Here is a 70,382-nt window from a genome sequence, read left to right on the forward strand (position 1 = left end):
CCATGTGGCAAGGGAATACATTTTACTGCTTGGCTAGAAGCAGCCATTAGTTATCCCTAATCCTCAGTTAAACTCCTTCTGCTCCCTGAATGAAGGAATCCACATTTCATTGGCTGCTCCTACCAAGAGCATCGTGTCTGACATCAGATGAGTGAGAGGGGGAGAGAGAGCGCGAGAGAGAAAGAGAGGGGAGCGAGAGAGAGGGAAAGACAGGGAAAGAACCTCTGGCCGTGTCCTACTTATTCAAAGCTCTTTGTAGAGATTTAAATATTTTAGCTGGCCTACCTAATTAATACAACTAATATTCCTATTCCCGTAATCATTAATTCCCTTTGTTAAGTCTATCTGCTATCTAACAACCTTATGGTGGTAATTAAGTCGCACATATTTAAAAGATAAATCCTGAAAAATGGATATCAGAGCAGTTGATCTGTCGGCAAGAACACAGACACTGTAGAATGTGCTCACCTGTCATGACTGAAAGGAACTACCATATAGTGAAAACATGCTCTGTGTGTAAAAGTGTTGAAGGATGATGATGATTTTCCTCCATTTTAAGTGAGAGGAGGAAGATAATACCTATGCTATACCAATTGATATTGTAACAAATCCAAAAGGGGCATGTAATGAACACGAGGGGACAGAGAACTGGTTTCAAGCCCAGGGCGCAGCAGGTGTTTATTGTAAAGGACCACAGGAGGAGGCAGGTAGCTGGGTCCAGGGGCAGGCAGAAGGTCATACACAGGGTGTCCAACAAGGCAACAGTACAGGCAGGGAAAAGGCTAGTAACGTAGTCCGGGAGATCAGGCAATAGGTTGATAACAGGAAATCCGATAGGCTAAGGTACAGGCAGGGAATAGGCAAAAGGCGTCGTTAGTGAGGCAGGCAAAAACTATCATACACGGGAGGAGTAAATCGCGGGAAAACCAGCGCTCCGAAAGACGTGTGTCACAAAACAAACAATACCTCACAGTGATGGGGTGCAAAGAACTGAACTGAACTAAATAGTGTGTGATAATGACATACAGGTGACTAGAATTCATGTGATTGGGATGTGGAGAGTGAGCTGCGTTCAGGGGATCTAGGTGTTTGAGAGTGTGAGCTGGAAAGTGGGCTGGAATGTGAGCTGCGTTCAGGGGATCTACGTGTTTGAGGGTGTGAGTTGGAAGCAGACGTTACAGGGCAAAATGTAAATTGCAATTTAAATCAAAAACGTATATGATCCTACCAAACAAGTTACTGAGTATGGAGATATTCTGATTATGTTAACTCTACATGTTTCTACTGTCTCTAAATGGCTGTGTGAGCAAATACACATATAATGAGAAAATAAAATAAGACGCCAGAATCATGAGTAAATTGGATTTTCATGCAGACAATCACATTAACGAATATGGTCATTGCAGAAGATATTTGATGAGCATACATGAGCAGACTGTATCACAACTGGCCGCGATTGGTGCCATAGGGCGGCGCACAATTGGCCCAGCGTCGTCTGAGTTTGGCCGGTGTAGGCCGTCATTGTAAATAATAATTTGTTCTTATTAACTGACTTGCCTAGTTAAAAAAAAATACATGACAGAAAAGGCAGGATAAATGGGGGTGTCTAGACAATAACATTGTAAAATGGCATCCTATTACACAATACCTACAACAACATTATATTACTGGCTCAACATCATAATGAAAACGAAATGTACTCATGTTTTTCATTTCACTTGCAAATAAAATAACTACGTACATTTTGTAAGCCTAGTGGGTGAGCAGTTTGGATTATGTAATAACAGAGCACCACATGTGTTTCGAATGAAAAATAGCTGTAGATATTCTGGTTATTATATAAATCATGAATAAATATGCAATATACAAGTTGCTGTCAATTATTTATTACATTGAAATAAAGTATTAATACGTTTTGCATTAAATAGTTATTTGTTGTCAGAGAAATTAGGTTACTGGAATGAACCATCTCTGAAAGATTAGGCTGTACTGTATCAAGTGGACCACCAAACTACAGTAGTAGTCACGAAACTAGCCCGACTAATATCATTTAGCCAATTTAACAACTTAAGGGGAAAAAGATTGGTCTTACCTGGCTATATATCGAGAGTTTTCATCTTGATAAAAGGGATGGTTGAGTTTTCCATCCTCTCCATTAGCCAAGTTCTTTTTTATACTCTGCGTAAAACAGTCAGTTATGTGTTTTGACACTAGTGTTGGTCATGATTCTTATCTTCTTGCGAGCAGAAGTGAAAAAGAGCGCCAGTTACTCGAAGAAAACATGACAAAACTCCGTGCGTTTCAGACAGCTCTATGACCTCAGATGCGCACCGCGCACTAGACCATCTTGGCTCTGTCCTTGCTATCGTGGATCTTTGGACGTCCTTATCCCTTTAAAGTTGAAATCAAAAATGGTTTAAGGTTAGGGTTAGGTAAGGGTTATGGTTAATGGTAGGGGTTAATGTTATGGTATGGAGGTCCCAATGATTCCGGATTGTTCTAACCCTTTTGGCTCGCGGTGCTTTTTCAAAATGTTGAGTAGCAACGCAAGGAGTGGCGTTAGGAGCGAACTGTTTTTCTGAATATAGCGCATGCAAATGTCTTATGATGGATCTTTAAAAATCCAATATAGCCTATTCATATTAGAAACCATGAAAATAAATATTTAATATGAGTTTTGAACGCGGGCTCATCATTAATGATATTACGTTATACAGATGGATATTTCCAGAGAAATGGCATTTTAGACAATTTCACAAAATTGTTCCAGTAAAAAAGGTTCCAAGAGTGTGCAGGGCAAAGGGTGGCTACTTTGAAGAATATCACTTATAAAATATATAAAATGTGATATAATATAAAATATACACTGCTCAAAAAAATAAAGGGAACACTTAAACAACACAATGTAACTCCAAGTCAATCACACTTCTGTGAAATCAAACTGTCCATTTAGGAAGCAACACTGATTGACAATAATTTTCACATGCTGTTGTGCAAATGGAATAGACAAAAGGTGGAAATTATAGGCAATTAGCAAGACACCCCCAATAAAGGAGTGGTTCTGCAGGTGGTGACCACAGACCACTTCTCAGTTCCTATGCTTCCTGGCTGATGTTTTGGTCACTTTTGAATGCTGGCGGTGCTTTCACTCTAGTGGTAGCATGAGACGGAGTCTACAACCCACACAAGTGGCTCAGGTAGTGCAGCTCATCCAGGATGGCACATCAATGTGAGCTGTGGCAAGAAGGTTTGCTGTGTCTGTCAGCGTAGTGTCCAGAGCATGGAGGCGCTACCAGGAGACAGGCCAGTACATCAGGAGACGTGGAGGAGGCCGTAGGAGGGCAACAACCCAGCAGCAGGACCGCTACCTCCGCCTTTGTGCAAGGAGGTGCAGGAGGAGCACTGCCAGAGCCCTGCAAAATGACCTCCAGCAGGCCACAAATGTGCATGTGTCTGCTCAAACGGTCAGAAACAGACTCCATGAGGGTGGTATGAGGGCCTGACGTCCACAGGTGGGGGTTGTGCTTACAGCCCAACACCGTGCAGGACGTTTGGCATTTGCCAGAGAACACCAAGATTGGCAAATTCGCCACTGGCGCCCTGTGCTCTTCACAGATGAAAGCAGGTTCACACGCACATGTGACAGACGTGATAGAGTCTGGAGACACCGTGGAGAACGTTCTGCTGCATGCAACATCCTCCAGCATGACCGATTTGGCGGTGGGTCAGTCATGGTGTGGGGTGGCATTTCTTTGGGGGGCCGCACAGCCCTCCATGTGCTCGCCAGAGGTAGCCTGACTGCCATTAGGTACCGAGATGAGATCCTCAGACCCCTTGTGAGACCATATGCTGGTGCGGTTGGCCCTGGGTTCTTTCTAATGCAAGACAATGCTAGACCTCATGTGGCTGGAGTGTGTCAGCAGTTCCTGCAAGAGGAAGGCATTGATGCTATGGACTGGCCCGCCTGTTCCCCAGACCTGAATCCAATTGAGCACATCTGGGACAACATGTCTCGCTCCATCCACCAACGCCACGTTGCACCACAGACTGTCCAGGAGTTGGCGGATGCTTTAGTCCAGGTCTGGGAGGAGATCCCTCAGGAGACTATCCTCCACCTCATCAGGAGCATGCCCAGGCGTTGTAGGGAGGTCATACAGGCACGTGGAGGCCACACACACTACTGAGCCTCATTTTGACTTGTTTTAAGGACATTACATCAAAGTTGGATCAGCCTGTAGTGTGGTTTTCCACTTTAATTTTGAGTGTGACTCCAAATCCAGACCTCCATGGGTTGATAAATTTGATTTCCATTGATAATTTTTGTGTGATTTTGTAGTCAGCACATTCAACTATGTAAAGAAAAAAGTATTTAATAAGAATGTTTCATTCATTCAGATCTAGGATGTGTTATTTTAGTGTTCCCTTTATTTTTTTGAGCAGTGTATATATAATATATAGATTTTCTATCTGCAACACATTTTTTTGTCCATTCAAGCATGTCCCTGAAAAGGGGCTCATCTACATGCACCATTGTTAACATCAGCTCATATGCATTTGCAAAAGTCCCCCAATCATTTGCTTTGAATCGGACAGAGCCAGGGATCCTCAATTAAATTTTCCCCCGCCATTTCAGTTCTTTAATGATATTTATTTTCCTTCCTTGTTTTATGAGAGGAAGCCAAGGAAGAGGAGAAACGTCAAAGTAATTTTTGTAGGATTTTGGTGCTTAAAATATCCACATCTATTTGTACAGATCCAGGACACTATTTTCAAAGGTAGGTTCATGAATTCCCATTTCGTCTCTACTTGTCACAGTTCACCTTCCGTTGACCCCAGAGAGCCCTCGGATCTTTTCTTCACTTCCCATGGCAATTATGGAAGCGTTGCGACAGGCTTTGTCTGCTGTGACTGCACCTCCACAGCTCTCCAGACATGCAATTACTGTCCATATATAGGTGGTCGTTTCTCATATTGTTCACCCATGTGCATGGAAAGAAAATTTATAAAATAGGATATAATGGGTCCTATGTGACATGCAGGACATCAGGATCCAGGTTTATCTGTTCAGTGTCTACCAAAAATGATAGTTTCAAGTTCATATGGCTACAGAGTTAATAAACTCAGCAAAGAAATGTCCCTTTTTCAGGACACTGTCTTTCAAAGATAATTCGTAAAAATCTAAATAACTTCATTGTAAAGGGTTTAAACACTGTTCCCATGCTTGTTCAATGAACCATAAACAATTAATGAACATGCACCTGTGGAACGGTCATTAAGACACTAACAGCTTACAGACGGTAGGCAATTAAGGTCACAGTTAAGAAAACCTAGGACACTAGAGGCCTTTCTACTGACTCTGAAAAACACCAAAAGAAAGATGCCCAGGGTCCCTGCTCATTTGCGTGAACGTGCCTTAGGCATGCTGCAAGGATGCATGAGGACTGCAGATGTGGCCAGGGCAATAAATTGCAATGTCCGTACTGTGAGACGCCTAAGACAGCACTAAAGGGAGACAGGACAGACAGCTGATCGTCCTTGCAGTGAAAGACCACATGTAACAACACCTGCACAGGTTCGGTACATCCGAACATCACACCTGCGGGACAGGTACAGGATGTCAACAACAACTGCCCGAGTTACACCAGGAACGCACAATCCCTCCATCAGTGCTCAGACTGTCCGCAATAGGCTGAGAGAGGTTGGACAGAGGGCTTGTAGGCCTGTTGTAAGGCAGGTCCTCAGCAGACATCACCGGCAACAACGTCGCCTATGGGCACAAACCCACCGTCGCTGGACCAGACAGGACTGGCAAAAAGTGGTTTTGTCGCGGGTTTGTCTCACCAGGGGTGATGGTCGGATTCGCGTTTATCGTTGAAGGAATGAGCGTTACACCGAGGCCTGTACTCTGGAGCGGGATCGATTTGGAGGTGGAGGGTCACAGCATCATCGGACTGAGCTTGTTGTCATTGCAGGCAATCTCAACGCTGTGCGTTACAGGGAAGACATCCTCCTCCCTCATGTGGTACCCTTCCTGCAGGCTCATCCTGACATGACCCTCCAGTATGACAATGCCACCAGCCATACTGCTCATTCTGTGTGTGATTTCCTGCAAGACAGGAATGTCAGTGTTCTGCCATGGCCGGTGAAGAGCCCGGATATCAATCCCATTGAGCACATCTGGGACCTGTTGGATCGGAGGGTGAGGGCTAGGGCCATTCCCCCCAGAAATGTCCGGGAACTTGCAGGTGCTTTGGTGGAAGAGTGGGATAACATCTCACAGCAAGAACTGGCAAATCTGGTGCAGTCCGTGAGGAGGAGATGCACCACAGTACTTAATGCAGCTGGTGGCCACACCAGATACTGACTGTTACTTTTGATTTTGACCCCCCCCCCCTTTGTTCAGGGACACATTATTCCATTTATGTTAGTCACATGTCTGTGGAACTTGTTCAGTTTATGTCTCAGTTGTTGAATCTTGTTATGTTCATACAAATATTTACACGTTAAGTTTGCTGAAAATAAACGCAATTGACAGTGAGAGGACGTTTATTTTTTGCTGAGTTTATATCAATAGTATATTATTGTGCTATTGAGTCTTTTTAATTTATCTGCAGTCCAACTAACATTTATCTAAGCAATTTGGGGGCAGTTTCCAGAGGCACTGTAATGTGTGTACCATTTCTCCCATTGAAAAGTTACTTGGCACCATCTGCTGTTCATGAGAGGTATCACCAACAGGGGCGCCGCCAGGGATTTTGGGCCCCATGAAAAGATATCACATTGGGACCCACCACTACAGGCCACACCAACCCTGCGCAATTGCTGTAACCACACACCTTCAGAACCCAATCAAGCCATTCAAAGCTTTAAATAACTCTACCTTTGCAGGCTTGCAACTCTCTTGTATTCCAATATTTACTGTACGATATATACTGACAGTGAGCTGTGAAAATATAACACTGTGCAGACATGCATGCAACATTCTGCATACAGTGGAATTCACTATTTGATCCAAGACTGATACCCTCTATAAGAAATGTGCTAAAGGCCATCTTTTACAGTCTAAATTACATTTTAATGGTACAATTCTTGAATGGAAAATTCTCTTAACATTAATGAATAACTTAAAATAAATAACTTAAATATACATTAACCTATTCAACTACAATAAATTAACATTATCATCTATAGAATGATATAACAAATAAAATAATAAAATCAGCAGCAGATTGTTGAAATAAGTATACATACCAACTAGAAAATAAGCTGCTGTAAAAGTGGAAACTGAAAATGGAAAACAAAATGGAAATGAAAAGGCCTGATGGTGGTGCTAGAGGAAAGGTCAAGTGGTCACCAAATCAATAGGTTTCTTTCACTTGGTCTTGATTGTGCACAACAAATTGTATGACAATCCAGCCATTACTTTGAGATACATCCTGTTCTGTCTTGTTCTCAGTCTGTGGGCATCATGTGTGTAGTGATCCAATATCCATAGCCATGCCATTTAACAGTTATCACTGTCCCTTGCTCAGCCTTACTCACCAAGAGCCCAGTGCCGGGCCTTCTTGCTAGCAAAGTCACTGATCAAGTCTTGAAGTCCAGCTTTCTAGCTAACAGACTTTCAATGGACAGCATGGCAAGACTGCAAAGCTTGTCCTGGGACATAGTGGACCTCAAATAGTTTATCAGTTTTAGCTTACTGAAAGCTCTCTCGCCATTAGCAACAGTCACAGGCAGTGTGCAAAATATATTTAAAGCAATGCACACTTCTCCAAAAATGCTTTGCAGCTGCATCTTCCAAATTGCATTCAGGAGACCAAGAGGGGACAAGTTAGGGGGGAAAGTGGCAGCATATACAGTGTTCAGGTGTCTTACTTCATTTTGAAACTCAGATGTAAGATCTCTGGAATACTGTACTTCATAAATCTGTGGTTGGCACACAGAAGGGACTTTATCCTCACTAAACTGCCAAACTTTCAGAACAGCAGAGAATTCTTCTACAATTTTTTCAGTGGTGTGGAACCTAGTGTCAAAGTCACTTATGATGTTGCCATAGCAGTAAAAAAAACACTGTGTTCCGAAACAGCGTTGCTACACTGTCCTGAGCTGTCTCCTCTTGAGAGGTCTCCTCGTGGAATCTCTTCCTTTTCCTCTGGCGGCTGTGTTCCTTGCTAAATTGAGGTGCAACATCCATTTGCGTAGAAATCAGTGTTGCCTCAGACAGCAGAGACTCCCATCCATCTCTAAGAGCCTGCATCTCTTCCTTTAAGGCTCTGATATTGGCTGCCTCTGTGTCATCAGAGATTTTTCCTGTCGTCAATGCATTGCAGTACCTGCAATTATGCCAATTGACATGTCATTCAACACAATGCTGCCCATCTCCTTCAGTTGGGAGTCGGGCTGGTTCAGGGGTATGGGGATGGGGAGACAGGGCTGCTGAGCCTGAAGCTGCATCTGTTGGGCCTGGCACCAGGCAGGGGCAAGTGATTTAGTATGAATAGCTTGCTAAAAGTTTGCCTGCATTGATTATATGTCGGCTAAAACATCTCTGTATGTTTACTTTTTAACAAAAACAAGAAAATTAAAAGAAACCGCAAGTTTTATTAGTACATTGTAAATCAAATATTATATTAATGACAATAGGTTAATAATTTAATATAGAATTTATTTTACCTAATGTTCAACAAAAAAAATTAGGGCCCCTCAGTCACAGGCCCTTAGAATCATCCAACCCACCCCCTCCCCATATGGCACCCCCGATCACCAAGATTAATATTGTGATAGGTCCATTTTATTTTATACACAACATCAATCATTTTGTATTATTCATTCATTTAAACAAATAATTAGTCCCAAATGGGTGGTATCATTTACAAAAAATAAGAGATATTTTAGAGTAATATCTAACTCACACCTCCAGAGAGTATGGACCAGACAGTGATCAGAATTTTGAGCTCCTCAATTCAGTTGGTTTCTCCTCCTCATCAAGTCCGTTTTCAATAGTCCCGCTCTCTGATGTTCTAAGATCAACAAGTAAAAATCAATAAGTATGGTGCTTGTGTAACAGTATAACTTTAAACCGTCCCCTCGCCCCGACACGGGCGCGAACCAGGGACCCTCTGCACACATCAACAACAGTCACCCACGAAGCGTCGTTACCCATCGCTCCACAAAAGCCGCGGCCCTTGCAGAGCAAGGTGCAACCCTACTTCTAGGTTTCAGAGCAAGTGACGTAACTGATTGAAATGCTACTAGCGCGTACCCGCTAACTAGCTAGCCATTTCACATCCGTTACACTTGCTTCAATTCACATACTTCACAATTCAAATATAGACAGCTAAAATGTCGAAAACAGAGGGGTTACTCACATTGTCTTCTCCACGAGTGGGTCTATGTAGTCTTGGAGCTCAGTGTTGAGGGTCTCTGGCAGTAGAAAGCACAGCCCCCCGCCGATGAAGGGCAGGAGGCCACAGATGAGCATGGGCAGGGCCTGGTGGTACACCTCTAGCAGATGCATCAGAGGGGCCAGGATGCCCGCCCCACGGGCACACATGGAGTTCAGACCCACACCATTCTGTCTGCAAGGAAGACATGAAGAAGGACATTGCAATAAATGTATCCAAAAGTGGATGAGGAGAAAATTGGACATGTATACACAGTATGAAGAATGAGGATATTATTCTGCTGTAATAAACAGTATACATTGGGAATGTAACTAACCTTACAACGGTGGGATAGAGCTCAGCAGTATATACATAGACAATAGTGAAGGAGGCTGCTATAGCAAACTTTCCAGTCACTGCAATGACTGTCACCAATACTGGAAGGTCTAAGGGTCAAAATAAGACAGAAATAAGTACCACCAACAGGTATGTTTCAGAATATAACGCCAACTACACCAAGTTCAGGGAAATTTGACAAAGATAAAACATTTGAATGCTACACACTATAAACCCAGATAGGGTAGATGGTTGAGCATTTGCATAACTGGAAACAGCCTTCGGTAGTCACCTTCAGGAATAGCAAGAATTAGGAGACAAGCTGCTCCACCAAAGAAGAGAGTGCCTGCCTGACAGAGCCTCCTGCCCAGGCGCTCCAGGAGGGTGTAGCAGCCCAGGCGAGAAAGAATCTCTGCCAGGCCAAAGATAAACTGGGTCAGGTAGATGTCCAGGCCAAAATGGCCCACGTTAAGACTCACGCCGAAGTAGACCAGGCTGGTCACAAACCTGCCCCAAGGGAGAGTGGAAAAAACAGCTTGTAAAAACAAGATGGGGCATGAAGAAATGCACGCCATGAAGGAATGGACTACAATTGTTGTGAATTAATGCATTTAAACAGTATTTTGAATATTGATCATAACAGATGTTAAGTTTGTATTTAGCTAAGTCATTGGTCACACAAACCAGATGTAGCTCATGGTGAGAGCACGTTTCCTCAGGTTGGGTATCTTGAAGAGGTCCATCATACTGCCCGTTGTAGACGTGTTCTCAGCCTCCAGCTAGAAGAAGATGCAACTAAATAATCTATACCACAAATGCAACTTCATATTATATATATATATATATATATATTTTACATGTTTACATTCTGTATCCCCAAAGTAAATTTATTCCAGTAAGGATGGTTAAATCACCATGTCGAGTAATGACTGGGGGACCTCTCTCCTGTTGACCGCAGCTGCCCTCTGGAGCTCCTGCCTGGCCTCATTCTGCCTGCCTTGAGTTAGTAGCCAACGGGCCGACTCTGGGAGAATCCTAGCGCGTACACACCCACACAATATTGGTCTACAAATCCCCAAAAATGTGTGGTCATCCAAATATCCCTTCCAAAGAGGTAACTACACAATACATAAATAAGCCTTTGCTTTGATGAGAGGACAAACTCATCCACATAAAAATCAAACCTTACATCAGTATCTGGGGGCAATTTAATCGTTCCTTCCCTCCACCCGCTGCCCACGCACAAGCCACCATAAGGTATGAAGGTCAGGCTCACCATAAGGTATGAAGGTCAGGCTCACCAGAAGGTATGAAGGTCAGGCTCACCAGAAGGTATGAAGGTCAGGCTCACCAGAAGGTATGAAGGTCAGGCTCACCAGAAGGTATGAAATTCAGGCTCACCAGAAGTAGACAGCCAGTAGGAGGACGGGGCTGGAAAGCACCAGCTGCAGGGCCCTCCAGTTGCGGACCCCGTAGGCAATCCACGGCAGCAACATCAGCCCCACGGCATAGAAACATTGTGAGATGATGGTGAAGAGGGCCCGCTTAGATGTACTGGTCCACTCAGCCCCTTCCAAATAGGAAAATAACTATCACACACTACAATGGTTTGGGGCTGTCAGCTCACCCAATAGTCAAACACTGTTTGATGATTGTAGACAGTACAAGGTGTTATATTTTGGCTAATTGAGATTAGAGATTGGAGTTTATGTGGTAAGAGACAACCTGGGAGTATTGCCCCACCTAGCACAAATGTGTTCATGGCAATGCCTGATATTGTCATGCCGACCACGAACCGAAGGCTAATGTAGACATAGATGTTGGGGGAGAAGGCAGCGGCCACTCCAAACAGCAATTGGAAGAGCAGGGAAACGAGGATGGCGAAGCGACGACCAAACCTGCGGGGGTATTTCACATTTTTGGGGTGACCTCTTCACTAAACTTGTGACAATTTAAAAAGTGGGTTGTGTGTTTTACCTGTCTGCCATAGGTCCAAACACCAGGGACCCTATTAGGAGGCCGGTCATGTAGATGGACTGTGATGCGTCACTCACACCTTTGTTGTCACACACCAGGTTAAACTGATGAGAAGGAAAGGAAAGAGGAGAGAATTTAGTTGCCTTTGATGATAAGGAAATGGATTGCTTCTTTTCATAATAAAAGCAACATACACTGCTCAAAAAAATAAAGGGAACACTTAAACAACACAATGTAACTCCAAGTCAATCACACTTCTGTGAAATCAAACTGTCCACTTAGGAAGCAACACTGATTGACAATAAATTTCACTTGCTGTTGTGCAAATGGAATAGACAAAAGGTGGAAATTATAGGCAATTAGCAAGACACCCCCAATAAAGGAATGGTTCTGCAGGTGGTGACCACAGACCACTTCTCAGTTCCTATGCTTCCTGGCTGATGTTTTGGTCACTTTTGAATGCTGGCGGTGCTTTCACTCTAGTGGTAGCATGAGACGGAGTCTACAACCCACACAAGTGGCTCAGGTAGTGCAGTTCATCCAGGATGGCACATCAATGCGAGCTGTGGCAAAAAGGTTTGCTGTGTCTGTCAGCGTAGTGTCCAGAGCATGGAGGCGCTACCAGGAGACAGGCCAGTACATCAGGAGACGTGGAGGAGGCCGTAGGAGGGCAACAACCCAGCAGCAGGACCGCTACCTCCGCCTTTGTGCAAGGAGGTGCACTGCCAGAGCCCTGCAAAATGACCTCCAGCAGGCCACAAATGTGCATGTGTCAGCATATGGTCTCACAAGGGGTCTGGGGATCTCATCTCGGTACCTAATGGCAGTCAGGCTACCTCTGGCGAGCACATGGAGGGCTGTGCGGCCCCACAAAGAAATGCCACCCCACACCATGACTGACCCACCGCCAAACCGGTCATGCTGGAGGATGTTGCAGGCAGCAGAACGTTCTCCACGGCGTCTCCAGACTCTGTCACGTCTGTCACATGTGCTCATGTGCTCAGTGTGAACCTGCTTTCATCTGTGAAGAGCACAGGGCACCAGTGGCGAATTTGCCAATCTTGGTGTTCTCTGGCAAATGCCAAACGTCCTGCACGGTGTTGGGCTGTAAGCACAACCCCCACCTGTGGACGTCGGGCCCTCATACCACCCTCATGGAGTCTGTTTCTGACCGTTTGAGCAGACACATGCACATTTGTGGCCTGCTGGAGGTCATTTTGCAGGGCTCTGGCAGTGCACCTCCTTGCACAAAGGCGGAGGTAGCGGTCCTGCTGCTGGGTTGTTGCCCTCCTACGGCCTCCTCCACGTCTCCTGATGTACTGGCCTGTCTCCTGGTAGCGCCTCCATGCTCTGGACACTACGCTGACAGACACAGCAAACCTTTTTGCCACAGCTCGCATTGACGTGCCATCCTGGATGAGCTGCACTACCTGAGCCACTTGTGTGGGTTGTAGACTCCGTCTCATGCTACCACTAGAGTGAGAGCACCGCCAGCATTCAAAAGTGACCAAAACATCAGCTAGGAAGCATAGGAACTGAGAAGTGGTCTGTGGTCACCACCTGCAGAACCATTCCTTTATTGGGGGTGTCTTGCTAATTGCCTATAATTTCCACCTTTTGTCTATTCCATTTGCACAACAGCATGTGAAATTTATTGTCAATCAGTGTTGCTTCCTAAGTGGACAGTTTGATTTCACAGAAGTGTGATTGACTTGGAGTTACACTGTGTTGTTTAAGTGTTCCCTTTATTTTTTTGAGCAGTGTATATGCCTAATCTCACAATATATCAGATACAGTGCACTCAGAAAGTATTCAGACCCTTTGACTTTTTCCCAAAAATTTTACGTTACAACCTTATTCTAAAATGGATTAAATCGTTTTTTCCCCCCTCATCAATCTACACACAATACCCCATAATGACGAAGCAAAACAGGTTTTTATAAAAATACATAACTGAAATATCACATCTACATAAGTATTCAGACCCATTACTCAGTACTTTGTTGAAGCACCTTAGGCAGCGATTACAGCCTCGAGTCTTCTTGGGGATGACGCTACAAGCTTGGCACAGCTGTATTTTCTCCCATTCTTCTCTGCAGATCCTCTCAAGCTCTGTCAGGTTGGGATGGGATGCACAGCTATTTTCAGGTCTCTCCAGAGATGTTAGATCAGGTTCAAGTCCGGGCTCTGACTGGGACCTCTCAAGGCCATTCAGAGACTTGTCCCGAAGCCACTCCTGCGTTGTCTTGGCTGTGTGCTTAGGGTCATTGTCCTGTTGGAAGGTGAACCTTCACCCCAGTATGAGGTCACGCGCGCTCTGGAGCAGGTTTTCATCAAGGAACTCTCTGTACTTTGCTCTGTTCAGCTTCCCTCGATCCTGACCAGTCTCGTAGTCCCTGCCGCTGAAAAACATCCCCAAAACAGGATGCTAACACCACCATGCTTCACCGTCGGGATGGTGCCAGGTTTCCTCCAGATGTGACGCTTGGCATTCAGGCCAAAGAGTTCAATCTTGGTTTCAGACTAGAGAATCTTGTTTCTCATGGTCTGAGAGTCTTTAGGTGCCTTTTGGCAAACTCCAAGCAGGCTGTCATGCCTTTTACTGAGGAGTGGCTTCCATCTGGCCACTCTACCATAAAGGCCTGATTGTTGGAGTGCTGCAGAGATGGTTGTCCTTCTGGAGAGATGGTTGTCCTTCTGGAAGGTTCTCCCATCTCCACAGAGGAACTCTGGAGCTCTGTCAGAGTGACCATCGGGTTCTTGGTCACCTCCCTGACCAAGGCCCTTCTCCCTCGATTGCTCAGTTTGGCCGGACTGCCAGCTCTAGGAAGAGTCTTGGTGGTTCCAAACTTCTTCCATTTAGGAATGATGGAGGCCACTGTGTTCTTAGGGACCTTCAATGCTGCAGACATTTTTTGGTAACCTTCCCCAGATCTGTGCCTCGACACAATCCTGTCTCTGCGCTCTAAGGACAATTCCTTCGACCTCATGACTTGGTTTTTGCTCTGACATGCACTGTCAACTGTGGGACCTTATATAGACCGGTGTGTGCCTTTCCAAATCATGTCCAATCAATTGAATTTACCACAGGTGGACTCCAATCAAGTTGGAGAAACATCACAAGGAATATCAATGGAAACAGGATGCATTTGAGCTCAATTTTGAGTCTCATAGCAAAGGGTCTGAATAGTTATGTAAATAAGGTATCTGTTTTTAATTTTTTATTAGAATAAAAAATTAACTGTTTTCGCTTTGTCATTATCAGGTATTGTGTGTAGATTGATGAGGATTTATCTGATTTGATCAATTTTAGAATAAGGCTGTAATGTAACAATGTGGAAAAGGTCAAGGGGTCTGAAAACTTTCCGAATGCACTGTATCTGTGGATATAAAAGTGAATAAAGGTTGAAAACAAGACCTAAGCATTGACTTCATGAACAAGTCAAGGCCATTCTTACATAACTAAGGTATAACTCTGATATACAGTTGAAGTCGGACGTTTACACACACCTTAGCCAAATACATTTAAACTCCGTTTTTCACAATTCTTGACATTTAATCCCAGTAAAAATTCCCTGTCTTAGACCAGTTAGGATCACCAAATTATTTTAAGAATGTGAACTGTCAGAATAATAGTAGAGAGAATTATTTATTTCAGCTTTTATTTTTTTCATCACATTCCCAGTGGGTCAGAAGTTTACATACACTCAATTAGTAAAACACGTTTTGGGTAGCCTTCCACAAGCTTCCCACAATAAGTTGGGTGAATTTTGGCCCATTCCTCCTGACAAAGCTGGTGTAACGGAGTCAGATTTGTAGGCCTCCTTGCTCGCACATGCTTTTTCAGTTTTGCCCACACATTTTCTATAGGATTGAGGTCAGGGCTTTGTGATGGCCACTCCAATACCTTGACTTTGTTGTCCTTAAGCCATTTTGCCACAACTTTGGAAGTATGCTTGGGGTCATTGTCCATTTGGAAGACCCATTTGCGACCAAGCTTTAACTTCCTGACTGATATCTTGAGATGTTGCTTCAATATATCCACATAATTTTCTTTCCCCATGATGCCATCTATTTTGTGAAGTGCACCAGTCCCTCCTGCAGCAAAGCACCCCCATAACATGATGCTGCCACCCCCATGCTTCACGGTTGGGATGGTGTTCTGCGGCTTGCAAGATTCACGCTTTTTCCTCCAAACATAACGATGGTCATTATGGCCAAACAGTTCTAGTTTTGTTTCATCAGACCAGAGGACATTTCTCCAAAAAGTACAATCTTTGTCCCCATGTGGTTGCAAACTGTAGTCTGGCTTTTTTATGACGGTTTTGGAGCAGTGGCTTCTTCCTTGTTGAGTGGCCTTTCAGGTTATGTCGATATAGGACTCGTTTTACTGTGGATATAGATACTTTTGTACCTGTTTCCTCCAGCATCTTCACAAGGTCCTTTGCTGTTGTTCTGTTCTGGGATTAATTTGCACTTTTCGCACCAAAGTACGTTCATCTCTAGGAGACAGAACGTGTCTCCTTCCTGAGCGGTATGATGGCTGCATGGTCCCATGGTGTTTATACTTGCATACTATTGTTTGTACAGATGAACGTGGTACCTTCAGGCATTTGGAAAATGCTCCCAAGGATGAACCAGCGTTGTGGAGGTCTACAATGTTTTTTCTCTGAGGTCTTGGCTGATTTCTTTTGATTTTCCCAAGATGTCAAGCAAAGAGGCACTGAGTTTGAAGGTAAACCTTGTAATATATCCACAGGTACACCTCCAATTGACTCAAATGATGTAAATTAGCCTAACAGAAGCTTTTAAAGTCATGACATAATTTTCTGGAATTTTTCAAGCTGTTTAAAGGCAGAGTCAACTTAGTGTATGTAAACTTCTGACCCGCTGGAATTGTGATAGTGATTTATTAGTGAAATGATTTATTAGTGAAATAATCTGTCTGTAAACAATTGTTGGAATAATGACTTGTGTCATGCACATAGTAGATGTCCTAACCGACTTGCCAAAACTATAGCTTGTGAACAAGAAATTTGTGGAGTGGTTGAAAAACGCCTTTTAATGACCTAAGTGTATGTAACGTGTATGTAAAGTGTATGACCTAAGTGTATGTAAACTTCTGAGTTCAACTTTATATACAACAAGTGCCTTCAAGGGACACAGATTTAAAACACAGAACATAGTGATTGATGTCTAAACTTTTAGGAGAAAATTAGGGACATTATGAAAACTATTGTCAAGCTGCCAAATCAAATAGCGTAAACAGAACCAAACTAACTTGGGCTATCTGCACAAAACTGAACTTCTCAACAGGTAGTGCATAGAGTTAAATAGGAGTTGGGGTAATGCAATGATTGCGCTCATCCCTACCTCTGTCACCAGAGTGGGGTTTCCTTGGGGTGTGTCGTAAACCCACCCATCTGTACAATATATGGTGCTGTTGATTCCTTGCTCTTGAATTGTTTCCAAGTCCAAGTCCACCGGTGTGAACATACGACAGCTCTCATATTCCCCAACATCATTCATTGGAAGTGTGAGATTTTTCTGTTGGTCATAGGTCAATTTGGGTCCACGGGCGAGTATCCAGTCGGTGTTGCAGTGGTGAGGAAAATTCATACCTGTGAAAACTTGGCTGAACATGTGAAAGGCCATGAATATGTTGGGTATCGATATTGCCAACAACAGGCGATTTTGAAACGCTCCAAACTCACCAACTACTGGGAGTATCTTTCCGAATGCAACCATTCTCTTCTCGCCTGGGGTCCTGCATGGAAGACATTGGAAAATGAATCCAAGAAAGCCTACCACTTTTGTAAAATAGGGGCTACCTACCTAAAACTATTAAGGATTCTTTGACCAGTGGTACCCCTTTAGGAGAACCCTTTTTGGTTCCAGGTAGAAAGGTTGGTTCCAGGTAGAAAGGTCTAGGAACCAAAAAAGGTTCTCCTACAGGGACATCCAAATGATAATTCATGGTTATATATTTTATTTAAGGTTTATTTTTGAATTGTACACATTGTCAGCTAAAAGCTGAATTGCAGCATACATACGCCTATGTAAGTAAGTAAATAAAAAAATATGATATGCAGTATACAGTACAATATTACAGTTAAGCAGCACTAAGCAGTCTCACAAAGGCATAGGGATGTTGTAATATCTGTCAATCTGAGTAGGGGGAAGGTTCAGATTGTGATTGGATCGGGTAGATCTGCCACTGAATTGGCCTTTCTTCTGAGGTAGCCATTTGTTGTAATCCTGGGATTTTGCAAGCTTCTGGGCAAAGGATCTGCAGAGATGGGTGCGACCGGACTCCAAGCCCAGGTCATTGCATGCAGGAGGTGTATGGTGCCCATGATGATTTTGTTTGAATGTCGTTGGATGTTCTCAAGTTGGTTGTGTTGGTGGGCTGTGAGACCTGGGTGCCATACTGGAGCGGCGTACTCTAGCACTAGATGGACAAAGCAGGTGTAGAATGTCAGAAGGTCTTCTGGGACGAAGATTGAAGTGGCGATGATGGTTCTTCATGAAGAGCCTTCGGTTTCCTTTTGTGGTAATGTCGGAGATGTGTATGTCCCATTTTAGGTTGGCTTGGAGTGTAACACCAAGCACTTTGGTGCTGGACACAACCTCAAGTGTGTGGCCGGAGATGTATAATGGAGGAAGGTGTCTTGATTCTATGAGGTTCGGGTCATCCACAAAGGCCTAGGAGTTGGATAGGGTACCCTCTGATTTTTATTTTATCTATGCAACCTTTATTTAACTAGGCAAGTAGGCCTACCAAAAAGGCCTTCTGTGGGGACGGGGGCTGGGATTTTTTTTAAATACACACACACATAGGACAAAACACATATCACGACAAGAGACAACACAACACTACATAAAGAGAGACCTATGACAACATAACAAGGCAGCAACACAAGACAACACAGCATGGTAGCAACACAACATGACAACAGCATGGTAGCAACACAAAACATGGTACAAACATTACTGGGCACAGACAACAGCACAAAGGGCAAGAAGGTAGAGACAACAATACATCACGCAAAGCAGTCACAACTGTCAGTAAGAGTGTCCATGATTGAGTCTTTGAATGAAGAGATTGAGATAAAACTGTCTAGTTTGAGTGTTCGTTGCAGCTCGTTCCAGTCGCTAGCTGCAGTGAACTGAAAAGAGGAGTCACCCAGGGATGTGTGTGCTTTGGGGACCTTTAACAGAATGTGACTGGCAATAGATGATATCTCAGATAGGGGGGAGTGAGGCCTAAGAGGGTTTTATGGGTCTTGTGACGGGTATACAGAGATGATCAGTTTACAGAGGAGTATAGAGTGCAGTGATGTGCAGTGATGGCCGAATGGTAAAGAACATCTAGCCGTTCGAGAGCACCCTTACCTGCGCCATTGACGTGAGCCACGAATACAATTGGACCAAGCCGTGTGCCCTGGGGGAGGCCACAGGAGAGTTCTTGGGCCTGGGATAGAGTCTCATGGGATCTTGTAACCTGGCTACAAAAGGTGTTTCATTGCAATTGCGTGATCCACAAGATCAAAGGCCTTGCAGTAGTCTGTCAGGACCCATGTGCTGGAGGTGCCTCTGGTGTCTGCTGTTCTGTACAGGCAGTGGGTGGTTGAGCGTCCCTTGAGGCAGCCAAACTGTTGTTTGGAGATGTTCTTTTGAATATCCTGTGTTGCCCATTCAGCAACAAAACCTTCACACAGAAGGGGCGTGAGCGAGATGGGCCGTAGCTGGTCAATCCTCGGTGGATCACTCTTCAGCAGGAGGACTATTGTCTCCTTCCATTGATGTGGACCCACTCCTTCAAACAGGGAGGTGTTGAAGAAGTCAGTCAGGTGGGTGGATATTGCAACAGCAACTTCCCTGATGAGTCTGCCACTGATGAGGTCAGGACCTGGGGCTTTTCTGGTTGGAACGGAGAGTAGTTTCCTGTGCATTTCCCATGGTTCAACAGTAGGGAGTGGCATAGCTGACAAAAATGCAGGTAGGTCTGACAGGTTTAGTGTAGGTAATGATGTGGTGACAGATGAAAACTTGGCATTTATAGCATTGGCAATGGCAGAATGGTTGTCTGGGTCGAGCCTGTCAACTTTGATGGAGATTTTTACTCCTGGTCAGAGATTTATTTTGATGGTACCTGCTTTTTGCTAACCATAACGAGTGTAGCATACAAGTCATAAAGAGTGTACAGTGCATCAAAGATGCAGAATTTTCTTTAAAAAGGTCAAATATGTTATTTCCAGTCACATAAATAAACCTATATTTTAACCCCAGAAAGCAACCTGGCCTTTGATTAATACACTCAGCTTATTATTACTGACCATCAAGTCGACCTAAAATAGTCAGTCTAGTGTGGGATAGAAAAAAATCACATTCTGAAAAGCACTAATATTGTGAAATAGCCCAAATGCAAGTCGTGTCATCAAGTTTATTAAGGCCTACCTTTACCAGGTGAGTCCCTTGCCTGGCCCCCGCTATTTTGCCTGCGCAACAGGGTAAAGGTGGTAGCAGCACAAAGTACTGTACAGTGTAGTTAACTGATGAATTGACGTGCCAAAATGTTAACTCTTGAGGGAGTTCTATTATCCTGAGCCGCGTAGCAACGGTCAATGGCCCGTGACGCGAACGGGCAAAAGTGGTGAGGGATGAGCGCCAGTTTCAACTCGAACAGTAATCTGCGCCAATAGATCATGTTGTCAACAAGGTAGCATGATGCATCGTCCAGAAACATAAACACATCTATTTTCCATAAAATATGTATTCGAATTTTCAAACAATTTTTCAGTGGGAAGGCAGATAAAGCGTTTTTATCAAAAACAATCAATTTTGCATGTAAAAAACAACACAATGTACTCATTACTCCATGTGCTTATGGCCGGTTCAAAACAACTGTGAAATCGGAAAAAAAATACAAGGTCGAATCATGACGTCAGTGATATTCAAATCGGAAAGTCTGAGCTCTTGAAAGAGGTCCGAGTTCCCGAGTTGGAATTCTGAGTTGGCTGACCATTCAAATGATTTTCCCCAGTTAGAGTGCGTTTTTTTCGCTCCGAGTAACCAGTTCTTTTTAACGCGCATTTGTAGCCGACTTCGCTGCGGACTTTGACGGGTCACCCGGCTGACGCCCGGGAGGCAGCTCAGTTCCAAAGCGAATGCAATCACCCGTCACCCGCTATAAACTCCTCCCGCAGGGGTAACTCGGGCCAGATAATCAAATCCCCTCATTGAGTGTATTATCCAATCGATCAATAAAACCAGGGAAATACGGACGTTGGATGTTAGATTAGTCCTAATTGGCTCATTTCTAATATTGTGTGGTTTAGTTTAGTCATGGTCGACTAATTTCTAATGTTGTGTGGTACGTCATCTAAATGATTGCCATTGCCGCCCACACTGCAACAAACCCGCCATTTGGAACCTAATCCAATCCTGTTTGATAACAAGGTAAAGTATTGAATATATTGGCATACTGTAATAGTTGGCTATAGATTTCCAATGAGCCAGAATGGTCATATTAAGTATCATTGTAGCGATAAAACAAATTTCAGCAGTTAGACGCATTCAGTAACTAAAAATAACTGGATGGCTGCTACGTTGACAAGAAGACTGAGCTAACCGCGGTAGCTAGCCAAGTCAGGCAGCATCAGCGGGAACGTATTGACTTTACTAGCTAGCTATCTCGTTGATAGGTTTCTACCTAACACCGTCATTGTCAATAAAACGGGTTAGTAAATATCTAGATAGCTAGCTAGTTTTCAGTCTGTGTGGTGGTAAACTTTGATATATGGCGTATAGTTGGCTAGCTAGCTAACGTTAGCTCTCTGTGTTCAAAACAAACCTGCGCGCCAAATCATGTCTCCGGGCGCCACACTGCAAAAAGTTAAACACCACAAGATTAAATGTAACTTACTGTTGTAGCTGGCTAGCCATGTATACTTATAATGACAACTATCTGGTGGTGGGTAAATTGTGATTGATTGTAATTTTAACTAGCTAACGTTAGTTTTTGTTGTATTGTTTGGGCTTGCTAATCCCTTAACATCTTAACTTAGCTTAACTATCTAACATTGTTCTCAGACATGACATTGTCAAGTCCGATGGAAAGTTGTTGACTAGCTAACGTTAGCTTAATGTTTTTAGTTATATTATTCGCATAAAAAGGAGGGACTATAGTCAGGTGCTTCTCCAGGGATATCTAGCAAAACTGATGGTGGAACTACTTTCTTCCCAAAACAGGGCAGCAAATGTTACAAAGTGCACTGACATGACTGAAACAATGGATGAAAAGATGGAGGTTTGTCCCCTGTCGGATGAGGTAGAGAAAGAACCAAAGGTTGAATACCTGGCGGACTCACCAGAAAAGGCCCGAAAACCACGGAATGAAATGAGTAGAGACATAAGTATGATAAGTCAATGATGTTTATGAACCCGTTTTGCTCAAAATAGGCCTACACTGTTAATTTATAGTTCAGTACAGGTATCTAGCTAGTTATCATCCTTCCTTTACCTTCCTCAGCTTTGCATGGGTCCAACTTGTTAGTTATTGCATGCACAGAGGCCTGGTTTGCTACAGTTGATGAAGCCAGCAGCACTGAATTATATTTGACCTGTTATGTTCTTCTTGCAGCTCTATCTCAAATAGTTGAAGGGAAGAGGGAGAAAAAGATGGTGCAAAGACTTGATTTCCAGGTTGCAAAACCTGCGAAGGTGCTGAAAGTTGAAAATGGTAAGATGGAGCATCCTCAGACATGCCTATCACCAAAGGCTATAGATGTGCACAGAGAACTTTTCCAAAGTTTTGTTGACATGAGACAGAATGAAGCCTGTAAATAAGTTCTCATCAGTCTCGTAGTCTATTGGGATGCAACGGTATCATGTACCAGCCCCGCTGGTATCCCATATAATGCTTCCTCCACCATTTTGCCCTCAGTAGTCAGCTCATTATTTAACAGTACAACCCTAATGTTTTCACTCCCTCTCAGGTGGCGGAGATAAATTAGGAGACATTGCGAGAGTGAACCACCACCTCGGAAAGCTGAAGGTTCCAGATCTGAAACCGCTTCATACAATTCTCTTTGATATGCCAGGTAAGGTAAGTGTATCTTACACTTTTTTTAAAGGCTGAGTAATGTCACAATGGACACCCCTGTGTGGGTAAAACAACACTAGAGTTGTTGTTGTTAGTCGGTTGTCATTATTGATGGTTCTTTCCTCAGATTGCCACAATGAGGAAAAATATGCGGCTGTTCAATGGCTTCCCGTTCGAGGTTGACAGTGATCCCTATATAAAGAAGAAGGAGAGGATGATGAAGTAAGAAGGAGAGGGTTGCGCAGTTAGGACTTGTGAAACAACAGTAGTAGCGTTTATACCGTACCAGTCAAAAGTTTGGACACATTTTCTAATAGTGAATACATCAACTATAAAATAACACATATGGAATCATGTAGTAACCAAGAAAGTGTTAAACAAATCAAAATATATTTGAGATTTTTCAAAGTAGCCACCCTTTGCCTTGATGATAGCTTTGCACACTCTTGGCTTTCTCTCAACCAGCTTCATGAGGTAGTCACCTGGAATGCATTTCAATTAACAGGTGTGCCTTGTTAAAAGTTCATTTGTGGAATTTCTTTCCTTAATGCGTTTGAGCTAATCATCTGTGTTGTGACAAGGTAGGGGTGGTATACAGAAGATAGCCCTATTTGGTAAAAGACCAAGTCCATATTATGGCAAGAACAGCTCAAATAAGCAAAGAGAAACGACAGTCCATCAAGAACTTTGAACGTTTCTTCAAGTGCAGTTGCAAAAGCCATCAAGCGCTATCATGAAACTGTCTCTCATGAGGACCACCACAGGAAAGGAAGTCCCAGAGTTACCTCTGCTGCAGAGGATAAGTTCATTAGAGTTAACTACACCTGAGACATTTTGCCCAAATAAATGCTTCACAGACTTCAAGTAACAGACACACCTCAACATAAACTGTTCAGAGGAGACTGCGTGAATCAGGCCTTCATGGTCCAATTGCTGCGAAGAAACCACTACTAAAGGACACCAATAAGAAGAGACTAGCTTGGGCCAAGAAACACAAGCAATGGACATTAGACCAGTGGAAATCTGTCCTTTGGTCTGATGAGTCCAAATTTGAGATTTTTGGCGCCAACCGCTGTGTCTTTGTGAGACGCAGAGTAGGTGAACGGATAATCTCCGCATGTGTGGTTCCCACCTTGAAGCATGGAGGTGTGAGGGTGCTCTGCTGGTGACACTGTCTGTGATTCAAGGTGCACTTAACCAGCATAGCTACCACAGAATTCTGCAGCGATACGCCATCCCATCTGGTTTGGGCTTAGTGGCACTATCATTTGTTTTTCAACAGGACAATGACCTCCAGGCTGTGTAAGGGTTATTTGACCAAGGAGGAGAGTGGTGGAGTGCTGGATCAGATGACCTGGCCTCCACAATCACTTGACCTCAACCCAATCTAAGATGGTTTGGCATGAGTTGGACCGCAGAGTGAAGGGAAGCAGCCAACAAGTGCTCAGCATATGTAGGAACTCCTTCAAGACTGTTGGAAATGCATTCCAGGTGAAGCTGGTTGAGAGAATGCCTTAACAGCTTTGCACTCTCTTGGCAAAGGGTGGCTACTTTGAAGAATCTCAAATATTTTTTGATTTGTTTAACACTTTTTTTGGTTACTACATGCATCCATATGTGTTATTTCATAGTTTTGATGTCTTCACTATTATTTTACAATGTAGAAAATAGTAAAAATAAAGAAAAACCCTTGAATGAGTAGGTGTACAGACTTTTGACTGGTATATTTTTTTTTTTTACCTTTATCAGGGAATCATACTGAGACCAAGGTCTCTTTTACAGATGAGTCCTGAATTAAATAAATGACAGCAAATACAAACGTCAAAATATAAATGCAAGCAGAAAGAAACACGGTCATTAGAAATTAACATTCATCAGTAAAAAGGTCCTCAATCATCTTTTTGAATTGCACTAGAGGCACCAACACATCCAGTTTTAGAACATTTTGAAGATTGTTCCACAAGGTGCAAGAACTAAAAGCTGATTTACCCAACTCAGTAGGGACCAAAGGAATTTCCAGAGTTAACCATCCCTGAGACAGGTTCAGGTAACTTGTGTCTAAAGTTGAGTAATTGTGTTTGGTACAGTGGACTTTTTGTTTAAATGAAAACAGCAATGTATCAACCTACGTAACTTGACATCAAAGGGCCAACTAACTTTCTGGTAGAGAATGAAGTGATGAGTACTAAAATTGTCGCCTGTAATAAAGCGCAGTGTGCTATGATAAACTGCATCGAACGGCTTTAATGAAGTAACATGTTTAAACATCTGAACTATTGTTGTGGATCAAACGTACTCTATTATTGCACAATAAACAAGCAAACCAATGACTAGTATTTGTGTGCTCTGATTCAGGATAACATGCGTAAGGTTGAGGACCATCTGTAAAGTGTTGGACCTGGAGAAGGGTGGAAACCAGTCAGTCCTCATTGACAGGATCATAACTTTCCTCATGAGTCCCAGAATATCAGGAAAGGTGAGTTAAAGGTCTTCTTTATTTTTCAAAAAAACTGTCCTTAACAGTTTTCATGTAGTGACTGCTCTTTAGCTAGATACACATTTCTTGAGTTTGTCTTGTCAAACCGAATACAAAATCCTTCCCATCTGCAGCCTGTTATCTCAAAGAAGAAGAAGAAGTCTAAGAAGAATATCTCAACCAAAGACTCTAAGAGCAAGACCAAGGCTAAGGCCAGGAGTACATCCAGCAGTCCCCGGAAGGTCAAAGCAGAGAGCAAGTCCAAAGCCATCGTCACTGATTCTAGCAGTGATGAGGATGATGACGACGACGACGACGAAGAGCAAGGAGTCACAGTAGAACAAGACGAGTCAGACGCCGAAAAGAAGAGCTGGAAAGCGGGAAAGCGGGAAAAGGTGACGACCGATGAAGATACCGATGATTCTGAAGACTACGGCGATGAGGTGAGCAGAACTGAAATGTTGTAATGTAAACTGATAGGTATTGTCCATTGGAAATGTATTTTCCCCTATTTGGTCTTGGACAATACTAGTGGCACTATATAAATATTCTAGAACTGTAAAAGGGAACTGTCAACCTGTTCTGTCACTCAAAGATTAACCACAGTCCCTTCTCTCCTACCAATCAGGATCCCAAGTCAAATCCAGCAGCCAAGGGCAAGAGAACACCTGCCAAGAAGCGCGCGCAACCAGCAAAGAAGGCAGCTCCTGCCAAAAAGAAAACGAAAGACTCCGACCAGTCTGAGTCTGATTCAGACAAGGATGATGAGGATGAGGATGAGAAAGACAGCGAGAGTGAAGTTGAGAAGGTGAGATTCTTCTGTCAATCTGTCTCTGATTCTGGATTTGCTAAACTCACAGCAAGTCTTGTGAATACAAAAGTCAACAGTTTGGGTTTGTGTTCATATTTGTATGTAATTATGTAACAGATCATGTCTATAATATCTCGATAGGGTTTTTACCCATTTGTCTTTTTATCTTGAACCAATGGAATTAACTCATGGATTGACTTGTCCTCAGCCAAAAAATAAACCGTCAGCTAAGAGGGCAGCACTGGCTAAGACCAAGAAAGCAGACAGCAGCAGTAACAAACAGAAAAAGACTGCCAGCAATGGTAAGAATCTGTAGATTTACTTTTATAGCACGTTTCATACGTCATTGGCAACCTGTAGCCTAATGCTTATTGTTATGTTTTTCTCTGCTTGTTTTCCTAAATAGCAGCACTCGACAGCTCGGATGACGATGAGCCGTTGATCAAGATGATCAAGAAGCCTCCTACAGATGAGCAGCTAAAGGAGACGGTGAAGAGGCTGCTGAAAGACGCCAACCTGGAGGAGATGACCATGAAGAAGATCTGCCAGAAAGTATGTTTGCTTCTCAAATATCTGATTTGATATCACAATGTTGGTTGGTTTACCTGTAAAAGTCTCTAACGCAACAACTTCTCTGTCCCAGGTGTACGACACATACCCAGAGTATGACCTGACCAGCAGAAAGGACTATGTCAAGCAGACAGTAAAAACGGTGAGTTACCTGTCCTCCCTTGGTGTTCTGGAATATCAGCACTGTGCTTGCCTTATCGACTACTCAAGTCTGTCAATGTCATTACCCCCCCCCCCCCCCCCCCCCCCCAAAAAATGTGTGTGAATGCTTTTCAATTATGTTTTATCTGTTGGCAGACTGATTTCTTTGTATAACCATCTGTTTTGTTGTTCTTTGCAGCTGATTTCCTAAAGAACATGGAAAAGGACATAAACAGTCCCTTGTGACAAATAACTGTGAATGTTCCAATGCTGGAAAAGGATAATCAAAAGAATGTGCCTATCTTCCTAGAACTGCTCAAACCCCCAGTTTTACTTCATTGTGTTTGTTTTTATTTAAATCCTAATGTTTTTATGTTTCCATATTATGTAATTTCCAACTTGATTGCGCACTTCTCTTAGGTCATATGTAACATGTTACTTAAGGCTTATGCATTTGAGTCATTGCTTGTTAATAATCTGTGCTTTGTTAATACACTTAACTTTACAGTTTTTCTACTGATCCCAAGCAGAGGGTGTTAGGCTAAACGAACAGTGTTTTAGAGATTCAAGGTTGGTCACTATAAATGGAAACATGTCCTCAGGCAATGCATGAATTCACACACTGTTGATTTTAAATGTATTTCCTGAATTGACCAGTCAAAATGGAATAAGGGCCCTCACTATAGCTATCCACTGCCTTTGCCTTCTGTGGAGGATTTCAAATCTTTCCCTCTGTGGTTTTGATGCACAGCCTTATAGCAACAAGGCTGGGGTGTATTCACTAGGAACCAAAAGGGGAGGGCCCTACTGGAATTTGACCAATAGAAACTCTGTTTTTAGTAAGCACGTGTTTTCTGTTGCAAAACATTTTGGACTAATTCCACTCCTTTTCCATTCTCCCTAGACATTTTGTGTGAAATTGTTTTGCATGGCAAGCTGTTCAATTGAGTTTTGAAAAGTATTTATTGTCATGGTCAAGTCTTCAAACATATATTCCTTGATTGCATTTATAAAACTTCATGTTTTTATATGTAAATGTGTACATTTTGTTAATCATTCCCTTTTGATGAGATCCTGTTTTAGTCCTTATTTTGTCTCTGTATGCAGTACAGGATTCTGATTTATGTTGTCACCTTGCTCAATGAAGAGTTGGATCTTTTTAGGCAATGTACCTTTGACAGAGTAAGTCATTGAATGAAAATGTTCTGCATATAAATTTACATCAGATTTTTGAACTAACACTTGTCTATCTAGTGTTTTGCTAAAGCCAAGACACTCATTACTAAGGTGGTAAACAGTTATGATATTGGCCCTGTTACAGTGCATCAAAACCATAATGTCATGTAAATTGTGCCTGCCAGATTGAGCTACAAACAATATTGGTCAGTACTATCTGGAATCCTTGGGATGTTCCTAAGTACCCATTTTACATTTAAAGTTCAATGGGGCTGAGGAATGTCTCAAGGATCCTGGATAGCAGGGACTAAATAATATTGGCTGTGTTCAAGAGGATCAAAACAGTATTATAAACTGGGTGGTTCGATCCCTGAATGCTGATTGACTGACAGCTGTGGCATATCAGACCGTATACCATGGGTATGACAAAACATTTGTTTTTACTGCTCTAATTGTGTTGGTAATCAGTTTATAATAGCAATAAGGCACCTCGGTGGTTTGTGGTATATTGCCAATATACCTCGGCTAAGGGCTGTGTCCAGGCACTCCTCGTTGCGCCTAAGAACAGCTGTTAGCTGCGGTATTTTGGCCATATACCACAACCCCTCTGGCCATATTGCTTAAATGTATCATTGTTAAATTGTGACTGACTATTAATGAGTCATTATTTATGATGCAAGGTGATTTGTAGATCATTAGTTGTCAGTCTGCTGAAATGTCGAACAAGCCCATTGAGCAGTTAATACAATGTGATTTATAGATTAGTCAGCTTCGCCTTTAAAGTCGGCTTGCGGCTGAACGTTGACAGACTTAAGACTACTAATGATGCAACGTACACATGCCTACATTTCAGGGAAGCTGGTTATAGTTTGCGGGCTCTTATTGGACGCAAGAGAAGATATCCGAGCGTGTGCATTGGCCAACTAAACACAACAATGGCGATGGGAAAGACAGACGATGTAACGCTGTAACAAACTATCGATACCTTCGCTTATTTCATAATTATAACTAGCCTAGTATCTTAGATACTGTCTTTGTATTGTAGCACTTGCAGTCAATACGAATAATACATGTAGCTACACATTTGGTTGCTTTCGATAATGATAATTGTGTTTACAATGTATCTATTTTGAGCGAAGGAACACACGAATTATGGTTTTAGTCAGTAATGTATTGCGTGCGTGCGTGCATGTGCATGATCACGTGTTTAATGCGACCGCCTTCAAGACTGGTTCAAACTCGTATCTATCCACGGACGACAACCTTATTGAAATTCACCAGTCACTGCAGCAGTTTTGCTTTGACTGACAGAGCGAGACAGCATTCCACTTGAAACCTCTTGTGGACAAAGCTATTCTCGTGCTATGGGTAGTTTCTGTCTCCTAAGAAGTCGGTGTCTCCCCCGCCAGGTCGGCCTACCATTGGTCATGCATCGGCAATACAGCCTCGATATTTCCGCTCAGCTTCTCCGAACGCAGGGCTATGTGAACGGGCAATGGATCAATGCTCCCTCTACCTTCCCAGTGCTGGACCCAGCGACGGGGGAAGAGATTGCGAAAGTCGCCGACTGCGGCCCAGCAGAAGCTAAACTAGCTGTGGACGCAGCCTACAAGGCATTCTACTCCTGGAAGCAACACACAGCGAAGGTATGCCTCTACTTTAATTATGCTGAAATAACGTTGACTTGACAGTTGACGATCCGCAATTCTGTGAATAACATCTTGATATTTTTTTTCCTTCATCAGTAACACCGCTTTCCCCACATTTCCTAGTTGCATGAAATCAACAGTGTGACAGCTGCTTTCCCTAACTATTGTGACTGGCATGCATGTTAGGCAGAATATAATAACCTAATAGAGACAGTCAAAGTGCACAATTCCATATCTATTACAAGCATCATAGCCTATACCCCAGGGTTCATTGTTTTGGGGCCTGTACTGTAGTGTACGCTCAATAATAGCCTGGCCCGCAAAGTAGCCACTCCAGGTTGCAGGGCTGTTTTTTTACTGTCTGTGTGATTATGCAATTATTAAGCCAACTCACTCACTGCCATATTAATACTCCACTAAGCGTACATCACTAAACAGGGAGCCTTGAGAGAATATCAAAGTGACTCCAACATCTTATACTGTAGCTTGGGGAGATTCCTGTTCACGACAGTTTTGTCTTTGATCTGGTAAAGATGGCCTCATTGTTCTGGTTTTCTGTCCATGCAGCCAACAAACACCCCCTCCCCTTCTTTGTACCCCCCCCCCCCCCCCCTTTCCGACTCTGTCCCATTTTCGTCTTGCAAATAAATGCTCTGCTGCCATGCATGTGAAGCAATGCTTCGGTGCGAGAGGGACTGAGTGAGTGGAAAGGCAACAACCAGAGGCACCACTCAACATCAACACCTCATACACTTTCAATACACAGCACACATTGTTGCATCAAGTTCCATCTCTGTTATCAGGAGCTGCTAGTTCCAGGAAGCGCTAGTAAGACCAGACGGTGTCCTCCAGATTCTTGTGGATCATGCAACTTACTGATTCCATAATCTGATTTAATGTTTTCTTCCTTAGGAAAGAAGTGTCCTTCTACGGAAATGGTACGATCTGTTGACGTTGAACAAGGAGGACCTTGCTAAGCTGATCACCTTTGAGTGTGTGAGTATTGTTTTGCTGGATGCAAAAGGGGTGCTGCCCTGTCCGTGTAATGATTTGTATTTCGTTCTGAGTTGTAAACCACTTGTGTGTTCTGCACCTCTTAGGGTAAGCCCATGAAGGAGTCCCTGGGGGAGATTGCTTACGCTGCTGGCTTCTTGGAATGGTTCTCTGAGGAGGCGCGCCGTGTCTACGGGGATGTTGTGCCCTCGGCTGCCAAGGACCGTAAGATCCTTCTGCTCAAACAACCTGTGGGTGTGGCCTCAATCATCACTCCGGTGAGCTGTAATGCTTCATCCATCTACTATATGTCAGGGATGTCCAACTTAGGTCCTGGAGAGCTAAAATTATGTAATGCTTTTCACTTCCTGCAGAACACCTAATCTAGCCTATTTCCCCCTCCCCCCACAGTGGAACTTCCCCAGTGCTATGATCACCAGGAAAGTGGGTGCTGCCCTGGCCGCGGGCTGCACCGTCGTGGTGAAACCTGCCGAGGACACACCCCTCTCTGCCCTGGCGCTCGCTGAGGTCAGTGCTTCCGTTTCCACAACCACACTCACTGTGTACTGTGGCTGGGTCCCAAATAGTGAGACACTTCATTTGTCTAATTCATATGTTTACTTTTTGTGTGTGTAAAGCTGGCAAGTCAGGCCGGGATCCCTGCGGGGGTGTTTAACGTGGTTCCCTGCTCCAGAGAGAAGACTCCCTCTGTTGGGATGGTCCTCTGCACAGACCCCCTGGTGGGGAAGGTCTCCTTCACTGGATCCACTGCCACTGGAAAGGTATGGACACTGATCTAGAATGGCTTCAGAGTTAGCTTAATTAATCCTGAAAATGCAATATACATTTCATGTTAGTCTTAAATCTTCTAGGTGGATAATTTTTCAATGAAAAGGCCTGTGATCTTCCTGATAACTCCATCCTCAGATTCTCTTGAAGCACGCTGCCGACACCATCAAGAGGGTTTCAATGGAGCTGGGTGGCCATGCCCCCTTCATTGTGTTTGACAGTGCGGATGTGGACAAGGCTGTGGCGGGAGCCATGAACTCCAAGTTCAGGAACTCAGGACAGGTACTGAAATAGAAGGTATCTCAAAACAAATAATTTTGTGTCTACTGTACTGGGGGATACTGTGAAATGCACCATATCGATATGTTGCGTGTCATTCTAGTCTTAAGTCGTGGCCTAACCTCCATGTCCCTCAATGTGCCCTTTGATCCCTATAGACATGTGTCTGCTCCAACCGTTTCCTGGTCCAGAGTAAGATCCACGATCGCTTCATAGAGAAGTTGGGGAAGGCCATGGACGCAGAGCTCCGTCTGGGCCACGGCTCTGACCCAAACACCACCCAGGGACCCCTCATCAATGTCCGTGCCTCTGAGAAGGTAACCTGGTTCCTTCTGTCAAGTGGGTGTTTGTATTATAGCTATACTATAACTATTATCTGCATGATATTGTTTATATTCTGATATGTTACATAACCTTAATATATCCTATGTCTCTCCCAGGTGGAGCACCAGGTGATGGATGCAGTGTCGCGGGGGGCCAAGGTGCTAAGGGGGGGGAAGCGTCTGGACGGCTCGTTCCATCAGCCCACTCTAATGGTTGATGTCACTACAGACATGCTGTGTACCAGAGAGGAAACCTTCGGTCCTCTCCTGCCTGTCATCAGGTCATTGGAGCTAGGAGAGATCAGACAACTCAATCACAATTGAAGAGTGGATGGATGCTAAAATGGAAGCTAACTCAAGTTGTTTGTCTTTTCCTTATGACAGGTTTAGCACAGAGGAGGAAGCACTTGCCATTGCCAATGCATCTCATGTGGGTTTAGCAGGTGAGCTAAACATTATTGTATGCACCTTCCTGTCATGTCTGAAAACCCCTCAAACCTATAATAATTATTATTTGACAGAGCCAGTCTGATTTACTGATTCTATTACTCTATTTCATGTCAATAGAAAGTCTATCTCAAAATCTGAGTTTCATTCAACTACGCTCTGCTACCCCCCCAGGGTACTTCTTCTCCCAGGACGTCAGTCAGATCTGGCGGGTGGCGGAGAATCTGGAGGTAGGCATGGTGGGGGTGAACGAGGGTCTCCTCTCCACCCCAGAGGCCTCCTTCGGCGGGGTCAAACAATCAGGCCTGGGCCGTGAGGGCTCCAAGTATGGCATTGAGGAGTACCTGGACGTCAAGTACATGTGCTTTGGAGGGCTAACCCCCTGAGGGAACACTACCCCCCCCCAAACTCCGGGACTTCCCCAAGTAGGAAGCGATGATTTTGGGAAAAGGGAGGACTCTTATGCTCTAGTAACAGTTACTTACTCATATTTAACATAAAAAACAACAACAATAATGGATGACAATCGTCAAATATGATTCCTTCACAAATTATTGTGAGTCTGATCCGCATCCTCATTGAGAGCCTTCATCACTCTGCCGAGAAATCCATGTTGCATGGTTTCCTCTCCTTATCCTCTCTGACAACTGGTCTATAAGAACTGGTGAAGGGAAAGCAATATGGTGACAACCCAAACCAGTTATCCATGTTAGTTAAAATGAGAGTTAAAGACCTAGTGCAGTCTAAAACATGAATTTTCTGTTTTTTATATATATATATTTCCACACTGAGGTTGAATCAATTTTGTGAAAAGGGTGATCATGCCCTTTTAGTTTAACAGCTGTTTGGAAAGACCGCCTGAAGTTTTTGCCTGCCTGGTGACATCACCAGATGGTAAATTGGTTAATAGACCAATAAGAAAGAGTTCCAAACCTCTCTGCCAATAACCACTCATTTTCAGTTTCCCCCTCCTCACTCAGGCCACTCCCAGCCAATCTTAGCAAAATTCTTGTTTGAGAAATTGCTCTTTGCTAAGAAGCTATTTTTGTTCGTTTTGTTTTCAATTAAAATGTTCAAAATCACAGTAAGGTACTTGTTACCCAGATATTATTTGATGTTGAGATAAAAATGGCTGCATTGGAACTTTTTAAGGGTAGCCCCTTAAAAAGGAGGATAGGAAGCCACAATAGTATTTGGACACAACCCCATAGACGTCTCCAACCTGTGGGATCCCATAACGATTTGGACCTTTAGGGCTGAATCATATGTTGAGATACAAATGAACAAATGTGTGTTCTCAATGTAGGATTGGGCCCTTAATGAGAAGCACTATATAACTTGAAGCCTAGCATAGAGTTGGGTAGATTTAATAAGCACATCATTTGCAAATACTGAGATTATTAATATGCACAAGAGACTTAATCTGTTTTTAATAGGAAGATTATTTATAATTTGGCTATTTTCTAGAAAAGGGAGCTTGGCTGTATCCAGATGCCAGTTGTATTACATATGTCACTTGATAATAGTGTGGTGAAATTGTGAATGACACTATTTTGGTAACCGTTGAGGAATAGCTTTTTTGGGCTAAGCAGTTAGAATGAAATGTACTGTGTAACATCCTCTGTAAATAGTTAACTGTCCTAACTACTAAACCTATTGTAGACCATGCCACTACATTAGTACAGGTTATGTTGTCGTTGGTAACTATTATTCCCACATACAATATATTATCCAGTAGAGCTGCCTTTGATATTCAGACAGTTTGTACCACCTATGTGCTGTATCTGAACCTGCAATGTAAATGTTGTAGTGTTCTCTGAAACTGAAGTAATGTTTCTTGCCAAACTTTGTCAAACAAGTGCCGTTTGAATAATTTTACCAATTCTGTTTTCTGGTTGTGACACTCATTGTAAATATTAATGGAGTACTTCAGAAAATGTAAAATAAATGACTGTGTTACTTTGTTTGTCAAACAGTATCAATTGGTTTACGTTAGATCAGTGTTTCCCAACTCTGGTCCTCCAGTACCCCCAACAGTACACACTTTTGTTGTAGCCCTGGACAACCCTCATTCAACACATTGAGGGCTTGATGATTAGTTGACAAGTTGAATCAGGTATGCTTGTCCAGCGTTGGAATAGAAATGTGTGCTGTCGAGGGTACTGGAGGACCAGGGTTGGCAAAAACTGCCTTATATCTTACTACTCATTTTGGACAGGAAAGAAAATGACACAGAATTCAGAACACTGTTCATTGATTAGATGCATTTGTTTAATTTTGTCAATATATTATCTGTAAAAACATTGGTAGCTGTAATTAGTTAAGCAAATACCAAAAATTGGGTGGTGTAATGGGGAAAATCCATGAATATAACATGGCTGTTCGTGTTTCTGTCCATATTGGGGAAATCTCCCCAGTCCCTTACGGGGGAAAAAATGTAAACCAACCATTGGACATGCTTATGTTGCTTTAATGTCAAGTATTTGATCCATTCAATCAATGGCTACCTGTCCTACATAGTAATGTTAATGATCAATTCCATCTGTCCTAATTATTTTGCACTATACTCATGTAATCAGACATTCTCTGACACTGAATGAGGGGGAGGGGAATCCATCATTACGCAGAGGAATTAATGATTGAAAGCATGTTACCCACCATGTTCAAGTTAGATAATAGATCTTACCAAGGGAAGGAAGAAAGGATGCATTACCAAGTACCTGGATATAATAGGGTCTCTGTTAGCCATAGGCTTATAGTGCATTTTGGCACCTTTATGGCTTGTCCCATGAAATGCCTGGTTATGTTTCTTCAGGCCCATTTATAAGACCCATTATGCTTATTTAGCATAAAGAAGCTTTAAATTGAGAAAGATACCAAAACTATACAACTAGTTTGGAGGACAAGTGTGCTAACTCAAAACAGTAGTTCAAATACAATAAAATGCTGTGTTGTATTGTGTCAAAGTCCAAGACACTCATAGAGAGAGATCACAGATAAATTGAGTTTGATTAAATGACTCACGAGTAGCATCACAAGATGGACTTTGGGTACTAAACATAAGAATTATGAGACTTTTCCATCAAGCCATTTTGACAAATCCAAATTGCCAAAAATGTTACAGGAGAGGCGTCAGATGCTCACAACCAGGGCTGGGCTTGTCTCCATTTCCTATAAAATAATGACAGTAAAAAAACATTATTGGATAACAAGGCAAAGTTAAAGGTCAGTAGTAGTCGGTAGACTAGTATGCATAATGGATAGTTGTATGTACATTCACCAATCTGGTTATCTGTAGAAGTATGTGAGGCCACAGAACCTCACTGTGCTCCTCACAAAGAGCACCTTCATCCTTAGTGTTGAATTATTCAAACAATCTGTATGCATGTAAACTCAATGCTACTGTTAGTTCCCAGAATCCAGGGATGCCCAACTAGTATTCTACGGCCCTTGGATTTTCACATCTCCCTGGTGCTGAGTTGTCCAATGAATGTCATAGAAAGTACACATCTGGTCGAAACCAGTTTTTGAATAGAAGACGAGACTGAAAACAAGCAGACACTATGGCACTCGAGCTGTGCACCCCGGCCATAATCCCAAGAGTGGGTTTCACTCATGTTGTCTGATAACCACCCCAGTTCTGTGTGTTCCTGCTCATCCGTAGGTGTTCCCGTTGCGGGCAGCCTGAGCATTGGTCCGGTTTCTGCTCCGGACCGGTTGGTCTCGGCTGAAGATGGTGTCCTGGTCACTGTCCAGCTCTGACTCGGACATCATGAGGCTGGAGTTGTGCTCCGTGCTCCTGTGTTTGATGTCTGAGAAGGGCACAGACCAGGTAGATCATGGCAGGGTGACCAAACACAGGAAATGTTTGAAATGTGTTGAATGAAAAATAAGACACTTACTGTATTTGGGCCTCAGCTCCATTTTCTCCTGTTCGTCCATGTTGTCCAGTATAGTGTACTTGGTGTTCTTCCCGACCATAGTGCGCCTCCTAAACAAAACACATTTCTATTAAAGTTCCAATGCAGCCTTTAAAAAAAAATCTCAATATCAAATAATTTCCAGGTAACAAGTACCTTACTGTGATTGTTTTCAATTCAAATAGTCTAAAAGATACATAAATAGCTTCTTAGCTAATAGCCATTTTCATTTATTTTTTACTATTTTCTACATTGTAGAATAATAGTGAAGACATCAAACTATGAAATAACACATATGGAATCATGTAGTAACCAAAAACGTGTTAAACAAATCAAAATATATTTTCAATTTGAGATTCTTCAAAGTAGCCACGCTTTGCATTGATTACAGCTTTGCACACTCAGCATTCTCTCAACCAGCTTCACCTGGAATGCTTTTCCAACAGTCTTGAAGGAGTTCCCACATATGCTGAGCACTTGTTGGCTGCTTTTACTTCAATCTGCGGCCCAACTCATCCCAAACCATCTCAATTTGGTTGAGGTCGGGTGATTGTGGAGGCCTGATGCAGCATTCCATCACTCTCCTTCTTGGTCAAATAGCTCTTACACAGCCTGGAGATGTGTTGGGTCATTGTCCTGTTGAAAAACAAATTATAGTCCCACTAAGTGCAAACCAGATGGAATGGCGTATCACTGCAGAATGCTGTGGTAGCCATGCTGGTTAAGTGTGCCTTGAATTAGAAATAAATCACAGACAGTGTCCCCAGAAAAGCACCATCACACCTCCTCCTCCATGCGTCATGGTGGGAACCACACATGCGGAGATCATCCGTTCACCTACTCTGCGCCTCACAAAGACACAACACAGCAGTTGGAACCAAAAATCTCAATATTCAATATCAATATAAATCAAAATATATTTGAGATTCTTCAAAGTAGCTACCCTTTACTTTGACAGCTTTGCACACTCTTGGCATTCTCTGAACCAGCTTCATGAGGTAGTCACCTGGAATGCATTTCAATTAACAGGTGTGCCTTGTTCAAAGTTAGTTTGTGGAATTTCTTACCTTCTTAATGCGTTTGAGCCAATCAGTTGTGTTGTGACAAGGTAGGGGGTATACAGAAGATAGCCATATTTGGTAAAAGACCAAGTCCATGTTATGGCAAGAACAGCTCAAATAAGCAAAGAGAAACGACAGTCCATCATTACTTTAAGACATTAAGTCAATCTGGTACATTTCAAGAACTTTGAAAGTTTCTTCAAGTGCAGTCACAAAAACCATCAAGCGGTTTGATGAAACTGGCTCTCATGAGGAACACCACAGGAAAGGAAGACCCAGAGTTACCTCTGCTGCAGGGGATACGTTCATTAGAGTTACCAGCCTCAGAAATTGCAGCCTAAATAAATGCTTCACAGAGTTCAAGTAACAGACACATCTTAACATCAACTGTTCAGAGGAGACTGCATGAATCAGACCTTCGTGGTCAAATTGCTGCAAAGAAACCACTACTAAAGGACACCAATAAGAAAAAGAGACTTGCTTGGGCCAAGAAACATGATATTGGACACACCTTGATTTTCCAAGATGGCGTAGCAGTCGGGCGTGTGTTTTGTCTTGTCCCGTGTAAATATAGTTTTCCACCAGAAACTCTGGGTTCGAGCCCAGGCTCTGTCGCAGCCGGCCGCGACTGGGAGGTCCATGGGGCGACGCACAATTGGCCTAGCGTCGTCCGGATTAGGGAGGGTTTGGCCGGTAGGGATATCCTTGTCTCATCGCGCTCTAGCGACTCCTGTGGCGGGCCGGGCGCAGTGCACGTTGACCAGGTCGCTAGGCATACGGTGTTTCCTCCGATACATTGGTGCGGCTGGCTTCCGGGTTGGATGCGCACTGTGTTAAAAAGCAGTGCGGCTTGGTTGGGTTGTGTTTCAGAGGACGCATGGCTCTCGACCTTCGTCTCTCCCGAGCCCGTACGGGAGTTGTAGCGATGAGACAAGACAGTAACGACTAACAACTGGATACCACGAAATTGGGGAGAAAAAGGGGGTAAAAATATATATATATATAGTTTTATATATCGTTTTCTCTTGTATATATTTATTATATATTTTAATCTCACTTTCCATCTACGGACTGAATATACTCTCCTGCAACCCGCCTCACCCAATGTGGTACGGATCTGCTATTTTTATACTTTAGAACCGGAACCCCCATCAGAAGTTAGCCAGCTAACTAGCTACTAGCTAGTAGTCAGTTAGCCACTGCTAGCGGTCTTAACCGTTAACTCGGACAACAGCCAGCCTCAGCTCGCTCAATACCTGCTAGTCTGCACAGTGCAATATCAACCCAGAGCATATCGGACTGCTTTTTCTCTACCAGATCTCTGGATTCCTACAGCAAGCTCTGAACCTTTACACCGGATCATCGCAGCTAGCTAGCTGCAATCCGAGTGGCTACTCCTGGCTAACGTCTCTGTCCCAAAGCAAGCACCAGTTAGCCTAGGGCTAGCCTCGAGCTAGGCCCATCTCCCGGCTTGCCGAAGAGATCCACCAGCTAATTCTTGGGCTACAATACCTCTTTTGCCAATTGGCCTGGACCCTTTACTGCCGACACGGAGCCCCGCCAATCCTTCACGACTGGTCTGCCGACGTAATCGTCCGAGGTGGTTTCAACAGGCTCTTCCATTGCGACATTGCCAAAGGCCCATCTGCTATCCCCGGCCCGCTAGCTGTCTGAATCGCCGTGTCTCCAGCTCGCCTAGAGTAGTAGCGACTACTGAATCGGCTCCCTGACTCACCTATTGCTACGCATTGGGCCCTATGATCACTCGGCTACACATGCCTCTCCCTAATGTCAATATACCTTGTCTATTGCTGTTTTGGTTCGTGATTATTGTCTTATTTCACTGTAGAGCCCCCAGCCCTGCCCAATATGCCTTAGATAGCCCTTTCGTCCCACCCCCCACACACACGGTGACCTCACCTCGCTTAACTGGTGCCTCTAGAGACAAAACCTCTCTCATTGTCACTCAATGCCTAGGCTTACCTCCACTATACTTACCTCCATCTGCTCCTTTCACTCTGTGTTCTGAATGCACTGGATGACCAGTTCTTATAGCCTTTAGCCGTACCTTTATCCTACTCCTCCTCTGTTCCTCTGGTGATGTAAAGGTTAACCCAAGCCCTGCAGCCCCCAGCACCACTGCCATTCCCCAGGCGCTCTCATTTGTTGACTTCTGTAACCGTAAAAGCCTTGGTTTCAAGCATGTTAACATCAGAAGCCTCCTCCCTAAGTTTGTTTTATTCACTGCTTTAGCACACTCCGCCAACCCTGATGTCCTAGCCGTGTCTGAATCCTGGCTCAGGGAGGCCATCAAAAATCCTGAAATTTCGATCCCCAACTACAACATTTTCCGACAAGATCGAACTGCCAAAGGGGGCGGAGTTGTAATCTACTGCAGAGATAGCCTGCAGAGTTCTGTCAAACTATCCAGGTCTGTGCCCAAACAATTCGAGCTTCTACTTTTAAAAATCCACCTTTCCAGAAACAAGTCTCTCACCGTTGCCGCTTGTTATAGACCCCCCTCAGCCCCCAGCTGTGCTCTGGACACCATATGTGAATTGATTGCCCCCATCTATCTTCAGAGTTCGTACTGTTAGGTGACCTAAACTGGGATATGCTTAACACCCCAGCCGTCCTACAATCTAAGCTATCTCAATCTCACGCAAATTATCAAGGAACCAACCAGGTACAACCCTAAATCCGTAACTATGGGCACCCTCTTAGATATCATCCTGACCAACTTGCCCTCTAATTACAACTCTACCATCTTCAACCAGGATCTCAGCAATCACTGCCTCATTGCCTGTGTCCGTAATGGGTCCGTGGTCAAACGACCCCTCCCCCCCATCACTGTCAAACGCTCCCTAAAACACTTCAGCGAGCAGGCCTTTCTAATCGACCTGGCCCGGGTATCCTGGAAGGATATTGACCTCATCCCGTCAGTAGAGGATGCCTGGTTGCTCTTTAAAAGTGCTTTCCTCACCACCTTAAATAAGCATGCCCCATTCAAAAAATGTAGAACTAAGAACCCTTGGTTCACCCCAGACTTGACTGCCCTTGACCAGCACAAAAGCAACATGTGGCGTTCTGCATTAGCATCGAATAGCCCCTGCGATATGCAACTTTTCAGGGAAGTCAGGAACCAATATACACAGACAGTTAGGAAAGCTAAGGCTAGCTTTTTCAAACAGAAATTTGCATCCTGTAGCACTAATTACAAAAAGTTTTGGGACACTGTAAAGTCCATGGAGAATAAGAGCACCTCCTCCCAGCTGCACACTGCACTGAGGCTAGGAAACACTGTCACCACCGATAAATCTACGATAATCGATCATTTCAATAAGCATTTTTCGACAGCTGGCCATGCTTTCCACCCAGCTACCCCTACCCCGGCCAACAGCTCTGCACCCCCTGCAGCAACTTGCCCAAGACCCCCCCCCCCCCCCCCCCCCCCCCGCTTCTCCTCCACCCAAATCCAGATAGCTGATGTTCTGAAAGAGCTGCATAATCTGGATCCCTACAAATCAGCTGGGCTAGACAATCTGGACCCTCTCTAAAATGATCCGCCAAAATTGTTGCAACCCCTATTACTAGCCTGTTCAACCTTTCTTTCGTATTGTCTGAGATCCCCAAAGATTGGAAAGCTGCCGCGGTCATCCCCCGCTTCAAAGGGAGAGACACTCTAGACCCAAACTGCTATAGACCTAGATCCATCCTGCCCTGCCTTTCCAAAATCTTCGAAAGCCAAGTTAACAAACAGATCACCGACAATTTCGAATCCCACCGTACCTTCTCTACTATGCAATCTGGTTCCCGAGCTGGTCATGGGTGCACCTCAGCCACGCTCAAGGTCCTAAACGATATCATAACCGCCATCGATAAAAGACAGTACTGTGCAGCAGTCTTCATTGACCTGGCCAAGGCTTTCGACCCTGTCAATCACCACATTCTTATCGGCAGACTCAATAGCCTTGGTTTCTCAAATGACTGTCTCGCCTGGTTCACCAACACCAACTACTTCTCAGATAGAGTTCAGTGTGTCAAATCAGAGGGCCTATTGTTCGGACCTCTGGCAGTCTCTGGGGGTACCACAGGGCCGATTCTTTTCTCTGTATATATGAATGATGTCGCTCTTGCTGCTGGTGATTCTCTGATCCAGCTCTACACAGACGACACCATTCTGTATACATCTGGCCCTTCTTTGGACACAAACCTCTAAATTAGCTTCAATGCCATACAACACTCCTTCCGTGGCCTCCAACTGCTTTTAATTGCTAGTAAAACTAAATGCATGCTCTTCAACCGATTGCTGCCCGCACCCGCCCGCCCCACTAGCATCACTACTCGGGATGGTTCTGACTTAGAATATGTGGACAACTACAAATATTAGGTGTCTGGTTAGACTGTAAACTCTCCTTCCAGACTTACAGTAAGCATCTCCAATCCAAAATTAAATCTAGAATCGGCTTCCTATTTCACAACAAAGCCTCCTTCCATGCTGCCAAAAATAGCCTGGTAAAACTGACTATCCTACCAATCCTTGACTTTGACGATGTCATTTACAAAATAGTTTCCAACACTCTACTCAGAAAACTGGATGTAGTCTATCACAGTGCCATCCGTTTTGTCACCAAAGCTCCATATACTACCTACCACTGCAACCTGTATGCTCTCGTTGGCTGGCCCTCGCTACATATTCGTCGCCAAACCGACTGGCTCCAGGTCATCTATAAGTCTTTGCTAGGTAAAGCCCCGCCTTATCTCAGCTCACTAGTCACCATTGCAACACCCACCCGTAGCACACGCATCCCCAAAGCCAACACTTACTTTGGCTGCCTTTCCTTCCAGTTCTCTGCTGCCAATGACTGTAACGAATTGCAAAAATCACTGAAGCTGGAGACTTATATCTCCCTCTCTAACTTTAAGCATCAGCTGTCAGAGCAGCTTACCGATCATTGTACCTGTACACAGCCAATCTGTAAATAGCACACCCAACTACCTCATCCCCATATTGTTATTTATCTTCTTGCTATTTTGCACCCCAGTATCTCTACTTGCACATCATCATCTGCACATCTATCACTCCAGTGTTAATGCTAAATAATGCTAATGCTAAGTAATTATTTCGCTTCTATGGCCTATTTATTGTCTTACCTCCCTAATCTTCTACATTTGCACACACTGTACATAGATTGTTTTATTGTGTTATTGACTGTACGTTTGTTTGTGTAACTCTGTGTTGTTTTTGTCGCACTGCTTTGCTTTATCCTGGCCAGGTCCCAGTTGTTAATGAGAACTTGTTCTCAACTGGCCTACCTGGTTAAATAAATGTGAAATAAAAAACAAGCAATGGACATTAGACCGGTGGAAATGTGTCCTTGTATCTGATGAGTCCAAATTTGAGATTTTTGGTTCCAACTGCTGTGTCTTTGTGAGCCGCAGAGTAGGTGAACGGATGATCTCCGCATGTGTGGTTCCCACTGTGAAGCATGGAGGAGGTGTGATGGTGTGGGGGTGCTTTGCTGGGGACACTGTCTGTGATTTATTTCTAATTCAAGGCACATTTAACCAGCATGGCTACCACAGCATTCTGCAGCGATACGCCATTCCATCTGGTTTGCACTTAGTGGGACTATAATTTGTTTTTCAACAGGACAATGACCCAACACATCTCCAGGCTGTGTAAGGGCTATTTGACCAAGAAGGAGAGTGATGGAGTGCTGCATCAGATGACCTGGCCTCCACAATCACCTGACCTCAACCAAATTGAGATGGTTTGGGATGAGTTGGACCGCAGAGTGAAGTAAAAGCAGCCAACAAGTGCTCAGCATATGTGGGAAGTCCTTCAAGACTGTTGGAAAAGCATTCCAGGTGAAGCTGGTTGAGAGAATGCCGAGTGTGCAAAGCTGTAATCAAGGCAAAGAGTGGCTACTTTGAAGAATCTCAAATTGAAAATATATTTAGATTTGTTTAACACTTTTTTGGTTACTACATGATTCCATATGTGTTATTTCGTAGTTCTGACGTCTTCTATTATTCCACAATGTAGAAAATAGTAAAAATAAAGAAAACCCTTGAATGAGTAGGTGTGTCCAAACATTTGACTGGTATTATATATATATATAAAAACACAGGAAATCACATGTTTTACTGCACTGGGCCTTTAACAAACAGCTAATCATAAAATCTATATAGGACATTGCTGTGTGTCTGAGCAAGAAAGGAACGGTCACCTTTTGCAGCAGTAGACACACGTCCAGGTGACTGTCACGATGAAGACAATGACCATGAAGAAGGACAGGATGAAGTAGAGAACCCGCCACTCTGCCAAACAGAATAGAGAAAGGACTGGCACTGTGAATGTAGCATCTCACAGCAGACGGGGCAAACAAGTATGTCGTCCTCTCAGGACCGATGAATGAACATGGCTCACCACAGTTGCTCTCTCCATCACCAAAGAACCGGCGAATGAGGTTCTCTGTCCAAAAGGGGTCACAGACGCACTCCTTGGTGATTGGGTCACACGTCCCATGGCCCGAGCAGCGGAGCAAGCACACTGTGTGGGATGAACACCAATACACAAACAGGATCAGCATACACCACGGCAGAGGACAAAGACAGACAGCTTTCTTAGTCACCAAGTGATGAGACGTCATCTAGTCTAATTTAATCTCTCATGTAATATAATCAGATATGGTCTATAATGTTGTTATAACATTGAAACAGGCTTTGATATAATATGGTATGATAAGGTAAGATGTGGTGTTCTGTGTTGTGGTACTCACTGACTGTATCCACTCGAAGGACTCTGAAGAGCAGGTATTCAGTCTTCTCCCTCAGCAGCTGACCACGCAGCAGAATGGCCAGTTTAGGACCAGGGACTGGCCCCTCAGGACCCTGCACTGAGAACCTCAGCACTGTGCTACACACACACACACACAGAATACACATGAACAATGTGTAAAAAAAAACTAAAAAAAAACATGAGTGCTTTGTATGTGTTTTCTGCATTGGGCAGTACCTGATATCTGAGTGTCCCCATAGGCCCCTTAGGTGTAGGTCATTGTCCAGGACGTGGAGCAGTGCGGCCAACTGTCTGAGCACTGTGTCCTTCTGTGACACACTCACCTGGGCCAGCGCCACCAACATCTCCACCTCCACCTCCTCACGACCCCCAGGGTCTGTGGACACACAGAGAACATACCCACTCTGACAAAACACACATATGCTGTACGTGCTGTTCAGCTCTTCCTCCTCATGCTCGTCGTGGTCTGTGGGGAAACACAGTCTGAGAACACACACACATCTACCTGGCCGCACTTCCATGGTGGCTGTGGCGATGCTGCTGCGTCCCTGGGTGTCTGTGACACGCAGCTGGAACAGATAGGTCCCCTCCACCAAGTTGGCCAGGTACAGGGAGGCCTGCTGCTCTGAACCATACAGCACGTCCTGGGGGAACAACAGGACAGAGTAGTTCCTACTTCCTACCAGTTTAGCTAACAGCATATTACAAGTTCAAACTATATTTACCGTATACCTAAGTATCAAGACTCCTCTCACTCACCCCAGCAGCAGGGCTCTGACTGTCCCGGACCCAGAGGAAGTGCACCTTGCCTGGGTCACCATCCGTCACTGAGCCTCTGAGCACCAGGGAGTTGTTGGGCAGGGTGACGGTGTGGCTACCGCTGGCATGTGCTACAGGGGGAAGGCTTCTGGCTGAGGGAGGATGGACAACAGGCTGTAGATGAATACCAACATTTTCAACCAGCCTGGGTGATGATGTCTCATCTTGTTTTGAACAGTTTTGCGGTGTTTGAAGCATTGTGTGTTTTCTTAGCAGGTTGACGTTTATTGTCATGAATTATTGTTAGGGTTAGGCATTAGGGTTAGCAGTGTGGTTAAGGTTAGGTTTAAAATCACATTTTATTGCTTTGTGGCTGTGCCAGCTAGGGACCACTCTGCAGAGCTGCCTCCAGTACATGAGTCATCCCAATAAATGCCAACCTGTGTTTTCTTACCCTCTTGAACCCTGACTGTGAGCAAGGCACTGTCTTTCAGCCCTTCTTGGTCACTCACAGTCAGACTAAATGTATAGCGGCCCGCTCTGAGGCCCGTTACTATGGCTATGGGCTTGTCCACACCCTCTGTCCTTGACCCTGGAGGACCTCTACAAAACAACACAGAAAATGACATTGTGAGAAGGCTCTTCAGCTTGTTCTTCATATCTTTATAGACTTTTATGGACTCAACCGTTGACCTATATGAACAGCGTTGGTACCTGATGGTGTCCCAGTGGTAGCTGGTGACGGCGTGGTCATCAGTGCTGCTGCTTCCGTCCAAGGTGACGCTGGTCACTGGGAGGGTCAGCTGCCTGTTAGGACCCACTATAGCCACAGGGGCTCCGTTTGACTCCTTGACCTCAGCTATGGGGGTGCTTTTGTTCTCTATGAGACAGAGAAAAACAGGTAATTTGTTGAAACATGTCCTATTCATGTTTTGATACCCTTGGCTTTACCTTGGGTTTACTACTAGGTGGACTAAGGTAAAGGAATGCCTGAAGTACACTGCCTGAGGACAATCCAATGTTGTAGAACATATCTGATACTCTGTTATAATCTTAATACTGTCCTTATGTAATTTACCTGTCTTCTGAGTGACAGAGGCACTGACAGAGGAGGTAGCTGCAGTAGGGTCATCCTGCCTGTGGGCCAGGGTAGCAGCAAGGCCAGGGCTGGAGGTGGGAGTGACATGGCTGGGGTAGGGCATTTGGTCATTCTCCACTGACTGAATGACCTTCACTGTAGCCATGGTGGAGTCTGACAACCCGGCAGAATCTGTAATGGTCAACCTGGAAAAAATCAAGATGATTCCAGCTATTCTTGTATTGTGGTGGGGAAACATTGATGGTAATGGCTTACACATTACCATCAATGTCTATGTCACGTTTCCATGAGGCTTCATTTAAAAAGAATGTCAGCTAAGGTTTTTTATAGGGAAGATATAACTATCTAAAGAAGAAAGAAAACCTTTGGTCCTGTATTCCTGTTAGTTAAACACCAACTATGATTAATAGAGACCGTGCACTGTAACTATCAGTGCAGTCTGACCTTTGTTCCATGGTAGAGCAGCATACCCAAACTATTTTATTTCATTCACTATTTGAATTTCAGGCTTGAATTGACTGGGATGAAATTGATTTGGACCCTAAGTTTAGGCCACAGAGGTCCTATCCATACCTGAACGTGTACTCCCCAGGGGCAAGGTTGGATAGGTTGAGAATCTGTGTGTCCGAGAAAGCTCCAAGCTCTATGGATGGACCTCCAACCTGCTCCCAGTGATGGCTGATGATCACTCCATCATCAGAACTCTCTGTGAGGGACCATCAAACACAAGATAGTCATAATATAGGCCAAATCTATTCTGTAAACGGACGCACATGATATCTCATTAGGTGGGTGCTTGATAGAATTGACAGTCAAATAATTGGATAGCACCTGCAAACTCAAATTCATCAACAGATTTAAATACTGGCTGTCACGATCGTAGAAATAACATTCGGACCAAGGCGCAGCGTGATATGGGTTCCACATATTTTTATTCGTGAAACGCACAAAACAAGAAAAAAGCAACCGATACGTGAAACTAAGGAGTGCTCACAGGCAACTACACATAAACAAGATCCCACAAAACACAGTGGGGAAATGGCTGCCTAAATATGATCCCCAATCAGAGACAACGATAAACAGCTGCCTCTGATTGGGAACCATACCAGGCCAACATAGAAATAAAACAACCTAGATTACCCACCCTAGTCACACCCTGACCTAACCAACATAGAGAATAAAAAGGCTCTCTATGGTCAGGGCATGACACTGGCTAACGTGATTTAAATACAGCAGTAAGACAATATTTAGACCCAAAACAGATCTTCATCCTCGATTGAAACATTGTTTTTGTTTCACATCTATAAATGTTGGAGCATTTGAGTGTGCATACCCTAATGGCTCTTAGTCCAGTATTTTGATATTAGACTAAACTCCTCGATCTGTAATGTTCATTCATCTGTCTGATACTACTGCTCTGGTGACAAGAGGAAGACTGCCCTCTACTGATTCATCAACACCATGTCCAGCAGCATCTCAACATCCACAGGGGAACATTTCTCCTTTCCATTTCTCATTTTTGGGTGACGGTCATGATGATAAATATTTAGATAATACATGAACCCAACATCTAAAACAAATTATTTATTGAGGTTGTTACAAACTTGGAAAAGAAAGAACACACTGATGCAAAAACCATTTCTCAATTTAATGAATATGGTCTTACGTTTACATTTTAGTAATTTAGCAGACACTCTTATCCAGAGCGAAATACAGGAGCAACTAGGGTTAAGTGCCTTGCTCAAGGGCACATCGACAGATTTTTCAACTAGTCGGCTCTGGGATTCGGTTACTGGCCTAAACGCTCTTAACCACTAGGCTACCTGCCACCCCAGCTATATAGTATTATATGCAAACTATTCAATTACACGATATCTGAAACAGATAGCTTATTTTGTTTACAATAATACAGTAATTGTTCATTTATAAGGCGTTTAGAAGTAGAATATACACGCCACGATGGAAATGGCCGCTTCTCTGTTGCCCTCTTTCATTGGGAAGTTTTGTTCTAGCATCTATTTTTTTCAGTATTTGACATTGTTTATTTTAAAGTGCTACCCCAAGATTATGTTAAAGTAGGCTAGCTTGGCCTGAAAGCCATTCTGTTAAAATATGTTCTAATGTTCATTAGGTATAACCCATAAGTCCTCGCAGTCTTTCTATGTCAAGCAAACAGTATGTATTGTAGCTATAAGAAATAGTTTAAATTCAGCTTGTAAACTGAAATCAGCATTTTCCCCACATTTCATATATCTAAGTCAGAGGAGAATCACTGGGTCCAACGTGACAGTGGCCTACATGTCAAATCGCTGGTCTCCAAGGGGAAAAGCCTGGTCACAGCTCCATATCTTGGCTCTAAGGGCGAAGCCGCTCACAGTGCTACTGGTGACCTGCACCACCCGTCAAAGCCCCAAAAGGCTAAAGTCCTATATGAGTCCATCCTGCTTGTTGACCCCATCAACCCCAATGAAATCAGGATGATCCTGAGGAAGGTTGGTTGTCTAGGCTCATCTCAGACGGCTGTGTCATGTCCTAAGCTATCCCAGCGGGCCTCACAGTGTCCAGTCCTGTCCCAGAGTGCTGTGCAGCATGTGGAAGGCAGTGCCTGTCAGGTGCCTGGCCACATTTCCTGCCCACTGACAGAGAAGCAGCTGAACAACATAACAAAGAAAGAAATTAAGTTAAAAAAAATACATAAATAAAAAGAAAGGACCTGGAAAAGAAATGGAGCAAGCTGCAGAGGCCTAAAGTGATCCTCAAGCTGCGACGGGGCGAAACCCGCCCTCAGCAGCAGCAGACTGAAGACAACAGCCAGCCAGATGGAAGGGGGCTCTGCCAGTATGTTAGATAAGGCGTCTATCAACAAAGGACAGAAGAGAGCAGCCAGCCAGATGGAACGAATAGAACTCCAAATCCAAACGCTTCTTCAATATCCCTCCCAGCCAGAAGAAGTCTAGAGTCATTAATATTTACTCATATGCATTTGCACCCAGCCACGTAGCCAATCACACATACACACACAAGCACTAACAACATTTGCTTTTAAGTTTAGGTTTGCAGCATCTATTAGTTTGAAAATACACTTTTACATTAACCACACACAGTCAGTGTGTAGTATTTGTATTCATATCAGTCTGTTTTATGGTACATCAGAGCTGTGACTGATCATTCATCTGATATATATTTATCTTTAGTAGGCCTACTCTAAAAGTAAATAGTAAAATTATGGTAAGATTAGTCACCATCCAAAGCCAACTATTTCATACATACGGCTGCCGTTGATGATGGTTGAGCTGGTTGGAAGTGACACGACCTGGGTTACTGGGAGGGTGACGGCTTTGGCGGTCTGGTTCCTTCTCGCCGCTGTAAGGTAAGAGATATTCCATCCATTAGGACTGTCAGCAATGTGTGACTGCTGTGTGCCCTTTCTAATTAATCCAGGAAATAAACTTCAGATCATGCTTGTAAAAAACATTGTGTTTGTGACTGTACCAGTTTGTGGCTCTGGGCCGACAGAGGCTATCAGTTCCACTGTGTCCCTGGGCAACGTTCGCTCTACAGGATTGTCAGATTATACAGAGACAAGCGATTGAGAATAAAACAAGAAAATATGAGATAGAAACAGGTTATGTAACAGGGGGAACAAAGAATATGAAAGACTACCTACAATCACCAATTAAGGTTAAAAAAAAATCCAATGAACAAAAACAAATTGCAGTACCTGTCTGTGTGGATGTGGTCAGGGGTACAGTACTGGACAGATGAGATGGGGCTTTATTGGGATGGGAAGTCCTTATTTGGCTCGGTTGGGAGGAGTGAACACTGTCATTCTGTGGTTTGGGCGTGAATGTTGGCCCTGAGCTGGCCAAGGATGTGTTCTGTAGTTCACTATCCTACAATGAAAACAACAGCAAATACATTACTATTTGTATTAGTAAAACAAGACTTGTTAATAAAGAATCTGTATTGCAAATTCCCAAATTAACCCTCTCTCCAAATCACCCTCCTGGGAATGGCTGACAAGCCTACATTAGCAAGAGAAGCTATGTGGATTACAGTATGTCCTATTCTCAAAGGATACGTGAAGGTCAGGCGCGCTGAGTGAATGTGACTACAGAGCAATTGAGTCAGCAAAATGTCACTGTAATAACACATACACACACACACACACATATATATGCAGACTGTCAGCTGGGTGACCGTTTATCATACCTCAGAGAAGTAAGCCTATTTAAAATGTCCCAGCTGTCTTTACAGGAGATATTTCCAACTATCTGCCTTAATTTAGACAGACTACGTTTTCATGGCCAGTTTGTCCACTAATTGTGAGCTAAATCTAATCACTGTATTGGATCAATGGAACATAAAACATCTATGTAACCCAGTATCATTTCCACCATGTCCTGGCAAACATGTGGTCCTCATACTGCCTGAAACCCTTTCCATGCCATCATTTCTTGTTGCGTTATGATTCCTGCCCATTGTTTCATCTGAAACTTACTTTCTTGTTTTCAGGTGTAGTGCCAGATGTGGGGTCACTGGGGGGTGCCCCCTGGTTGATAGCTGCCCCAGTGGAAGGACTGGGCAGGCTGCTTTCAGCCCCTTCTGTTGTAAATCTCAGCCCTACTAGCCTGCCTTCACTTTCCGATAGGTTGAAACCATCCCTCCCTTCCAATGCTGCAGGCCAATCTAGAAGATCCCCACCGTTATCCTCAGGGCCAAGTTCACTCTCAGGGTATTCCAAACCCATCCCACCTGGGTCATCAAAATCCATCTGGGGCCCATCTAACAGGGCTAGGTCCTTCAGTGCCTCCACGTCCCCAGAGGGGCGGGGCCTCCAGCGACTGGGGTAGGGCTCCCCCCTGACCAGAGACTGGAGCAGCAGGGTCTGGGGGGATCCTCTCTGCAGGAAGGCCATATAGGAATCAGCTCCAGGTCTCTGTCTGGGCTGACAGTTCTCCCTCTGCTGGCAGCTGAGGATGTAGCAGCGACGCTCAAACAGCCAGGCCAGGTTACAACCGGGCACATCACAACACGCCTCGGCACACTGCACCAGAGATGACACGTCCGGCACCCGCAAGATATTGCTGCTCCTCAGGGCCGGGGAGACCACAGCTTCTGAGTAGGTCGCACCCTGCCAGCACTGTGACGCCTCTGCAGCTATGGTACAGAGCACAAAGATATATGGTCAAACAGCTTTTGCTTATACTTTGCTTACATTTAGTAAAAGTCAGCAATAAAATCAGCTTGTTTCACAGTGGGAAGAGTCGCCTTCCAACATGCTCCACTAAGGCATTAACCAGATGGAACCATTAAACGGAGGAAAACTAGCATTAATTATTCAGCGATCACTTCACTGATACTGTGAGCCTAGGTATACTCACATCTTAGCTCTCAACAATATCCTCTGATAACTGAGGGACAAGGAATCAGCTGCTTTCTTTGTGTCACTGAACACAACACAGTGGCGAGTGTACGATAATGAACAAATGGACTCAATAACAGCAAACGTAATTCTTCTGCTGCTCTCACAAGGGGATATTGAGTGCACAAGCAGATCCTGGTAAACATCACCCAAATATACTGCCACTCTTAGAATGAATCAATAAGCTTTTTGGAGGTACTTAAAGGGCATATTTGGGTTCATTATCCTGTTACTAATTGTTCATTTTAACCCGGGAAAAGCATCTCTCAGTGAAACCATTGTCTTTTTAACAACATGGGTGTCACACCCTGATCTGTTTCACCTGTCTTTGTGATTGTCTCCACCCCCCTCCGGGTGTCGCCCATCTTCCCCATTATCCCCTGTGTATTTATACCTGTGTTCTCTGTTTGTCTGGTTTGTCAAGTCAACCAGTGGTTTGCCTCAGCGCCTGCTTTTCCCAGTCTCTCTTTTTCGCACCCTCCTGGTTTTGACCCTTGCCTGTCCTGACCCTGAGCCTGCCTGCTGACCTGTACCTTTGCCCCACCTCTGGATTATTGACCTCTGCCTACACTGACCCTGAGCCTGCCTGCCATCCAAACATGACTGCTGTTTGTTAACTTTATGAATGCTACAATACAACATAGAACACATAGCAAAAATATTCATTTAACATGAGGTACAGACACAAGAATGTAATTTTAAAGATGTCCCCTAACCTTCCACATAGTGCAGGATGAGACCGAGAAGCAGGTGAGCTCCTGTCTGCATGATGCACCAGACAGACTGATCTAAACCTGGAACACAGAAGAAATCAGAAACATTACACATTGTCCCAGATAATACTAATAATAATCACATCACCTACTGTATCTACCAATGACCACTTTGATACTCACAAAAGCAACATGGATTCTCCTACCCACAGAGAATGACCATTAGTATCCTCCTGCCTCATGTTGAGTGGATGGTGTGTGACTCCTCCATCCTTGGCAAGGATGACACAGCATCGCTCTCTGCCCATACCTCCCATGGTGGACTCTACTGGTGGTAAGCTGTTACTACTGTCACCCTGCTGTGTGCTTACTGTGTAGGTAAACAATTATCATATTTATGTTGTTTCAGCTAATTGTTAAGGGTAGTGGTTAGGATAAAGTGTTATTCTAATATAGGGCTAAAGATCAAGGGTCACTGTTAGTCACTGTATTTGAACTCAGGACAAAGCACTGCATTTGAACTCAGGATTGATCCCATTATCTGGGTTTTTGTATACCATGCTGAGAAAGTCACTGAATAAGCTGACACCATATTAGGCTCTAAATAACTAATTAATCAATCAATTACTTAATCATGAGTAAACCTAACATATTGGTAATGTGTGGTCGCACTAAAACACTACATCCAATAAAGTCGACAAGCTGATTTCCTTTACTTTCTCCCGATCCCCTAACGTTATATTATAAAACGCTGTTTCACCACCAAGGACAGCACTACCCTCGGCGAGAGAGGTAGTGGAGAAAAAGGGGTTTATGAGGCCTTTGATATTGACGCAACCAACTTTTTTTCTAGACTGGGGTCTGCTACAGTATTCTAGAAGCTAACGTCTAGCCTACTAACCTCACGGTTGTTGAGGGGATAACATGGTTCGACTGTGTAGCCTACTACAACAGGATATCGCATTTAAATAAATACTACCGAGCAAGCCAGAGCAGTTCAACTATTCAAAGCAGCCCTACAGCACTGTTACTGCTCATTCATACCTGTTACTGCTCATACAGCACTTGCGAAAGATGTAGCTACACGTGAGACACTCACCAAGGATGAAGGGTGCAAAAATGTATCCAAATACCGTTAGAAGTGAACGTCGTTGTTCCAGTCGAAAATACAAATTAGGGGGTGTAGTGTCCCGGCGCTCAGACACTGTGCAGTCGAAATACGCTTAGCTCGGCTCGGTTGCCACTGTCTTGTTCACGCCAGCTACTGTACCATCCTTCTCCGCTGTTCCCCTGCTGCTGTTACCAGTAGACATCCTTTGTAGCTCTTTTGGGCGCAGCCGGCTGGGTGGTGGTGTGTCTCGAGAGGCAATTTGATCTGCAGCTGAGCAAAATTAATGCGCACTGATATTCGAGGAAAGGATGCTCATGTCATGCTGCTCACCATCACTGCCTGGCCTCGGTGGCTTGCCTTCCATGCAAGGGGAGGAGGACGATATATCTTCAATATACAGTACCAGTAAAAAGATTGGACACACCTACTCATTCAAGGGTTTTTCTTTATTTGTACTATTTTCAACATTGTAGAATTATAGTGAAGACTTCAACTATGAAATAACACATGGAATTATGTAGTAACCAAAAAAAGGTGTTAAACAAATCAAAATATATATTTTACATTTGAGATTCTTCAAAGTAGCCACCCTTTGCCTTGATGACAGCTTTGCACACTCTTGGCATTCTCTCAACCAGCTTCACGAGGAATGCTTTTCCAACAGTCTTGAAGGAGTTCCCACATATGCTGATCACTTGTTGGCTGCTTTTCCTTCACTCTGCGGTCCAACTCATCCCAAACCATCTCAATTGGGTTGAGGTCGGGTGATTGTAGATGCCAGGTCATCTGATGCAGCACTCCATCACTCTCCTTGTTCAAATAGCCCTTACACAGCCTGGAGGTGTGTTTTGGGTCATTGTTCTGTTGAAAAACAAATGATAGTCCCACTAAGCGCAAACCAGATGGGATGGCGTATCGCTGCAGAATGCTGTGGTAGCCATGCTAATTAAGTGTGCCTTGAATTCTAAATAAATCACAGACAGTGTCTCCAGCAAAGCACCCCCACACCATCACACCTGCTCCTCCATGCTTCACGGTGGGAACCACACATGCAGAGCTCATCTGTTCATCTACTCTGTGTCTCACAAAGACACAGTGGTTGGAACCAAAAGTCTCAAATTTGGACTCATCACACCAAAGGACAGATTTCCACCGGTCTAATGTCCATTGCTCGTGTTTCTTAGCCAAAGCAAGTCTCTTCTTCTTATTCATGTCCTTTAGTAGTGGTTTCTTTGCAGCAATTCGACCATGAAGGTCTGATTCACGCAATCTCCTCTGAACAGTTGATGTTGACATGTGTCTGTTACTTGACCTCTGTGAAGCATTTATTTGGGCTGCAATTTCTGAGGCTGGTAACTCTAATATAATTATCCTCTACAGCAGAGGTAACTCTGGGTCTTCCTTTCCTGTGGGGGTCCTCATGAGAGCCAGTTTCATCATAGTGCTTGATGGTTTTTGTGACTGCACTTGAAGAAACTTTCAAAGTTCTTGAAATGTACCAGATTGACTTGATGTCTGAAAGTAATGATGGACTGTCGTTACACTTTGCTTATTTGAGCTGTTCTTGCCATAATATGGACTTGGTATTTTACCAAATATGGCTATCTTCTGTATACCACCCCTACCTTGTCACAACACAACTGATTGGCTCAAACGCATTAAGAAGGTAAGAAATTCCACAAATAAACTTTGAACAAGGCACACCTGTTAATTGAAATGCATTCCAGGTGACTACCTCATGAAGCTGGTTGAGAGAATGCCAAGAGTGTGCAAAGCTGTCATCAAGGTAAAGGGAGGCTACTTTGAAGAATCTCAAATATAAAATAGATTTTGTTTTGTTTAACTCTTTTTTTGGTTACTACATGATTCCATATGTGTTATTTCATAGTTTTGATGTCTTCAACTATTGTTCTATAATGTATGAAATAGTAAAAATAAAGAAAAACCCTGGAATGAGTAGGTGTGTTCAAACATTATCAACATTATACCTATTATTATTATTATATAATTTGATACTTGTTTTAATCCATATATTTATTCGATTTTCAAACAGGACTATCAACAGAGTTGGTACAGAAATGCCCCCCCCCCATTTAAAAAATAAATAAATACATAAAGTACAAACAAAACAACAACAAACAATTAGAACACCTATTATTGTTATTATTATTGTGCGGCCCTTTCCGGGTCACTTTCAGTTTCACCCAGTGACGGAATGGTTTCTCTCGAGAGGGGGCGTATTTACGAAGAATCGAAACCAAATTTTCCAGTCTGAATTTCTACTGCAATCCATGGTCCGTCATGAAAATAGTAGTATTTATTTTATAGTCTGAATTTGAAAATCTGCATTACTATATAGCATGTAGTGTTAAGTAAGCAGCCTAACTTACACGTCACCTTATTTGGAAAGGACCTGTAAGGCCTACTCTGTCAGTTGGGAGTAAGTGGAGCTGAATGCAGTTTTTGTTCCCATGGGTGAAACAGTTGTGTAAAAGTGAACAGAGATGGGGGACAAGCAACAAGACTCAGTGGAAAGGTAAGTGACAAGCCAGATATGTTTGCGATAGGTTATAGGCTATGTCGGTGGGGGCACGGTGTGACAACACCTGGTATGTGGTGGGTTTGATTCCTGCACGAGCCACATACAGCACTGAATCATGTTAGCGATCAATTTGGATTAAAGAAAGCATCTACTAAATCAGAGGCCATATTATTATAGGTGTCTGGCATTTTGTAAAGTCAGTCAATTTTTTGGGGATGAACTAATACCTCTCTTGTGATCCTCTTATGATACCTACATAAACAGACCAGCAGATGGCAATAAGAACCAAACGAGTGACTCCCTCCAACAGGTTACAGCCCCTGGAAATTCCAAGGGGAGAAAGAAGAAGAGAGGAAAGAAAAAGAGGAGTGCCGATAAGATGGAGGACAAGGAGGGAGAGATGGACAAATCTGTCCCATTGCAGTCTGTCCTGGTTCAACCACAATCAGAGGAATCTAACCCAGCCCAATCCCCATCAGTGCAAGCTGACCCACCCTTAGGGCAATCTAATCGAGAGAAACCTACACCAGAGCAACCTATCCCGGAGCAACCCAAACCAGAGACACCCAAACCAGCACAACGTAACCCTGCCCAACCACCTACAGGGCATCAAAACCCAGCCACGCTCCCTTCAGCGCTACCCAATCAAGCCCAACCAGAGCAACCCAATCCAGTGCACCCTAACCTAGGCCAACCACCTTTAGACCATCTCTCCCTAACCCAGTCAAAGGACCAGCCACCTCAAGCCCAACCACATCCAGATCAGGGTCCTCCAACCCGGTTATCCACAGATCAGTCATCTCCACACCAGTCATCACCAGATCAGTCATCTCCACAACAGTCATCACCAGAACAGCCAGATCAGTCATCTCCACAATTGTCATCACCAGAACAGCCAGAGCAGTCATCTCCACAACAGTCATCACCAGAACAGCCAGATCAGTCATCTCCACAACAGTCATCACCAGAACAGCCAGATCAGTCATCACAGTCATCTTCAGACGAGGACAAACCTAAGAAAAAGGGAGATCCAAACAAACTTTCCCTTCTGACCTGGAACATAGACGGCCTGGACCTGAACGATATCAAGGAACGTCTCTCAAGGCTACTGGACTACCTGATCAAGTGAGTCACATCAACACACAACACATTTCGTCATATAGTTTTTAGGATGAGAAGTTTGTGTGTCATTCCCGTAACCCACCCCCCCACTGCGTGGAGAGAAGCTGTGACCAATAGGAGGGAGACAGTCGTCACAGTTAATGAGATTTTGGCCCATTGCTTTTGAAGTCTGTCCTAGATTCATCTTCGGCACAATTTTCTTATTCACTTTTGTCACGGAGTAAATTCTTTTTACCCTCCCTTTTAAAACTGCACATATGAACCTTTATTTTCCATCAAAAATAATGTTCTTTTTTTTCATTAACTGCCTGGTCAAGTCACAGAACAAAATGATATGTTTACGAGTCATTAAACAACATCTTAAGCAGTGAAATAGCGTTGTGTTGATTTCTCATGTTCTTTCTCCCTTGAAGGTACCACCCCGACATTGTGCTACTGCAAGAGGTTATTTCACCAATTTACCAGGTTTTACAGCAGGTTCTGAAGCCGTATCATCTGTTGCCGGGTAAGCAATAACATTATAAAAATACAATTTCTTTAATAATATTTTTTAAATAAACTCTCAGTATGACATCAATGCAATTGTGGATTATATGACTGTAATTATGTACTGTGTTTATGGTTATCCTTCCTGTGTTATGTTGATATGGTCCATCCCAGGTAGTGACAGAAGCTATTTCACTGCCATACTGCTGAGGAAGTCCAGAGTTCAACTTCTGGAGAGTAGCATAGTGAATTACCCTACCACAGAGATGAGGAGAAATCTGCTTATGGCCCATGTAAGAACTCTCTCTGTACCTTGCTTTATCTTTTCCCGTCGTCTCTCATTCCATCAAATTTCATTAAGTAATAGAAAATGTGCACAGATACTCAAGTTAGACATCAATCAATCAATCAATCAAGTTACACATGCAGATCTCAAGTTACGATTCTGCCCTTACTCAGTGTCTCTCTGCTCTCTCTGTCATGGACCAGGTTTCTTTCCTTGGCCATCCGCTGTGTGTGATGACGTCCCACATGGAGAGCATGAAGCCCCAATCCCTGGAACGCCAGAACCAGCTGAGGACGGTGTGGAAGACAATGAGGGAGCAGCCCCAGGACCACAGCGTCATCTTTGGGGGAGACACCAACCTCAGGGACTGGGAGGTGAGACAGGGAGAGAGCGAGCGATGTGTTTGACATGTACATCATGTGTGTATGTCTGCAACGTGTCTGTGTTTCCAGGTGAAGAACCAGGGCGGTCTACCCGAGAGCATCTGTGACGTATGGGAGTCCCTGGGCCAGCCGGAAGACTGCCGGTATACCTGGGACTGTGTCACCAATGACAACAAGGACCTCCCTTTCCCTGCACGTCTGCGCTTCGACCGCATCTTCCTGAGGCAGGCCGGCGAGGGGTCAAAGGTCAGCCCAGATGGCATCACCCTGGTGGGCCTGGAGAGGTTGAATGACTGTCAACGCTTTACCAGCGACCACTGGGGTCTCCTCTGCACCTTTGTCATAAAACCTCTGTCAGGCAACACCTGAATGATACAAAGGGAACAGTTAGCTGTCCATGTCATGTCAACCTGGAACAGCATAGAAGTCTTTGCCCATCTTATTTATGTACATTGGGAGATTTCGACCTAGGAAAGAACAGGATTATGGGCACAGCAATAGTGATTAATGACTTCAATTTCTATGTTTGGCAACTGCTGCTGTTCCAAGGCACACTTTTAATTTATCCAGCCACATATTTGTCTGTGCCAACAGGTTATGTACCCTAGTCAAGGGCACATTCATACTGTCTTTGGACTTGGAAGCAGAAACTATATTGGCTACCCTCCAGGTTATAGTATCTGATTATTTTCTATCCCTGTTTTAAACATCACAGCAGTATCAAGCCAATTTCACAATAAACACATTTTGTTCCAGACAATTATTTGTATTTGTAATTATTACACTTTGATATGACTTTCTATGTCATTTTAATTTGCAAGGCTGTATTGTTTTAGAGAACAGTTTATTAACTTGCTGTTACTGTAACAGATCTCTACCATTTTGCACTCACAAAGTGAACGTGTTGTGTATTAGAAGCCTTACCCAACCATTCAGTAAAAATAGCACAGAAGAACCCCATACCAAACATTTTCCTACTCCAAATTAATGAAGTTAGTTCTGGTTTCTCTCCACTAGAGGTAGTTCTGGTTTCTCTCCACTAGAGGTAGTTCTGGTTTCTCTCCACTAGAGGTAGTTCTGGTTTCTCTCCACTAGAGGTAGCTCTATCCATATCCCAGATCCACTCACTGCGCCAGACACTGAGTGGAGAAATGACCTCCAAAAATAAACTCCTTTATCGCATTAGGGATAAAGCCAGCCCTATGAATAACACCTGTCTAGTCCTGATAGCACCACCCCAACAGAGCCACCCTCACTGTGAGAGAGAGAAAGCGTGGTGCATTCATTCATGAAACCGGTGCTTTGTCAATGGTATCCATCGTGGCATTAAGCTGCCAAATCAGACAGGAGAAAATACAGACACAAAACAGACTTCAAACTGTTTTTGTGACTACATGACCACTTGTATGCTGTTTCCTGAGCAGCTGGTCTGGTTGAGACTGACGGTATCTAATAGATGTTCTGTCTTGACTGTTTCTCTAATGCTTTTCTCCTCTCTTGGCGTTCTCTATTACTGATAACCTCAAGAATGAATGCTCCCTCATTGAAATGCCTTGAACATTTTGCTATCAATAATGTGCATCAATGGGTATGCAAACGTAGCAGCTGACTCATGTATTTTTAGGGAGGGGTTGGTTGCAAGGCTAATGATTTGTTTTGACAACCATAGATAATTTCTTTATTTCGCTGATCATATATTTCTTGTGTTAGGGTGTGCGTTAGGGTGACTTTCTTCACAAAGTGTGTGAGTCTGTGCTTTTGAGTAAGTGTGTGTAGGCATCTTTGTGTGCTATTATGTGCATGATTGTGTGTGTGTGTGTGCGCACTCACGATTGTGTGTATGCATGCGTGCGATTATATACAGTCATTGGTGTGTGTGTGTGTGTGTGTGTGTGTGTGTGCGGGCTTGCGCACGATTGTATCGGTTTGCTGTGGCTTTCTGTTCCTGCACAGGTTGTTTCCTGAGTTATCTCCCCTAGGACCAGTGCACCCTCTTGTCTGTTTTAGATGGATGGCAGTATCTTCTGTAGGGGGAGAAATGGGTGAACAGGGCCCCAGTGTTTTCCTTTGGAAAATTGATTGGGAGCTCATTTTCTCAGCTGTTTAATCCGAGCCGAATGCAAATATGTCGGCACAGTCTGCCGGAAATTAGGAGAGATGGCAACCTGTCAACGTGAGGAATTATTTGTTACTGGCGTGGCTTCAGCGAGCGGGCTAGCTTACATGTATATAAATGCACTAGCGCCTTCTCCGTTAACATCCTCAGTAAATAGCCTGTCAGTCAATCAGCCAGGTGCATTCTGGGACAGTAGCCAAAAATAGGTTTATTTGTTTTGTTTTGGGGAGGTACAGAGGATGACCTGGAAAAGGTGCAAATCCTCTGTGTGTTAGACATCACACTCATTCTCTCATGTGATGATACTGTCTCTAGGAATGAAGACTAAAGCTGGTTGAAACGATCATGTCTATTTGTTTTATTTTCAAGGTTGTAACCTGACCAAAGAGACATACAGGCCTGTAGTAGAACATCCAATTATCAATTTTGACAGTGTCATTATTCATGCAATTATCACGTTTATCCATAAAAATATCTATGTCCACTTTCTATCTACTTACAATTAAACATAGTGTGGAATATAATTCACATATGAATTATCATGCAATCTTCTTGCTGAATATTAAAATAGGTGGTCAAACAACAAAGCAAAAACATGGTCAATTTGCTTTTCTACTGTATCAGAGACTAGGGCCTTAGAATGGTTAATATTGGTAATATGTTATCATGTATTGATATTCACTGTGACTTTAACATCATTCTCAAGGTCAGTCTCATGAGGCACTGTACTGTTCCTTCCAGGATTCAGCAGTGTGCGGAGGCTTTCTCCTATACACTACAACCCCCTCCCTCCTTCATGTAGTGCTGTGGACAAATGTTGTTCTAATTCCTGTCCAAGGCAGCAGTCTAAAGGACAGGCCTCTAATGAAGAAACAAATGCCTGTAATATGTCTGTCACCACCTCTTTGTCTTTTCATTGTAGTCCACATCCTCCTCTCCTCTCTCCCTTTTTCTCTTTTCTCCTCCCTCGCTCCACCTGATTTTCATAATCAATCGCTCCCAATCTCAGCTGTGCAGTAACTGAAAACCATAACCTCCCCTCTGTTCCCTTTCACCGATCCTGTCAAAGTTTTTCTTGTTTTTAAAGTGCCTGCCTCAGCAGCTTGGTTCCCCATTGGTTAACCTCTCTGACCCAGCCTACTGATTTGGCTTGGGGTAGCTGATTCACAGGAAGCGTACACAGGAAGGGGTTACATAAGTACTTCCTCTCCTACCACTGGCAGCCTCTCATTCAGTGTGTGCATGTAGAGCACATTTCTATACCCTTAAAGCTAACAAGGGTCAATAAATATGTCTGTGTTTTTGGACTCGAGAAACAGATACAGTTGTGATGAATTCAGAGTTTTTTTTGTTAACATAGACATGAGAAGAGGTGACATACCTTTCTCTGTTCTTACTGTACAATTGAGTCAAACCGTCTAGGCTGTAACCAGAAGGTAATAGCCCTAGGGCACAAACCATCCAGTCTAGGCTGTAACCAGAAGGTAATAGCCCTAGGGCACAAACCATCCAGTCTAGGCTGTAATCAGAAGGTAATAGCCCTAGGGCACAAACCATCCAGTCTAGGCTGTAACCAGAAGGTAATAGCCCTAGGGCACAAACCATCCAGTCTAGGCTGTAATCAGAAGGTAATAGCCCTAGGGCACAAACCATCCAGTCTAGGCTGTAACCAGAAAGTAATAGCCCTAGGGCACAAACCATCCAGTCTAGGCTGTAATCAGAAGGTAATAGCCCTAGGGCACAAACCATCCAGTCTAGGCTGTAATCAGAAGGTAATAGCCCTAGGGCACAAACCATCCAGTCTAGGCTGTAATCAGAAGGTAATAGCCCTAGGGCACAAACCATCCAGTCTAGGCTGTAACCAGAAAGTAATAGCCCTAGGGCACAAACCATCTAGTCTAGGCTGTAACCAGAAGGTAATAGCCCTAGGGCACAAACCATCCAGTCTAGGCTGTAACCAGAAAGTAATAGCGCTAGGGCACAAACCATCCAGTCTAGGCTGTAACCAGAAGGTAATAGCCCTAGGGCACAAACCATCCAGTCTAGGCTGTAACCAGAAGGTAATAGCCCTAGGGCACAAACCATCCAGTCTAGGCTGTAATCAGAAGGTAATAGCCCTAGGGCACAAACCATCCAGTCTAGGCTGTAATCAGAAGGTAATAGCCCTAGGGCACAAACCATCCAGTCTAGGCTGTAACCAGAAGGTAATAGCCCTAGGGCACAAACCATCCAGTCTAGGCTGTAACCAGAAGGTAATAGTCCTAGGGCACAAACCATCCAGTCTAGGCTGTAATCAGAAGGTAATAGCCCTAGGGCACAAACCATCCAGTCTAGGCTGTAACCAGAAGGTAATCGCCCTAGGGCGCAAACCATCCAGTCTAGGCTGTAACCAGAAGGCAATAGCCCTAGGGCGCAAACCATCCAGTCTAGGCTGTAACCAGAAGGCAATAGCCCTAGGGCGCAAACCATCCAGTCTAGGCTGTAACCAGAAGGTAATGGCCCTAGGGCACAAACCATCCAGTCTAGGCTGTAACCAGAAGGCAATAGCCCTAGGGCACAAACCATCCAGTCTAGGCTGTAACCAGAAGGCAATAGCCCTAGGGCACAAACCATCCAGTCTAGGCTGCAACCAGAAGGTAATGGCCCTAGGGCACAAACCATCCAGTCTAGGCTGTAACCAGAAGGTAATGGCCCTAGGGCACAAACCATCCAGTCTAGGCTATAACCAGAAGGTAATGGCCCTAGGGCACAAACCATCCAGTCTAGGCTGTAACCAGAAGGTAATAGTCCTAGGGCACAAACCATCCAGTATAGGCTGTAACCAGAAGGTAATAGCCCTAGGGCACACTGTAAGAAAGTGTGACCTTCTCTGACCCACTTTGATGCATGGTCAATCATACTAATGTGACTGTAATATTGTTCTCGGGGGGAATGCTGTGTAAAAGTATCTGATCGATAGTAATCACATTTAAGTTTCAAAAGCGGTGATAGAAGACCCTAAGAGGTTATTAAGGGACTTTTCAACCCCCCTATTGGAGCTCAGTCTGTGTCAGAGCATATGTGTGAAATGAACTGGGGTCATAAAGGGGTCGTATTAGCTTGCACCACTGGCTAACTGCAGGAGGAACAGTGGCCTTGCTTTTCCCTCTACCATAGTGGAGTGGCAGTGGCAAAACACTGGCGGAATGGGGGAGGAAATGTTTTGGAACTGTAGATATGTGTGTGGTCAGAGCTAGAAGGATCAACAAAGGGCAAATTGTTGCCAGCAGCAGAAATGCTGAAACAACTTCACACACACATCTCATTTCAGAGGCCCCCCGGGCTTTTTGTTGGGGTAGCTGGCCCCTTTGATGTTATCCTCAGTCTACCATACATATCTGTCCTATCGCCGGAGATTGTTTGCATACACTTCCTTGTCATGCCTACCTTGACATGTTAAGACATACCCAGTAGATCATTTCACATTTCCTCACCATCAGCTGTTGAAGACAGGTCTAATCTTCCAGCCGACATATTTTGGCCTGATAAGCAGGACCTCTCAATAAGGATAATCGTTTAGCGGTGCCAAGATAACAACTTTGAAGAGAGGAGGTTTCTGACTGAAAGATCAGAAAGTAGATAGCATTGCAACACACCCACAGACACCCTAAAGCTTAGGTAAGGATTTTATATGAAATGTGGGATTTGATTTAATCCTTCTGCCAAAGAAACCTGTAGTTGGTATTTCATCTCTGTGTCAAAGGTGTAGCGGAGGTCAACTAGTCGTAGACGAATAAGCAACTTTGGATTTTCTCAGTACAGGGCGGTGTCATTACTTTAGTTTTGGTTCTCAGCTAGCTGAAACTTATCTGGTGGCTCTAAGGCAGCACATTTTGATTTGGTTTCATTTATTTGACCATTTGAAAACATAACTGAGCTGTGTAAGTGGATGCACAATGTTTAAGATCACCACAAACAAGTTTGCAACTTATTTCCATTGTGGTCCTTACATTAGCAAGTTGACATTGGACCCATGCTGGCAGCCAATGGCACCAGCAGCCAAATATACCGTGGACAAATGGTTGCCCATATTTCCTTATTTTTAGGTAAATCACCATAAATGAGAACGATTTGTCATTTAATGCCACTGAACCATCTGCCTATTACCAAGCCTGATGTCCTTACCAAGGCTGTCATCAAATAAAACATTCAACTATCTTGAATAAATAGTGGTATTTGTTTGACATGGTGGGCTCATTTTGAAATGAATGGATTAAAATCCATAAGAAAGCTAGACTCCAATTTTGAACTAAATGCTCACTACACATTGGTTTGAACAGTGAAGACAGAGGTCAGGTGAGAAGTGATTTAGTCAATTTCGAGATAAGAATGATTATATGGCCATGATTGCAAAGACAGTCACCTTTTTCTTGTACTGGGTATTCCAGTATGTGGCCTGAGTTGGTAAACAGTCTGACCCTCTGGGGACATTTAAGGATACACCTCTGGACATCATGTTGCATATTGATTTGATTTGAGCTAATCCAGACGGCCCAGGTACAAGATCATTAGATTAGGGTGGACAGTATAATGGGTAGGATTATGCAATCCAGCTTAATATGAGATCGCCCTAGTTTAGCGACACGTTATGTAAACGTATTTGGGGTTTCAATGATAATGAGTTCCTGATGGTTTGTCAGGCGATGTTCACCTTCCATAAACGCTGAGAACAGGGACAATAGACACATCCCTTAGCTGAAGTACACTGTATTCAACTTCCTGCTGTATTAAACAGTATTTGATTGGATTTATTTGATTCTTTATCCAGGAAGTACCTTTAAAATGAAGAGTATATAAGAATATATTCTTTAGTGAGACCTTGCTTACTGTACAACCAATACAGAGTTATACATATGAGCTGTCATAGCACCTTCTATGTCCCACCAAAATGTGTATGAAATGTTTTCCTAATCCGAACATTTAGCTAACAGTGTGTCGTGTCTTTACTATCCTTATGACAAGGGTAAACTGTGTTCTTTCAATGGACTGTCATTGTCATGAATTGAATTGTGTTATTATCCCATGTTGCATAATATGGTACTGTAAGTATAGTCACGAAGACATGGCCATTGACTTGTTTTTTCATCAGTACAGACACGGACAGAGAGTACACACACATACACACACACACTTTCACACACACACACACACACACACACACACACACACACACACACACACACACACACGCTTAGGGAGCAGTGCATTGAGATGGGCGGCAAGGTTGATTTCAGCACCATGGACAGTGTTAGCTGAACTGCCTGAGTGAGAATGGGAAGAGAGAGTCTAGAAGAGGGGAGATAAGAGGAGAGAACAAGATGAGAGAGCAACGAGGAGGGCAGAGGAAAGAAAGAGGAGGAAGATATAGGTGATAAAGGAGTGAAGAGCTGAGGGGAGAGAAGAGGTAGAGGAGAGCAGGATAACAGGAGAGAAACCGAGGATTTATATTTATATGGCTCTGTCCTTGGAGGGACCTCTGTGTTAATTCCTGAACTAATGATAACAGAGGCAACAGCTGTCGTATTGCTCTGCCCTGAACATTTGATTAATGAGATTTTACTATTCGCCAAATGCACGGTATAACTAGCCGATTAAACTCAACTCCACGGTTTATGATGGAGTTGAGTGGCGACTAGTGTGGGCGGACTGGAGCTCCTACGTCACATAACATTTTATCAAAAATGAACGATGTTGTTTGTAATTGCGGGCTATTCTTTGTGTGCTGACATCAATCGTTTTTAATTTAATGTGAATCTGAATCTGGTAACAGGCTTGTGATTGAATAGGTTTCTGATTGAGTTTGTCAGTTGGGTAATTTATCACGCCGGATAGGGCCAAGCACAAATCTAAAACCTGATGGTTCAGTTGAGACTCCTGTGTCTCTTTCCTCTGATGCCTGATCATCGGTAATTACAGCTTTGCTGCATCTTTCATCCTGTCTTTCCTCATGACTACACAGGCAAATACATGTCAATCAGATGTTGGAGATGGGAGTTGTTGTTGGCTGTTTGATGGTAATTATTGAGGAAATTTATTGGAGCTTTTACTATTTGTGTCACACTGCAATTCCGTTTGGAAACCCTGGTTAGGGGCCGTATTTGTGTTGTTCTGCTATAGATTCCGACAGTGAGCAGAACCATATGATACTCGGGTGAGACCCGTTTCCCTCCCTCTAATCCCTGCTGTGTTGGTTGGTTCTGCCTCAGGCTTGTGTCGGGGGTTGGGACACAGTTGCTGAACACCACCACTATGGGGTCTACCCCCTGCCCAATGCCCGCCTGGCATTTCCAGCTGCCGACGCCGTGACTCGTGATGTTCACCAGATGCATGCGCCATGGTGACTGTCTGGCTGGTTGACACTGGTGGCACCTCCAACTCACTGTCTAGATTGATGTTGAGTTGAGCGAAGCATTTGAAAAGGCATACACAGCATACTGTCCTCGATATAAAACACAAACAGGGAAAATGTTCCCATGTGTCTCTTCTTTGAGATGAGATTCTGCAATCATCAGTCATACTAAGATCCCTCAGTTCTTATCCATCAAATGATCTAGTCAACTATACAAACGCAGCACTTTGAGAAATTCAGACATATTCTCCTGCTATAACCGCATCACATCCTCCTGTAAATATCCACATGCATCCATTCCTCCAGTGGGTTGACTGGCAAGGCTAAACGCTCATTTCCTGGCCAGGAATTGTTTTCGTGATTTGTCTCCCCGCCTTGGTTCTTCCCCTCCCTTCCCCTCTTTCCCAGTGTACCTGTATTATTTTTTGCCAGGAGGCAGGATTGCTCCTGGAAAGCGGCTGGCTAAAAGATGCATCTAGTTATTATCATCATCATTATCACAGGCTTTAATCTTGTCCCTTATTGAGGCACTGTGAAATGACATCCAGGCTCTGTGAGACCGTTATTAGAGCCACGGTGAGACACAACACTGATTTGATTATTTGGTTCTTGGAGGGACCTCCTATTGTTTAACGTTTCTGCAAAGCAAATTGCAGTTTGATTTCACATGTGCTGCAAAAATAAGATGATTATTGAACATGACCCTAAAACAGATAAATCCCCTTTAACATATTCTTTGAATGGATCTTTCCTATTGGCAAACTCCTATTGCTGCCTATGCAAAATACATTATTTTCTAAATTAACAAGAAATGTTAATTATCTCTTTTAACATTTCTCCCATTTGCTCCTTAGCTGAAAGGTTCTGCTACTCTTTAGCCCATTAATGGTTCTCATTTGTTTCATCTGGTTCTCACTGGTTCTCCTCTGGCTTTCCCCTCCCAGTGTTCAGGATGAATGTTCAGTAGTGGTGGGCATTCATTCATTGCCTCTGTATCAGAGCTGCTGATCAGATGGAGAATGGCTGTGCAGAATAAGGGAACAATGCAAACAGCCCTCTCCTGGATGAAACAATCTCCCCCCAGGATAAGAAAGCAATTCCAGCCAGCCTTGTAGTTAAGATTTAAACACCACTGCTAAACAGCATATACCGTATGTATCGCGCACGTGCGTGTGTGTGCATTTGTGCGTGTGTGTGTGTGTGTACATGGGTTGGTACACGTTATGAATGTAGTTGGATGTGCGTTAGTGTTGTTTTTTGTGTTAGTATATGTATGGTTGTGGAATCATGGAGATTCACTGTAGAATGCTGTTTTTATCAGATAAAATGTGTGTGTTTGTGCCTGCCTGCCTGCCTGCCTGCCTGCCTGCCTGCCTGCCTGCCTGCCTGCCTGCCTGCCTGCCTGCCTGCCTGCCTGCCTGCCTGCCTGCCTGCCTGCCTGCCTGCCTGCCTGCCTGCCTGCCTGCCTGCCTGCGCATGTGATGTGATGTGTGTGTGAATATTCTCCACTTCAGATAGTGATTATAGCCCAATCTCTCCATTGATTCACCTATCACTTTGTCCCCATCAACAGCTGTCACAGACCCTCTACTGAACAGTTCCTATCGATAATGGACACTTGTGACTATATAGACCTGTCAGTGGTCAAGGACTCACCTGTCCATAGCTCTCTCAGCCTTCTGACAGGCAGAGTTGGATCAATGCATAGCGACACCCGGTGAGGTAGGGGGAAGGTGACAGTGTGACACGAGGTGGGTGACACCACATGGAGTGTGTACGGCCCAGTATATCACTGGGGCCGAGCTCCCTGCCATCCAAGACCTCTATAATAGGTGGTGTCAGAGGAAGGCCCTAAAAATTGTCAAAGACTCCAGCCACCCAAGTCACAGTAAACGGCTACCCGGACTTTCTGCTTTTCAGCCCCTACCTACATGTACATATTACCTCAATCAATCACCTAACCAAACCTACATGTACATATTACCTCAATCACCCCAACTACCTCGTACCCCAATACATTGACTGGGTACCAACTCTTTGTATATAACCTGTATATAGCCTTGTTATTGTTATTTTATTGTGTTATTTTATTGTGTTACTATTTTATTTTGATCTATTTGTTAGTTTTCTTACTTTTTAACTGCATTGCTGGGAAAGGGCTCGTAAGTAAGCATTTCACGGTAAAGTCTATATTTGCTGTATTCGGCGCATGTGACAAACAATTTGATTGGATTTGATTTGATGGAGCATTGCTGACATGCTCCAGTCCAAGGTATTGGAGAAAGAGTCATACACATTGTACATACACAGACAGATGCACATACACACAGGCAGAACACAAACACATAATGCAGACTTGCGCACGCATGCACACAATTGCACACATACAAATGCTCACAAATGCATGCACGCACACATGCACCAGTACGCAGGCAGGCGCAAACACACACACAAACAGGTAAACTCACTCACACATACACCAATTTAATTTCTCTCTACCCCTCCCCCAACACACACACACACACACACACACACACACACACACACACACACACACACACACACACACACACACACACACACACACACAGAATCACCTTCCACCTTTCCATCAAACCCACTCCCATACCTCACCTATGACCTTTGACCTCACTTCTTCATTACATTCGATGAAATAGTTACCTGAACTTCTCAACCCTCTTTTTTTTCTATCAGTCTCCACATGATCCCCTTTCTATTTTCTATCAGTCTCCACATGATCCCCTTTCTATTTTCTATCAGTCTCCACATGATCCCCTTTCTATTTTCTATCAGTCTCCACATTATCCCCTTTCTATTTTCTATCAGTCTCCACATGATCCCCTTTCTATTTTCTATCAGTCTCCACATGATCCCCTTTCTATTTTCTATCAGTCTCCAGATGATCCCCTTTCTATTTTCTATCAGTCTCCATATGCTCCCCTTTCTATTTTCTATCAGTCTCCACATGATCCCCTTTCTATTTTCTATCAGTCTCCACATGATCCCCTTTCTATTTTCTATCAGTCTCCAGATGATCCCCTTTCTATTTTCTATCAGTCTCCACATGATCCCCTTTCTATTTTCTATCAGTCTCCACATGATCCCCTTTCTATTTTCTATCAGTCTCCACATGATCCCCTTTCTATTTTCTATCAGTCTCCACATGATCCCCTTTCTATTTTCTATCAGTCTCCACATGATCCCCTTTCTATTTTCTATCAGTCTCCACATGATCCCCTTTCTATTTTCTATCAGTCTCCACATGATCCCCTTTCTATCAGTCTCCATATGCTCCCCTTTCTATTTTCTATCAGTCTCCATATGATCCCCTTTCTATTTTCTATCAGTCTCCACATGATCCCCTTTCTATTTCCTATCGCTCTCCACATGATCCCCTTTCTATTTTCTATCGGTCTCCACATGATCCCCTTTCTATTTTCTATCAGTCTCCACATGATCCCCTTTCTATTTTCTATCAGTCTCCATATGCTCCCCTTTCTATTTTCTATCAGTCTCCACATGATCCCCTTTCTATTTTCTATCAGTCTCTACATGATCCCCTTTCTATTTTCTATCAGTCTCCACATGATCCCCTTTCTATTTTCTATCAGTCTCCACATGATCCACTTTCTATTTTCTATCAGTCTCCATATGCTCCCCTTTCTATTTTCTATCAGTCTCCACATGA

The 70,382-nt window shown here is 43.8% G+C and overlaps 5 protein-coding genes across 8 annotated transcripts; 3 read left to right on the forward strand and 2 right to left on the reverse strand.

Moving 5' to 3' along the window:
- Positions 1-8,790: 8,790 nt before the first annotated feature.
- On the reverse strand, positions 8,791-17,444 carry LOC120047642 (solute carrier family 22 member 13-like). The gene is made up of 10 exons (XM_038993187.1): positions 17,070-17,444; positions 11,697-11,800; positions 11,463-11,617; positions 11,121-11,289; positions 10,634-10,754; positions 10,404-10,498; positions 10,012-10,226; positions 9,721-9,829; positions 9,369-9,578; positions 8,791-9,020 (listed from the first exon to the last, which is right to left on the reverse strand). Exons 1-10 carry the CDS (start codon positions 17,442-17,444, stop codon positions 8,942-8,944), a joined length of 1,632 nt encoding a protein of 543 aa, XP_038849115.1. The 3' UTR covers positions 8,791-8,941.
- A 3,449-nt stretch (positions 17,445-20,893) lies between these two features.
- Positions 20,894-28,040, forward strand: LOC120048453 (protein DEK-like). 3 transcript variants are annotated; one of them, XM_038994431.1, is made up of 12 exons: positions 20,894-21,158; positions 21,951-22,114; positions 22,342-22,440; positions 22,697-22,806; positions 22,931-23,025; positions 25,159-25,279; positions 25,414-25,722; positions 25,908-26,087; positions 26,299-26,392; positions 26,497-26,642; positions 26,734-26,802; positions 27,001-28,040. In XM_038994431.1, the coding sequence occupies exons 2-12, from the start codon at positions 21,979-21,981 to the stop codon at positions 27,010-27,012; spliced, it is 1,371 nt and encodes a 456-aa protein (XP_038850359.1). In that variant the 5' UTR covers positions 20,894-21,158; positions 21,951-21,978; the 3' UTR covers positions 27,013-28,040. The 3 variants fall into 3 exon arrangements, with proteins under 3 accessions (XP_038850359.1, XP_038850358.1, XP_038850357.1); XM_038994430.1 differs by lacking the exon at positions 20,894-21,158 and adding an exon at positions 21,611-21,672 and having other exon boundaries at positions 26,500-26,642; XM_038994429.1 differs by lacking the exon at positions 20,894-21,158 and adding an exon at positions 21,612-21,672.
- An 896-nt stretch (positions 28,041-28,936) lies between these two features.
- LOC120048454 (succinate-semialdehyde dehydrogenase, mitochondrial-like) lies at positions 28,937-34,430 on the forward strand. The gene is made up of 10 exons (XM_038994432.1): positions 28,937-29,623; positions 30,539-30,622; positions 30,727-30,897; positions 31,031-31,147; positions 31,258-31,401; positions 31,547-31,690; positions 31,846-32,004; positions 32,128-32,291; positions 32,395-32,453; positions 32,632-34,430. The coding sequence occupies exons 1-10, from the start codon at positions 29,342-29,344 to the stop codon at positions 32,841-32,843; spliced, it is 1,536 nt and encodes a 511-aa protein (XP_038850360.1). The 5' UTR covers positions 28,937-29,341; the 3' UTR covers positions 32,844-34,430.
- Positions 34,431-34,811: 381 nt separating this feature from the next.
- Positions 34,812-52,556, reverse strand: LOC120047182 (dyslexia-associated protein KIAA0319-like). The gene is made up of 18 exons (XM_038992713.1): positions 52,550-52,556; positions 52,243-52,320; positions 50,603-51,261; positions 49,823-49,994; positions 49,594-49,656; positions 49,372-49,464; positions 46,675-46,807; positions 46,081-46,286; positions 45,717-45,882; positions 45,457-45,605; positions 45,003-45,154; positions 44,749-44,887; positions 44,460-44,619; positions 44,224-44,360; positions 43,872-43,994; positions 43,672-43,762; positions 36,360-36,448; positions 34,812-36,269 (listed from the first exon to the last, which is right to left on the reverse strand). Exons 1-18 carry the CDS (start codon positions 52,554-52,556, stop codon positions 36,112-36,114), a joined length of 2,775 nt encoding a protein of 924 aa, XP_038848641.1. The 3' UTR covers positions 34,812-36,111.
- A 3,012-nt stretch (positions 52,557-55,568) lies between these two features.
- LOC120048455 (tyrosyl-DNA phosphodiesterase 2-like) lies at positions 55,569-58,926 on the forward strand. 2 transcript variants are annotated; one of them, XM_038994433.1, is made up of 6 exons: positions 55,569-55,886; positions 56,157-57,017; positions 57,428-57,519; positions 57,675-57,793; positions 57,990-58,160; positions 58,239-58,926. In XM_038994433.1, exons 1-6 carry the CDS (start codon positions 55,855-55,857, stop codon positions 58,536-58,538), a joined length of 1,575 nt encoding a protein of 524 aa, XP_038850361.1. In that variant the 5' UTR covers positions 55,569-55,854; the 3' UTR covers positions 58,539-58,926. The 2 variants fall into 2 exon arrangements, with proteins under 2 accessions (XP_038850361.1, XP_038850362.1); XM_038994434.1 differs by having other exon boundaries at positions 56,203-57,017.
- Positions 58,927-70,382: the final 11,456 nt, after the last annotated feature.

The sequence above is a fragment of the Salvelinus namaycush genome, chromosome 5 (genome assembly GCF_016432855.1).
Source record: "Salvelinus namaycush isolate Seneca chromosome 5, SaNama_1.0, whole genome shotgun sequence".
Taxonomy (NCBI): domain Eukaryota; kingdom Metazoa; phylum Chordata; class Actinopteri; order Salmoniformes; family Salmonidae; genus Salvelinus; species Salvelinus namaycush.

What these genes read in the sequence shown, in the direction of transcription:
- LOC120047642 (XM_038993187.1), bottom strand. Translation starts at nt 17,444, where the DNA reads ATGGTTGCATTCGGAAAGATACTCCCAGTAGTTGGTGAGTTTGGAGCG. An exon ending in ACCCCACTCTGGTGACAGAG is followed by an intron (nt 11,801 to 17,069) that starts GTAGGGATGAGC and finishes CCTTCTCATCAG; the next exon opens with TTTAACCTGGTGTGTGACAA. An exon ending in CTCACCATGAGCTACATCTG is followed by an intron (nt 10,227 to 10,403) that starts GTTTGTGTGACC and finishes CCCTTGGGGCAG; the next exon opens with GTTTGTGACCAGCCTGGTCT.
- LOC120048454 (XM_038994432.1), top strand. Translation starts at nt 29,342, where the DNA reads ATGGGTAGTTTCTGTCTCCTAAGAAGTCGGTGTCTCCCCCGCCAGGTC. An exon ending in TGGCCTCAATCATCACTCCG is followed by an intron (nt 30,898 to 31,030) that starts GTGAGCTGTAAT and finishes CTCCCCCCACAG; the next exon opens with TGGAACTTCCCCAGTGCTAT. An exon ending in CTGCCCTGGCGCTCGCTGAG is followed by an intron (nt 31,148 to 31,257) that starts GTCAGTGCTTCC and finishes GTGTGTGTAAAG; the next exon opens with CTGGCAAGTCAGGCCGGGAT.
- LOC120048455 (XM_038994433.1), top strand. Translation starts at nt 55,855, where the DNA reads ATGGGGGACAAGCAACAAGACTCAGTGGAAAG. An exon ending in CAACAAGACTCAGTGGAAAG is followed by an intron (nt 55,887 to 56,156) that starts GTAAGTGACAAG and finishes CTACATAAACAG; the next exon opens with ACCAGCAGATGGCAATAAGA. An exon ending in GAAATCTGCTTATGGCCCAT is followed by an intron (nt 57,794 to 57,989) that starts GTAAGAACTCTC and finishes GTCATGGACCAG; the next exon opens with GTTTCTTTCCTTGGCCATCC.
- LOC120048453 (XM_038994429.1), top strand. An exon ending in AAGAAGGAGAGGATGATGAA is followed by an intron (nt 23,026 to 25,158) that starts GTAAGAAGGAGA and finishes GCTCTGATTCAG; the next exon opens with GATAACATGCGTAAGGTTGA. An exon ending in GCGAGAGTGAAGTTGAGAAG is followed by an intron (nt 26,088 to 26,298) that starts GTGAGATTCTTC and finishes ACTTGTCCTCAG; the next exon opens with CCAAAAAATAAACCGTCAGC.
- LOC120047182 (XM_038992713.1), bottom strand. An exon ending in TGATGGAGAGAGCAACTGTG is followed by an intron (nt 43,763 to 43,871) that starts GTGAGCCATGTT and finishes TCTGTTTGGCAG; the next exon opens with AGTGGCGGGTTCTCTACTTC. An exon ending in TGTGTCTACTGCTGCAAAAG is followed by an intron (nt 36,449 to 43,671) that starts GTGACCGTTCCT and finishes TGTTTTGTTTAG; the next exon opens with GAGGCGCACTATGGTCGGGA.